General features: G+C 36.2%; 1 long non-coding RNA gene across 2 annotated transcripts; it reads right to left on the reverse strand.

Moving 5' to 3' along the window:
- Positions 1-5,820: 5,820 nt before the first annotated feature.
- Positions 5,821-41,233, reverse strand: LOC306642888. Of its 2 annotated transcripts, XR_013758716.1 has the most exons (6): positions 40,943-41,233; positions 40,112-40,219; positions 17,057-17,257; positions 10,025-10,213; positions 8,482-8,634; positions 5,821-5,924 (listed from the first exon to the last, which is right to left on the reverse strand). It is a non-coding gene; the product is annotated as an uncharacterized lncRNA (long non-coding RNA). The 2 variants fall into 2 exon arrangements; XR_013758717.1 differs by lacking the exons at positions 5,821-5,924; positions 8,482-8,634; positions 10,025-10,213 and adding an exon at positions 15,703-15,800.
- Positions 41,234-72,089: the final 30,856 nt, after the last annotated feature.

Consider the following 72,089-nt stretch of genomic DNA (forward strand, 5'->3'; position numbering starts at 1 on the left):
GTTTTTATTGACATCACCCTGCATTGTCTTGACCAGGCACAGAAGCATTCACACAGCCATGATGAAGAGGATGGACTTACACCAGCTTTCTCTCTCCATTTCCGTGGTGTGTTATCAGCACAAATTGGATCAGGTCCATGTCTCTTGCTGCTGAAGAGTGAATCCAACCAATGCCGAGGGAAGCAAGCAGGGCGAAGAGCAGAGGAAAGCACAGCACTCCCAGCACAGTGCACATGGCGGGGCAGGTGTTTCCTATGGATTTCCTTAGAGAAGCTGTTCTCTGTCTTGGGACTGCTGGCTAGCTGTTCCTTCCTGGGGCTTCGAGATGGCTGACCATTTCTTATCTAGTCAATTCAGAGACGTTCTGTGGACCCCTGTTTCCTTCACGTGTCTGCTTCCTCAGGGAGGCGGCGATGTGCTGCAGCTGGTTCATCCTGTTCTGTTCATTTTTCTTATTTTGAAATGACTTTTCCATGATTTCTTCCCCAAACCCCACCCTACTCTGACTGCCTAGAAGACCTTTATCTCAGGTCTTAAACTGTGAAAATGTTCAAAACTGATGGGGAAACTGCATAGCTAAAGAAATTTTGGAATAGTTGGTGAAAATGAGGGTTTGTTTCCTTGCAAAATGCCTTAGGTTCTTTAATGTGCTGAACAAAGTGTGTCTCTACAACATTTTCCAAGTTTTTTGGCCACGTGTGTAATGGTAAGTTGCATGTGTGGATGTGTGGGAGATAACTGTAGGTTGGTTTCTAGAGATTTTATAGATATCCTTGGATAAATCAGAAAATTCTCATCAGAAGCATAATTTCCTCATAGAATGTAACTTCTTTTTCTTATTCTTTGGGATTAAGATACTCTTTCACAATTTCTTTTTATTACTGGTCACTTCTTACTCAATTTCTTTTATTGAATATAACCTTGTCAAAGAGAAGTCCCCTTGAATATTCTATGGGAGGTAGCCCAAAGCACTTTTCCTCTCACAGAGTCTGTATAATTTCATGCTATGTATTTTCTTCCTAACATTTCATTAGTTTTTGTTTGCTTTGCTTATTGTCCCTCTCCACCACATGGGATAAATGCCAACTTTCTCTTTTGTTCTGATATACTTAATTCCTCAAACATAGAGAAGGTTATAAAAGGAATTCTCTGTCTTTTGCATGAATAAAGAGTTCAAATAAAGAGAAATTCCAAGCAGCAAAACAAACAAACAAAAAACCCCACAATGCTAAGGCATTTAATCTGAAATAATATGCAATAAGGAAAAAATATTCAATAAAATATACAGTCCTAAGAATAAATAAATAAAAGGAATTCTCTAAATAACTGTTGATTGTATTAAACAATAAAAGAGCTTTTACCAAATAATATATTAATTACAAATAATACCAAATTATATGATTGCCAAATAGGATAGACACTAGGAAAGATAAGTTTGCTCAATGCAACATTTCCCCATTTCCTTGATAAATCATGTTTCATAGTATTGTTAATTCATGCACTGAAATGTCAAATTTTAGAATAGTTCAGTTTAACAAAATCACTATTTAAATAATGCTGAAGTTTTTAAGAGTGCTTTCTAAAATGCAAGAACTGATTTAAAAACATCATGTGAAGATGGATCTAATCAATGGTAAGAAAGTATGAAACTAAACAAGAACATTTCTGTTATGTGATATTCACTACCGCGAAGCATCTCTAAGGTTTCCTTGCAGTAAGTAAGAAGAATGCAAATCAATTTGATTTTTATGACATACAAGGTGCCTTGTTTCTCTTTCTAAGTTTTAAAAGGTATTTGCAATTTGAAAAAGTTGACAACAAACTTATTGCAATGTAAAACACCTCTGACTCTTCTGTTTCTCGAATTGTCAGATCCTTAGAGCATTGCAGACTAGATAAAGCTCTCCATCAGCTTTCAGAAACATATGCACTGGCAGCTGAAGCAAACACCTGAGGTGTTTCAGAATGCCATTTTCTAGAGCTAATTCATTATTGTTTCCCTTGTCTCCAGGGTTTATAGAGATGTTAATTTTAAGAAAAAATACTAAAAAGTTAAGAAAATAAAAATTATTTGGAAGTGTTAGATCATCTAGACATCATTGCTTGCTTTCTGAATATACTTCCTCTAATTTCAGTAACAAAGCAAGGTGGTATTGTTGAAAAACTTAATAATGTTCAAACTCCTGAATCCTGGTCTCTGTACCACTAGATATTTGTGTATTTGTTTAATTCCCAGGGACCCTGTGTCTGAATGTGCTCACGCATAATACACAGGAGTAGATGACTTCTTGTCCACCGTGGTCATCCATGACTCCAACCTATGAATGGGCACGCATCACTGAGTTTTGGCCACTCAGAATATTTCTTACAAATGATTGTCGTCAAGACTTTTTGCTTCTTAATGTGAAAGCTAACAGAAAGGACTCAAGCACTCACTGCTACCTTCACTGAGCCTCTTAATTCCTGCTCTCTGATAGACTCTGTGCTAAATCAAGATGCACTTCAGGGCCTTACTTAAAAAATCACAAAATCTAGTAGGGGAAAATAATTTTTTTCTTCTCTAGCTTCCCCTTCTTCCATTTTCTTATTTATTGCTTATTTTCTCTCCATCTCTTTTCACTAATAGGACTTGAAAACAGTATTTATAAATGAGAGGCATCTGAAGGGAAAAATCTGTATGTCTGAGGCAACACAGGAGTGGGGAGGTAGAGTTCAAGAAGGCTCTGGAGAGAATGTGGCTTTGTACCTGACCTTTAGCAGGTAAATAAATGCACATCCTTTCCATTAGTTTAATTCTTCAGTATCAACCATACATTTTCCTAAAAGGGCCATGGAAACGAACAATTATATAAGGGCTCAGTAGATATTGAAATTAATTATTTTTTTTCTTTTTCTACACTAATATGGCATATCAATGAACTGAAAGTTCTAAAAATTCAAGGTCTGTAGGTACTGCCTGGCACAAACAAGCAGATTCTATAACTTATGTGAAAAAAAATAGAAAACCCAAACTACTAATTGCTCACAGGTGATTATGATTGACTGTTATTTATTTAATTTCTTCTCTCTTATAACTGGGAGAATATAATTTTAACTATAAAAAAGTAAAGGGATAACATCATTTATTAGGTTCTCCCTTTTGTTTGAATTTATTCTAAATGACAGAAAAATGCTGATGACCTTCTTGGAAGCATAGTTCTAAATATGCATAAAAGGATATTCCTCTGTTCTAGAAAACTTACATGTATTTTGGGTACAATCTGAATTCAGGGAAGAATAAATGGTCTAGAATTGGTGTATTGTGCATGTGTGCAGTAAAGAAATTTGTGCTTAGGTCTGGATGTGTTTATATTATTGAGTTCGTGCCCTGTTGGATGCATCTACAAATTTCTGATGTCTAATGATCTCATTCATCAGGGTTTTTTGCCTCATGTTTTGGTGTTCTAAAGATCATATAACAGAAACATGCCATTCAATTCAAAAGAGTGTGAAGAACAAAATCTACCGTTAAGCTCTGGGAAAATGATGTCATCTGACTTAATCATTAGTTGCCTGATGGATTTTTCACAAAGCACTATTTAATCTACCATATCTCTATGAATACTAATCCTTTGTACAAAGAAACTTGGAAGGCTGACATTATTATTACTTCACCATTGACCATAATTTCATTTAAAAGAAAAGAAGAAACACTATTAATGCCATAGGGCAGAGTCAAATGGTTTGGCATTGTGAAAAGAAAGCTTCTTCAGTTCAAATATTAGCTCTGTCATTTATTAGCTATGTGACTTGCCAAGTTATGTTGGGAAATGGCAGGAGAGTAGAAGATAATTACATAAGCCTAGGTGGCATTAGGTTCCCAAACCTCGTAGCTTCAGGGGTGAATCCAAGACTTTGTTGAATTGCCTGGAGTTTAAGACTGATGTGCACAGTTGAACTGTACATAAGGCTCAACTTAATGAGTACATAATGTCTAAGGAGGCTTCTTTTATTTCATAGGTATTATATAATTATTTAGTTATCCCAAAATTTTCTGACCATCTGTTTTTTTGTTCTAATTGGACAAGAAATGTGGTAGGCAATCTTCCCTCTCCCAAAGATGCCCATAGACCTCTGGAAACTGAGACCCTTAGGTTACATGCCAAATGGATCTTGCAGATAAAATAAAGGTTTATAGAACTTAAAATCATGGGACATTTTGGATTACCCAGATGATCTTAGACTACTTATAAGAAACCTTAAAAGCAGAGAAATGTATCTAACTGTAATCAGAGTTGTATGATAAGAAACAGGGAAGGAAGGTACAACAGAAAGGCAAGTCCGTCTCCAAGCAAGAGAAGAATCAGCTCTGTGTGTGGTTCCTGGGTCTGAGTTCCACTGGTTCACAACCAAGAAGTAAAGAGAGGCCCCTAGAAAATAAGGGGGCAGTTGATAGAAGCCATGGAAAGTAAGGATATCAGTCCAATCACTATAAGAAACTTGATTCCTCCAACCACTTGAATGAGGTTGGAACTAGATTCTTTCTACAGACTCCAGACAAGAACTCTGCTGGCTGACTCCTTGATATCTGCACTATGAAACCAAGAGCAGAGAAATGAGCCAAGTTATTCTGGATACACACTTTTGAACAACACAGTTGTGAACTAATAAAGCTACACCAGATTAAGCTGCTAGGTTTCTGATAATTTATCCTAGCAGCAATAGAAGACTAGAATGATGTATCCTGTGAATTTTTCAGCAGATGGAAATAAGATACCTTAAGAAATATTGGACATCTTTTGTTTTCATATTTTTCTTGTTTGTTACGGATTTGAACTTCAGATAAACAATGAAAATGCTTCCTATGTTATATCTTGTTTTCAATTGACTCATAACACTTGTACACATATGTGGGGTACAGTGTGATATTTTCTTACATGAATGCATTACATAATGAACACATCATGGTATTTAGCATATTCATCTCCCCAGAAATTTCTCATTTTGTTCTTGTGAGAACATTCAGAATCTTCTAGTTATTTTTGAAAGATAGGCTACAACATTGTTAACTGCTGTCGCTCTACTGTGCTAAAGAACCAAAATTTATTCTTTCAATCTAGATGTAATTTTCTACCAACTAACCAAACCCTAACCATTCTCTTCTTCCCATTCTCCCCAGAATCAGGCAACCACCATACTACTGTGTACACCTATGATTCCAACTCTTAAGATTCTACAAGTGAGTGACATAACGTAGTATTTGTCTTTCAATATATGTCCTATGTACCTTAGTATAATGTCCTCTGAGTTCATCCATGTAGTCACAAATGACTGACTATGTGGTGCTAGAAAAACTGAATGACCTTATGCAGAAAACTGAAACAAGACCTCTACATACAAAAATGATTCCGAGCAGATTTAAGACTTATATGTAAGACTGGAAACTATAAAACCACTGGAAGAGAAATTCTGCGAAGTTCTATAGGACATTTGTCTGGGCAAAGTTTTTCTGGATAAGAACTTGAAAGCATAGCAATAAAAGCAAAAGTAGACAAATTAAATTATATCAAATCAACAGAGGGAAGAGATCCCACGGAATAGGAGAAAATGCAAACAGTGCATTGAAATGAAGTTATTATCTAGACTACAGGAGAAACTCGAATCACTCATTGAGGAAAAAAAAAAAAAAAACCCTACAAATTATCTGATTTAAACATGGGCAAAAAAATTAAACATTTTTCCAAAGAAGAAAATTAGCCATCAAGTATATGAAAAAATGTTTACCATCACCAATCATCTGGGAATTACAAATTCAGTGATGTGGATCTGGAATGGATCCTAAATTTCTACAAGTTCAGCAAGTAACAAGGAGACAACTATGCCGCTGGTCCTGCGAGCATCCTCTAAGTAACAGGGTATCAACAATACATCTTGAGAGAGTGGTACTGGAAAAAAAAATGACATGGCTGACACATTGCTTGCAGTCGTATGATATAGAATGCTGAGTGTCACCTAGGCATTGAGACAATGACAGGTGCCTATGGAGAAGATAACAGAAGGGACTCATATGAGAAGGTAGACCACTCCCTCACGTTCATTCCTTTCAGTGAGAGTAAAAACCCTGAGCAATGTCAGAAATCCGAGGTGTCTCCCAGGTGGAGACCTATGCAAAACCTCAGAGGGATGCTCACTTTTTCTATAATGAGCTTCTTTCTGCAGTGCTTCCCAAATGTGGATGAAATTCTCATTCAGACACTAATATGCCTTTAATTTGTCCCTTTAAACACTTGCTAATGTTTGAAACTAGACAGCCTGCCTCCGGTGTGGACTGTGGGCTGGCAGAAACAGCTATAGTTAGAAACACTTGTCATGGGTGAATATTTAACACTGAGAATTCCAAAAACAAAATCCCCGATACTTGGCACGCCTTCATTGCATGGGTGTGTGTGAAACAGCTGCTCCGCCTGCAGATTTGCGTTGGTAAATGTAAGGGGTGGACCTAAGAGATCCTGTGGGTGGGGAGGTCCCTAGGCATGGTTCTAGGGGCTGCAGGCTGAGCTGGGGAGTCAGCCTGCTCTCCTGAGGCTTTGATCTGACAAAAGCCCTACTCCATCCCCTGGGGCCCCTAAGCATTCCCTGTGGTGATCTATGTCCAAACATCATCCTGAGGTATAAGAACAAAATCCCTCAAGGTTTGGGATCACTAAACTAACTTTTCAGAAGATCTATATTAACTTTATTTCATGCAGAATTTTAAAATGATTAACAACTTGTAGAGGTAGGAACAGACATTTCAGGAGTAGGAAAGGCACATTTTACGAGTAATTTAAGAAATGTCTTCCTTTAATCACTAAATGTATGTGATTTACAAGGTTACCTAGGTCTGAAACTGGTTCAGACAGCCATGCTAATCATAGTTTTTACTCTAAAATCAAGAGATGAAACATGGAGGTACTTTAGACTCATTGGGGTTTCTCTCCCATTTCACAAACTACCCAGAGTGACATCCTGTCTGTCTTCATTTCACACCGTTTGCATTTGGGTTACTGGAATCTGAATGAAGCATTACATTTTGATTCATTGCCATTTCCTGCAGGTGCTGTGCAATCCTTTTCCAATACACATTAACGTCTTGGTGCCCCGCACTTCCAAAGTGGTGTTTCATCAGATGGCATGTGATTCAGGAAAGAAGCTGGAGGGCGACTTTAAAAGCAATAACTCCTGGGGTAATTAGAATGAATCGTTATTTCTCACTCTGTCCCCCTGCCTTTTGTCCATCTCTCTAACTTTCCTCTCTTTCTCTGTCTTGCTAGCTCTTACTATATTTATCTTTATTTTATCAGTATCATTTCTCCTCTTTTTCCCCATCTTGTCCTCAAACAAGGGACAAGAAGACGTGGCTCCCGTACCAGGTGCTGGAGTACGTGGATCTAAGAGTGTGACTGATGATTCTTTCATATTCGTCTTCCAAGAGCACAGTGGAGCTGGAGAGTGACTGGTTAACACTGTTAGACACACGTGTTCAGACACACATGTACATGTTGCTATTACTCGAAGTAACCACTGGCTTTCTTCAGTTAGAATAATACCTCAGTGTTCAGAAAAGTTAGACTTAGCACTTAAATTTTCGACTCAAACTTCTTCCTTTGCCCTTCAGCCACTTTGCATATTAAGACCTGGGATATATCAAAACCTTCATGCCATCTCTAAGTAGAATATAAGACGGCTATTAGAGACTCAGGTCTTAGTTCATTTAAGGATTTAATGATGTGTCAGAAACTTAAATTGACTCACATTTGTGGGAGGAAAGATATTCCAGGTGAAATCTGTGAATAGGTCAGGTTCCAAAGCAGCCAGGGTTTGGTTTCCTCCTCCTCGACTTGGCGTGCACATGTGCCAGCTCCCTCCGTGGCTTCCCTGGTCTTTCTTCTCATCTTTGCCCTACTCTGCTACAACGGTGGTCCCCAAGTGCCTGCCTAACTGATTGTTTGTTCTCCTTTAAAGTATTCAGTGGAGCTGCATCTCCTGAAAGATACCTGTGGCATCTTAATTTGGTCGTAAAGGAGCATTAGTGGTCCCATTCACTGTTAAAGGTATAATCTTCAGGAAAGCCTGAATTCCTGGTGCCTATTTGTTTCCCTGGATCTTTTTTTTTTTTTTTTTGCCAATAAAAACGTCATTCAAAGTTAACATCAATTCAACATTTTCTGCCTAATCAAACAATAGCTCTTTACATGAAACTATTGTGACTATCTGTTCTCCAACACATTTTCAAATCTGACTTGTCTACACTTCTACTGGACCCCTTGCCTGTAAAGCTTTTTTGAATCACAGGAACTTCATATACCTTTCAAGATCCTTCTGATATGAAGCTTATTCTCACAGTTCCAGTGGAAGGAAGGTCCTAACTTCTAAACAACTGCCTTAGCATAAACTTGACATTCATAAAGTAATGCGCAATTCTTTGAAAAGTAATATGAAACCAGACACAGTGGCACCCACCTGTAATATCACAGACCCATGAGGTTGAGGCAGGAGAATCACAAACTAGAGGATGGCCTCAGTCATTTAGCAAAGTCCTGTCTCAAACTAAAAACTGAAAAGGTCTAGGAATGTAGTTCAGTGGCAGAGGGACCCTGGGTTCAATTCCCAGTACTGACATTAAAAAAAAGAAAAATGAATTTTTCATGTAAATTATACGTACTTATTAAAAAATTGCACCACTGAAAAATAATTAGTAGTAGTGCCCTTAAATATCTAAATCCAATTACTTAGGGATTGTTATCATGTGTAAATATTTACATGTAAATATAAAGGGAAAACAAGACAGAATGATAGATAATACATAGATAAATATATGCATACACGTGTAGGTAAGAGTTTTCTAAAATAGTATTGTGCTCTTCAATTTGTAATTTTTCAACTTTGTATTAATTGAGCAAGAAAAAATGTAGCAAAAAATAACTAAGAATGATTAATATTTCATTAAAATAAAGATATTAGTACTCTTAAATTCTTCCTAATGAAAACATCATTTTTTAAAATTAGTATTTTTGTTTGGTTTTTGTTTTGGGTACTGGGGATTGAACTCAGGGGCACTGGGGCACTGAGTCACATCCAGCCCTGTTTTTAGAGACAGGGTCTCACTGAGTTGTTTAGCACCTCACTGTTGCCGAGGCTGACTATGAACTCAAGGTCCTCCTGCCTTAGCCTCCTCAGCCTCTGGGATTGCAGGCATGTTCCACCATGCCTGGCTAGTGCTTTATTTTTAAAACTTGTGGATCATCTGTTAAGTAGAAACATGGAAAAGGAGTTGATCTCAATTTCCCCATCCTCACTTGCTATTTTTACGTAGTAGACATTTATAATATTTAAATAAGTTTCTGTCCAAAAATTTGTGGCACGTTTCTAATGGTTATTTATGAGGAGTTCTGTATTTAAATAGATGTACATTATTTTCTTGTCTTGATTCACTGATTGACAGTCTGGTTTCCAACAAAAACATTTTGAAAGCTCTATTAGTATTACCTCAGAAGTTCCATGATCATATGTGCCCATGGTGGACAGTATTTATAACTTTAGATCTCAGATCAAATATCAAATCCTACAAAAAGGAAAGTTCTATCTGAGCCAGATGTAATTTCTCAGTTCATTTTCAGCTGCTGTAACTAAATACCACCAACCAAGTTATTTAGATAGAATAGACTTTTATTTGCTCAGAATTCTAACCTCTGAGAAGGTCAAGAGTGGGTGGTCACTTCTGGCAAGGTCTTCCTGCTGTGGGGACTCTGAAAATTTCAAGGTGGCACAGGGCATCACACTGCAAGGTGGAACATCCCAATGCAGGTCTTTCCTCCTCCTTTTACAGAGCCACAGTCTCATTGGATTAGAGCCCCAACTTTATGGCAATATTTAACCTCAATTATTCCTAATGGTTCCACCTTTAAATACTGTAGTCAGATTAAGTTTCCAACCTAGTAATATATCACAATAAGGACTAAATTTCAGCATGAGTTTTGATGGGGACATTAAAAGATAACAATACCTTTAGTTACTCTCAAAAATATCACCATGTTTGTTTTCTTCATATTAGTCATTCTTAGGTTTTTATCTTGTTTAAAATTGTTTGCTTTTTTATTGTCTATTTCTGTCCAACAGGAAGCACACTGCACAAGTTTCAGAAGTTTTCTTATAGTTCTGATCATTATTTCCTCATTGTTAGGTCCTGTATTGGCTGAAAATATATTGAACAGATAAACAATGTATGTATGAAATAAAGAACATTCAAACTCAATTCTCCGTTAGAGATAGATTTTCAGTAAGCATAAACAGCAACAGTGATGAAATAAATCATGATACACATTATGTTAAAAATGATATTTTTTAAACAGAATGATTTATTGAGAAATAAAAAGAAAAAAAAAGCTTGGGGTTTAGTGCATAAGATTAAGTGAATTTTAAAACCCAGAAAAAAATTTTTCACAACATAAATTTACATTAACATAATTTCTTTCTATCCCCAAAGAAAGACATGGATTTTTTTGAAGCACATTAGAATCTAAGTTATAAAATGAGATTTATGTTTTTTTTTTTTTTCCCCCTGAAATCATCCACATTTAATAGTACAGAAACAAGTTAGTAAAATCTTGTCATATGTAAACAACTACTTTTTCTTTGGGATGACGATGTTGATACAAAGCACCATCTCACCAACATTAAAATAATTGAGGTTCATGTTCAATAACTTGCCAGTTTTCCAAAATACCCAAGGCATTTGTACTTTTGTAGCCAAGTTATAGGAAGTACTGAAATGTAGTTGATTCAGGGATAATCATTTGTCCTTGCTTCATTTAATGCATTTCTTTGAAAATCAAGTCTACAAAATAAAATACAATTAAAAATACAACACTGTCATGTTAAAAATCTATAACTATTTTATGTTTTATGAAAATTATCATTACTCTTTTAAAGAAAAAAGAGATTTGTAGATACTTACAAATCTAAATATACTGTGTCTGGTGGGAGAAAACAGTGCCACACTGATAAACACAGATCACAGTCAAGACGTGGACTTTGGGAGTTAGCTAAGAGTCTGTCATGCAAGGTGCTTAAATCCAAAGTGAGGGCTCTGGATAAATCTTAGAAAAGTGTGTCTGTCTTTTTAGAGCTGAATGTAATTTCATCTATATTTCTTATAAATAAAAATTATGACTAGAGTACATAGGACATTAAATGAATTATATATTCATTCAGTTCAATTTAGCCCTGAAAAAACTTGAAAACCAAAAGAAAACTGTGTATTATGAATAAATGTATTTTTCAGAGACTAACATTTACTGGATAGGTTAATGAGTGTGATGTCACTAAATTACTTTGGTAAATTCATAAGAAAATTAAATGATCTGCCTATACAAATCAGGTGGACTTTGGTGACAGTAGCTAAAAACAGTGTACTCAGAAGGGATTGATACTTTTCTATTTCTACAAGTTGGAAAAAACAAAACGGTTTGCATAAGAGAGACAGAGGTCTCCCAAGGCAAGAAAGCATCCCTATGTCTCCTAACATGTCATTACATTGACGCTCCCTAAATGGCAGATGTTGGGACTTGAGGTCAGTCTTGATGCATTTATTTGTGTTTGAGGGGTGGGGAAGTGATTTAAAATCTAACTTCATGACTATTTTCTCTTACTTTTCCAAGAGAAAACTTGGCCTGATTAATATTATCCCTTTTAAGAAATAAGGTCATTTGCTCCAAAATAAGTTTACATACACAGGCAATTCATCTAATTTTTAAAGAGGTAATCAGTTCTAGCACTGCTCTTTATTCTTGAAAGTCATCTAAGCTATCTTTCACAAGGAACTATAATTGAAGTTATGATTTTGTGGGATCTGATTAACTATGTCAAGAATATTCTGCCCTTTACAGCACTTCTATAAAACTGTGTTGACTTTTAGGATGCTTTAAAATGATTCAACGTGGCACTCAGTTCTTCTGTGTGTCTCTCAACCTCCTGATAGATGCTCATGTCCACAAGATTGATTGTTTCAACAAGTTACACTGCACAGACACCTGGAAGTTGAGGTGTTTGCCAAGGAATGGCTGATATTTGTCAAGAGTCTTTGCCTCAGGATTACTCCTGTTTGATTCTGGCTAAAACAATAATTCATTATCTGAGAGTATGTTTTTAAAAGAAGCACATTTTTTATGATGTATTGAATCTTGATAATGAATGCTTTTCTCAAAAACTTTAAAGTAAGATGGCTTATGTTTTTTATTGGAAAGACTCTAAGATGAGACTGATTTGGTGATTTATTTTTCACTGAACCAATTAGATGAGAGAAAAAAGGAAAACAAATGATATAGTACTCACTACCATGTTGAATCATTTTAAAGCAACTTAAACATCAACACAGTTTAATAGGAGGATCTGTTGCTAAAGGGCAGAACATTCTTGACATAAGTTAGTCACATTTCACAAAATCATGACTTCATTAATAGTTACTTATAAAAGATGTGGGTTATGCTACACTAGCTTAGATTACTTTCAATAATAGGGTGGAAGAATAGAAATAATTATGTGTAATTAGTAGGCTCAACTTTCTAAAATATTATCACATTTATATTTTTATATGTTCTATATATTTTATAGATGTCACTGAAGGTTATATGACATTTTAAAATATGAGGAAGGATAACTATTTACTTGGATGTTAGATCTGAAAAAATTCCACTCTTAATATCTTAAAAAATTAGAAGGGTAAGTTATACTTTTTTTGAAATATTAGCGAACATTGGAAATACCCCAATGTCCTTCAACTGTTGATTTTTCAAAATTTTTTAATTTTTAATTTTTACAGACTGCATTTTGATTTACCATACACAAATGGGGTACAACTTTTCTATGGTTGTACGAGATGTTGATTCATATCATTCATGCTGACTGGTTTTAAAACAAACAAAAACAAAACAAACACAAAAGCAATAAATTGTGCTACATCTGTATGGTGACTTCGAAACAATAAAAACTGAACAAATAATTGATATATATGATGACTTTGGATGGATCTCAAGAAAACCATGCTGAGTGACAAAAGCATGGGATCATATGTGATATGATTCCTTATATGTGATTCCTTCAAATAAATATTGAAAAAAATATTAGAGGAAGCCAGTCGATTTTGACAGGGGAGTCAAGGCTGAGGGGTGGAAGGAATTTGTGCATTTATAATGGGATAATACTAGGAACCTTTGCGGCCATAGGATTGTGATCTTGGACATGCCAGGCTACAACTCCAATAAATCTGTATGTAACTAAACATACATCTGTGTGCACACACACACACAGATAATATGTAAAATCGAGGAAAATTGGACAAAAGAGGTTAATTGTGTCAGGGTAATTTTCCTGCTTATGAAAGTGTGCTTCAAGTTGTTTTCATAGGGAACACTGGTTACAGAGAGCACAAGATTTCTCTACATTATTTCTTACAATTACATTTTAATATGTAATTAGTTCAAAAGAAATTAATAAAATCAATCGCATCCAGGAAAACAGGTTGGAGTTTCATCCGAAAATTAAAAATAAAACTACCACATGCTTCCGTAGTCCCATTCATGGGCTGATAACCAAGAACACTGAAATCAGGGTCTCATTCCCAGGATCATTGCAGGATTATTCACACACTAGTAAGATATGGAAGCAAAGTACACATCCACTGGCAGATATAGAACAAGCAAAATGTGGCATATAAATGTAGTGGGATACACATCAGACTCTAAAAGTGTGAAGTCCGGATGTGATGATGTGGACAACCTGGAGGATATAAGTCTCAGCGAAAGCTTCTTGTCACAGAAGGAAACTCGCCATGACTGCCCTGACTGAGATACCCAGAAAAGTCACAGAAGGAGGGAATAGAACGTTAGTCTCCATGAGCTGGGGGAAGTGGCAGTTGTGAATTTTCCCATCAGGGTATTAATATCCAGTTTTAAAATGTAAAAAGGTCAGCTATCTGTTGAGAACATTACGGCTAACAGCACTGCATTTTGTACTGTGAATACTATTTAAAATTTTGTTGATAGCCTCGTGTTTTCTTACCACAAAAGCAGCAAAAGTTTTCAATAAATAAATGAAATTTGAATAGCAATGCATGAGGTTATCTTTCTTCTTGTGTGTATCAATGCATGGCAACCTCATATATTTTAAAATTTTTCTTAATAGTTGCCGATTGTTGTTTAAATTTGCTTTCATTTTGTGAGCTGGGAAGTAAACTCTCTTAATATCTTCATCTGTCATATGGACTTCATTTTTGGTTTATTTCTAATGCATTGTTTGCCATATTTTGACTGAGATTTTGTTAGTTTTTCTGTGTGTATTCTGAATACCAATATTTTCTGCTTTGAGGCAGTCCCTATTCTCCCATCTATAGCTCTGCTGGTATGGTGGTTGTGGTATAGAAACTTTTAAAAAATATAATCAAACATCAAAATTTTTATGTATGTTGTGTATTTTGAGGGTCTTGGTTTAAAATATCTATTCTGTCTTAAAACCATAAACAAACATACCCCGCTAAACCAATAGCAGCTAGAAAGAAAGGAGAGTTGTCTTACCCTATAAGAATTTGGAGTGAAAAACATGTCAGTAAAGATACCTTCAGAACCTCAAAATGCAACTAACAACCCAGACTACTGAACCTTGAAAACCCTTCATGAAAACCTGTGAAATAAGCTAATTTTGGGGGGGATATTACTTGGGAGCAAACTCGCAATGCAATTCACAGTAAGCAAATGATGGAACCAGCCCAGGTGACCATCAAGAAAAAATGCACAAAGGAATGTCACACACACACACACGCACACACACACACACACACACACACACAATGGAGTTTTACTCAGCCATCTAAAAGAATGAAACTATGTCATTTACTGACAAGTGAACAGAACAGGAGAACATCATGCTAAGTGACATAAGCCAGATTCAGAAACTCAGAGGTTGGCTATATTCTCTCATTTATGGAAGCTAGAGAGAGAAAGGAGGGAGAGAGAGGAAGCAGACCTAGAGGGAGGGAGGAAGGGAGAGAACAGGGAGATACTGAGGAACAAAAACTACCAGATTTACATTTCTCTATGTGTGAATATACAACAATGAATACTGCCTATATGTATAACTATAATATGCTAATTAAAATAAAACTGTGAAATGACGTTTTCCTGCAAATCATCCTTAGAGATGTTATCACATACTTTGGAATTCAAATGTTGAGGAATTATTATGCCAAAAAGCAGTATGATCGCATGAAGTTATGGGTCGCAAGAAATGACAATAATCAAAGATTCTGGGAAAACGCATGAATAAACCAAAATAAGCATTCACTCAACAAACAAAATCCACAATTTTGTCTGATTTGTGGGATTAAAGCCCATGATAGACAAAACTTTGGAAAAAATATCATGTAAATTGGTAAGAGCTGAGTGCTTTAGTTCTCAGGACAACACATTAGGGAGGAAAATGAAAGATGCTTTAACTTCAGACAGTAAGTGTAGATGTTAAAATATCTGGAAAATCCAGTAACGAAAAAAAAAATTGTAACTTCAAAAACATAGAGTAAGCCTTTGGAAATTCTAGAAGAAAAAGAGATGTATTGTAGAAGAAAATGTACATTGTAAAAGTTGCCAAAATCCACAAAAGATGTTGGTACAAATAAATCTAAATACATGACTACCAATTTATATTCTGTCCCAGTGAAAATCCTTGGTGGGTTTACAAAATTGTTAGCTACTTACTTTCTGATTCATAGAAGTTAAACACAGAAACTCTACCTGTGGAAATAATCATGGCGAAGGAAGGTCAGAAGGCCAACATGATGTTCACAGATTCACACAACTTCACCCTAGATGTCTATACTGGAACAATGATAAATGTAAAATACATTCTATACCTGGTGGGTCAAAAGATTGAAATCCACACTTTTGGATAAACAAAAGAATATGACATAGCTGTGAGAATTGAATAAGATACCATTTACTTAAAATCCTAAAGCATGCTAATGAATATAATAAGTTGTTCTAGGATGCTGTTAATAGTTTAGATCTGAGGTGTCCCCAAAAGCTCATGTGTGAGAAAATGCAAGAAATTTTAAGGGTGAAATCATTCGGTTAGGAGAGTTGTAACTCAATCAGTGTATTAATCCTCTGATTGACGTTAACTTGGTGGTGACTGTGGGCGGGTGGGTTGTGACTGGAGAGATGGGTCCCTGGGGCAGTGTCTTTGGGGTATATATTTTGTGTTTATTGAGCAGAGCTCTCTCTCTGACCAGGTGGCCAGGTCCTGAGCTGCTTTCTTCCACCACTTTGCCTCATCTCAATCCCCAAGGAATGGAGTCTGCCATCTCTGAAATGAGACCTCTCAGACCTTGAGCCCCCAAATAAACTTTTCCTCCTCTGATTGTTCTCTCCATGTCTTTTGGTCATAATGGTGAAAAAGCTGACTGAAAACGGATGCATACATATATGGTTAAATCTAATTAAAATAATGAGGAGCAGTTAGATACAAAATTCTAGATACAGTTTACTTCTGAGGGGTGCTTTGTGAGACAAAAGGACCCAAAAGAGGATGCAGTCAGAAGCACCCCAGGAAACTGACTTAGTGTGTGTTCTTAGGTTATGTGGTGATTTCTAGAGAATACACATTATTCTCATACTTTCATGCATATTTTAATGTGGGTTCATTAAGTACTCCAATGGTTTTGATAAAAGAGTTTTAAGTAGGATGAAATAAAGAGGTAGTAAGACAAATAAGATTGAGCATCTAGGGCTGAAATGAGATTATAATAGTAAAAGTAGATAATTGACAAATTATGAAAACAGTCAAGTTATCCCTAGGTAAATTTCAATTCACAGGGAAAAGATAATATAAAGAGGACATTTAAAAGAGTTATAGGATTGTGGTTTTTTTTTTTTTTTTTTTTTTTTTTTTAATATTTTGAAGTATATCAATGCTTAAGGCATTGATACCATGCCTCACTAAGCCTACTATACTCCTGTTACTAGAATCTCTGGTGCAAAATTTCGCTCACCCCACATCACAAACACCTTTCCTCACAGGTGCAGATGAGGCTCCTTTTGAGACCCCAGTAGTTTCCAGGGGTGGCTCTACCAATGCGGAGTCTGCGTGTCCTCATAAACCCCAGGCACTGCTCTGTCTGGCAGTAACCCGTGAGCTCCCATCCTGCAGGCATCCAGCACATTCCATGATGTGGAAACTTCATGCGTTTTTACTAAATAATCAAGTAAACAAATAAAGTAAAAGTTAATGTTATCATGAAACTGTTATGACTCCTTTCAGGTGAGTAGATAAAATATATTTAGGAAGTTTAAATATTTGGGAAGTCTATTTTCAAATGTAGTATTTCAAATATTCAATCTAACATAAATCTAGTTTTCACAGTCTTTTCACAAGAATAAAAAAAAGCACATTGATTAGCCTTTAAGGATCTATCTCTGTGTTTTGAGAGAAGACTAATTAAAAATTTTTTTTAAATGTGGGTACACCTGTACTTTATCTCTACAGAGCTTGCAATAATTCATGACAGCATTTATGCCACTGGAGGTCTCTTAATAATCTACTGCAGGCATTTCAAAATATCCATCTTGCTCAAGGCACAATAGTGTGCCTTGATTTGCACTCACTTTGAACCAACTGCATGCCTCTAAATATTTAATTTACAAAGCTGTCAGTGGGCATTGCAACTCTATGAAACACTAAAGGTTTCATTCATTTTTATGTATTACAAGATTGTGATAAGAAAAATGAAGTGAAGGTTCCCAATACATTTTTGACAGACTGGAAGCAACAGGCTTCATTTACAGCTAATGAGCGAGTAGATAAAAAACTAAGCAAAGAAAGGATGCAAGCAACCGTTACTGCAAAGGCACAGATGGAGCAAACAGGTGGCAGGGACACAGCAGGAGCTGATGATGAATGGAATGCTGACGGTGGGAAATAGGACCAGATTCCATAAAAGTCAGATGGATCTCAGCACAGGCTACTAAATTCTAGAGGACAGAATCAGGAACCCATCTGGGGCACTTATGGTTGATATAGGAACATTGCCAGTGCTTGAAAGCAATACCATACCTCTGACTTATTGAACGAGGAATTTGGTATCAACCATCCTGGACTGATTCATTGTTTCTAAAATTTTATTATTGAACTTGAGTGGGAAATCTATTTATAGAGAAGGATTTAAGAGGGCATCTTGGTATGTGACTGAAGAAGTGACTGTGTACTTTTTGCAAGATACAGAGCACAGTACATTGAAGTATAAAATAAAGGACAAAAAGTACAGAAAGTCTGAGCCATTTGTAACCTGGTAATAACCCTTGATGTGTCAGCAACATCTTAATTAAGTCTTTTATACAATGAAACCCATCAATATGGAAATGTGTCAGAGTCACAGTACATTATAAAAAATCACTAAGAACTTTCACATCCCCTGTAATGCTGTTCCTTGGGATAGAAGGACAAAGAGAAAATTGGCCATGATTGTACTTTTTCTTATTTGGAAATAGTTTTTCTACAAAATACTTGAAATAACACTATTTTAATTTGTGTACCCACCAAAATAGTTTTCAAAATCTTAAAAATCAGTTCTAAAAATTGATTTTATTTCAGAAAAGTTAGGTTTAACTTATTTAGTGTACCATACATATGACATATAAAAATCTCTAAGGACTGTGTTGTCGCTTTCAATGAATAGTAACCATAATGACCCTGATTTTGAAAATCTTTTAGGTATTTTCCCTCCTGTTGCTCAGGACAACAAATGACTACATTTTCGTACATATTCTAATTTCAAATCAATCACTTAAAGAAGATGACCTGGCCTATCATCAGCACTGTAGTGACAGTGACTCTGTAGAAACAATGTGTGTTCTTTCATACTAAATGAAAAGAAATGCTGTTGAGAACTTCATCAGTCTTATATGAAATACATATTTCACACAGATTTGTGCACAGAACAAGTATTAACCTGTCATATCAGTAGTTGAAAAGCTCTAATGTGACATCTAAATATAGAAAAGAATTATTTCTTTGAGAAAGGCATATGCAGCTAAGACACTTGATGGGTAAGTTAAGGTACATGTTCACAGTGGCTGAATGTGCCTGAGCAGTGAGGGCAGACTGCTGGCAGGTGGGGCGGAAGTGCAGGAAGAACCAGAGAGACAGAAATGCACCGGAACCCAGGTGTCACTCAGACAGGACCTGCATCAATACTTAAATATTCCAGTAAATAAAACTCCAAAGACTGCAGATGACACTGTATAAGTTTGAGGATGACATGCAGAGGGTTCGCAACCAGTCTACCTGGTTTCAATTACAGCTTTGCCACTTCTGCCATCTGAGCTGGATACATAATGAGGAAAGGATCCAAAATTAGGGGATAGGTTACCTCATCTATATATATATTCCTAAGCACTAAGCAACTCCTCCAGCTGAAAACTGTCCTTGTATATGACAATACACAGCAGCCTCCATAGGCTGGATTCTGTAAGAAATGTCAAGTTAACCAGATTTGACTATTTTTGAAATCTGCTTTCTCTCAGGATATTATTCTGATTTCTCCTCAATTTATTCCTTCTTAAATATAATAATTTTCTTCCTATTATTCCAGTGTAAATCCAAATTGTTCATCGTCGCTTTTCACCTTTAAGTCTGAATTCTAGGCATAATTATTTTCTTCCTATTTTTTGTGATTTATATGCCTCATTAAATGCATACTTCATATTAAATGTTCATAAAAGTCAGCACATTTTCTCTGTGCTTAAAGCTTTAAAAATTTTTTTCCCATTCAGGGGAGAAGTATAGCTCATGTTCCCAAGTATAGAGAGGATATATATACAATTAAATCCAGCATATTTAAGCTGAAGGTCCAGAGTCCAAGTCTTCAAGCAGGGAGGAGAAAATTTTCCCTGGTAGAATGTAAAAATAGTTAGGACCTGATTTTTTTTTTTTTTTTCCTTTCCTATTTTGTTTACTATTACCTCTCCAGCACTCAGGGAAGTTTCTGGTTTATAGATGATGCTCAGGTATGTTTTTATCTAATACCTTTGTGAATCAGAGGTTTACATTAGAAAAAAAATTAAAATGCCAAGGGTTTTGCAGAGTCTAGGATCTCATAAGAAGATCTGTGGACACCTAGAGGGGTGGGAGTGTAATTGTGGGCCCAGCAGTTCTGTCTCTCAGGGACCAGGGTGGAGACACTAAAAAGATGACCACTTTTTGTCCATGGGGAGGAAATCAGTAGAGTATTTTTGGATTTTGAAATGACATGGAGCAGACAGAATCTGTGTGACACAAACTGAGTCAAGATCAGACATTCATACACACAGATGGTGTAGAATAAAAAATAAGTTCATAGACTCCTCCCCATTTCAAGAACTCGCCCTTCTGTCTACCAGGAAGCAGAACAATCTGAATTGACAGATGCCTGGGAAACATTTTTACCCCAGATGCCTGTGTTCCCATCCATTACTATTATCATTGTGCCCAGGAAATTCAGTCTCCCTCTTCCTTAGTTCTTACATTTGCAATTCCCAAGACTTTATGTGATCTCACTTTTCTAGAAATGGTGAACCCAGACCCTCCTCTGTAGGCTGATTACACAGCAAGTTAATGGTGGCAATAATAAGACATTCCAAGTTTATTTCTCGCTCATGCTGTGATATAATAAAGAGCCAGAGGAGGACCCTGCACAGTATTCCTATGTAGCCTCCTTCCATGATGTGGATTCACCAGAGCTTATGACCTCAGACTCCCTTCCGTGTCCTTAAATGCAGCCAGGAGGCAAGGTAAGGGGACATACATGATTCGGGTTCCATGTAAGAGGCACGGAGATGTCATTCATATTGGCCACATTCTGTTGGCCAGAACACAGTCACATGACCTTAATTGCAGCATGGAAAAGGCAGTATGGAACCCAGAAATTAAAAAAAAAAAAAAAAAGAGGTGTAAGCTTGATAAAATAGAAGATTTATTCTGCTAGCATCTTCCCTTCTGCTTGTTAATATTCAATTATCACACTTAGAATATACTTGCTCCTTGTCAAGGTAAGCACGTTAAAGTTCAGTGCAGATGGCCTTCTTACCCATTTTGAGCCTCACAGGGTTTCCAAGTGAGACATTTCTTTCCATGTGCAGACACAGTTGGAAATCTTTTTTCTTTTTCTTTCTTTCTTTTTTTTTTTTTTTGTGAATTCAAAACCACAAAACCAGGCCCAGCAACTTAGCAAGGCCCCTAGCAACTCAGTGAGACCCTGTCTCCAAACAAAATACAAAAAAAGGCTGGGGATGTGACCCAGTAGCCGAGTGCCCCTGAGTTCAATCCCCAGTCTAAATAAATAAATAAATAAATAAATAAATAAATAAATAAATAAATAAATAAATAAAATGAAAAAATAAAGACCATTTTTATAGTAATTATTTTAAAAATTTCTTTCTCTCTCTTTCTCTCTCCATCTTCCTTTCTTTTTTCTTGGATTGAACTCAGGGGCACCTGACCCCCAAGCCACATCCCCAGCCCCATTCTGCATCTCTGTTAGAAACAGGGTCTCACTGAGCTGCCCAGCAGCCCCACCTTTGCTGAGGCTGGCCCTGAACTCACAACCCTCCTGCCTCAGCTTCCTGAATTTCTGGAATTACAGGTGTAAGCCACTGCACCGGGGTATTTTTTTATTTTTTGTTATTTGTAGATATACATGACAGTATGTGTTTTTTGACATTTTATATATACACGGAGTATCACTTCCCATTCTTGTGGTTATACATGATATGGAATTACACTGATCTCTTTATTCTTTTCTAGTGTCCATTTTTCCTTGTCTGTCTAACATTTCTGTTTTGTCTTATTGAAGTATAATTTACTTCACTATAAACTTCAGCCATTGTAAATGTACCATTTTATTTTGGGTAAATTTAGATGATTGTGTGAACATCATCCAACTCGGGAACAAATACGTGTATGGCATCAAGGAGAGTATAATAGCACCATACACTCCTGTTTGAAATAAGAGAAGGATGGAAGATAAGTGGGAGGGGGGAATAAGAGCAAAAGTCTACTCGCTGGTTGACACTGACCTGCTGTCCTCTGGACAGACACTGGGTGGACACCCTGCCATGGAAGCAGGGCAGGTCCTTCGTCACCCCTGGGAGTGCATTACCATCCAGTTCCTGTCTCCCTGTCATTTTTGTTCCAAAATTGAGGACAGGATTTCTGTAATTAATCTGATACTTTGTATTTTTATATACATTTTAGGGTTAACTTACACATTTTTGCAAAATAACAAGACAGGAAGTGTTATCATTTTAGGATTAGTACATTTTCCAATCTGAATATAAAATGTCTTTCTATTTACCTGTGTCTTCTTCAAATTATTTTAACAGAGGCTGGGGATATAGCTCAGTTGTTAGAGTGCTTGCCTTGCTAGCTCAAGGCCCTGGGTTCAATCCTCAGCACCGAAAAAAAAAAAAAAAAAAAAAAAAACTATTTTAACAGTTGTTCACTGTTTTTCTTTTTAATTCTGTACAATATTTATTCCTTGACATTTTAATTTTTGAAATGATACTGAACATAATTATGATCTTAATTTTATTTTTGAGTGGCTCATTGCTAATATACAGAGAAAAAATTTATTTTTTTTCTTATTAATTTTTTTATCCTGCAATCTTAGTGAAGTTTAACTGTTTGTATTTGGTTTTGTGATTTTTTAGGATTTTCTATATACGAGATCATGTCATTTGTGATAGTTACAGTTCTACTTCTTTGTTTGTAATTTGGAGTTATTGTTCTCTTGCCTACGTGCTCTGGTTAGACCCTCCAGTACAATTTAGAATTGGTGAGAGTAGACATCCTTGACTTGGTCCCAGTCCCGGGGAAATATTTAATGTTAGATGTGGGCTTTCCACTGATGCTTTTTCTCATGTTAAGAATCTTCCCTGTCATCCTAACTTGTTGAATGTTTTGGAAGGAAAATCCTGGATTTCATAAAATGCTTATTACATATCAATGAGATGTTCACTTGTTTTCTATTTTTTTATTTTATGAATGTACTGCATTACTATTTCCTGACTTTTAAAAATTTGAATCTGTCTTACTACCTATAATAAATACCATTTGGGTTGAGTTTTGTGCAGTGTTAGAGACAGGGGTTTAGTTTCATTTTGCTGCATATGGACTTCCAGTTTTCCCAGCACCTTTTGTTGAACAGGCTGTCTTTTCTCCATTCTATGTTTTTGGCACCTTTGTCTAGTATGAGAAAACTATATTTATGTGGGTTTGTCTCTGTGTCTTCTATTCTGTCCCATTGGTCTACCTGTCTATTTTGGTGCCAATACCATGCTCTGTACTATATTTTAAGGTCTGGTATTATGATACCTCCTGCTTCACTTTTCTTGCTCAGGATTGTTTTGGCTCTTTGAGGTCTTTTATTCTTCTGAATGAAATTTGTGATTGCTCTCTCTATTTCTATGAGGTACGTCATTGGGATTTTAATTGGAATTGCATTGAATTTGTATAGTACATTTGGTAGTATGGTCATTTTGACAATATTAAATCTGCCTATCCAAGAACATGGGAGATCTTTCCATCTTCTGAGGTTTTCTTTATTTCTTCAGTGTTCTGTAGTTCTCTTTGTAGAAGTCTTTCACCTTTTTTGTTAGATTCATTCCCAAGTATTTTATTTTTTTAGGCTATTGTGAATGGGGTAGTTCTACTAATTTCTCTTTCAGAGGATTCATCAACTTATAACTCAACTCAAAATGGATCAAAGACCTTGGAATAAGATCAGAGACCTTGCACCTTATGAAGAAAAAGTAGTTCTAAATCTTCATGTCAGCTTAGGAAAAGACATCCTTAACATGACTCCCAAAGCACAAGAAATAAAAGCAGGAATCAATAATTGGGGTAGATTCCATCTAGAAAGCTTTTTCTCAGCAAAGGAAACTATCAACAAAGTGAAGAGAGAGCCTACAGAGGTGGAGAAACTCTTTGCCATACATACTTCACATACAACATTAATCTCCAGAATCTATAAAGAACTCAAAAGACTTTACACCAAGAATACAAATAACCTAATCAATAAATGGGCTAAGGAAATGAGCAGGCACTTCACAGAAGAAGATCTACAAACAATCCACAGATATATAAAAAAATCTTCAACATCTCTAGTAATAAGAGAAATGCAAGTCAAAACTCCCTAATATTCCATCTCACCCCAATTAGAATGGCAATTATCAAGAATACAAGCAACGATAAGTGTTGTCAAGGTTGTGGGGAAAAAGGCACATTCATACATTGCTGGTGGGTTACAAATTAGTGCAACCACTCTGGAAAGCAGTGTGGCGATTCCTTAGAAAACTTGAAATGGAACCACCCTTTGCCCCAGCTATCCCACTCCTTGGCCTATACCCAAAGGACTTAAAATCAGCATACTACAGAGATACAGCCACATCAATGTTCATAGTTGCTCAATTCACAATAGGTAGATTGTGGAACCAACCTAGATGCCCTTCAATAGATGAATGGATAAAGAAACTGTGGTATATATATACACAATGGGATATTACTCAGCCATAAAGAACAAAATGATGGCATTTGCTGATAAATCGCAAATTTATTGCAGTTGGAGAATATCATTTAAGTGAGGTAAGCCAATCCCAAAAAACCAATGCCGAATGATCTCTCTGATAAGTGGATGATGATACATAACAGGGGGTGGGAAGGAGGCAAGGATGGAGGAGGATGGATTGTATAGAAGAAAAAGAGGGGTGGGTAGGGAGTGCAGGGAAGGAAAAATAACAGAACAAGACAAACATCATTACCCTATTTACATGTATGATTGCACAAATGGGATGACTATTTCATCTACAACCAGAGAAACAACAGTCGTACACCATTTGTGTACAATGACTCAAAATAAATGAATAAATAAATAAATAAATTAATTAATTAGTTAATTAATCAATTAATTCCATTTGGGCATGGTATGTGGTCTTTTCATATGCTGCCAGATTGTGTCTGCTATTATTTCCTTGATGATTTTTATGTGTATATTCATAATGCATATTAATTTGTAGTTTTCATTATTGAGCTGTATTTGTCTAATTTTTTTCTGATTTTGTTTCCAGTGTAATATTGGCTTGGTAGGATAAGTAAGGAAAAATTTTTTTTCTTCTAAAAATTTTGGTATGTCTCTAAAGGATAGTTTTTATTTATTCTTTAAATGTTTAGTAGAATTTACCAGAGATCCCACTTAGTCCTATACTTGTCTTTGTATAAAAAATGTTTTCCCCCACTTTATGAATAAATTGATTAAGTATACTTTATTTTTAATGCACTTTTATGTTTACAAGTGGGTTCTTTTTATTTCAGTAAGGCTGTTACAATTATCCGTCTCATCGATGATTTTAGTAATTGGAATCCTTTTTTCCCTTGCAAGTCTAGATAAAAGCTCTAATTTTTTTGATCTTTTCAAAGAGCTAGTTATTAGTTTCCATGATTTTCTTCCCTTTTTAATTGTTTTATATTTTTTCTGCTCTAATTTTCATTATTTTCTTCTTTCTTGACTTGAGATTACTTTGTTCTTTAGTGTCTAGCTCTGTAACAGAAAGTTAGAAAAAATGAGTTATTGATTCAAGGTCTGTCTTAATTTATATATCATACCTATATACTTATCTGTGTACATGTATGCTTACCTATGAATATATATATATATATGCATGTACATGCTGTCAACTACAAATTTTCCACTAAATGCACCTTTTGCTTACCCCAAAGTTGTATATGTTTCAGCTTTTGTTTTCATCTCAGAGCATTCAGATTTTTCTAGTGCTATCTTTTTTAACCCATTAGTTATTTAGCAGTGTGTTGTTAAATTTCCATGCATTTGTGGATTTGTCAAATTTTCTTCTCTGCTGACTTCTATTAGTCAATTTTCTATCACTATAACAAATATCTGAGATAATGAAATTGTCAGAATTAAAGGATTTTTGTTTTTTTTTTTGGCTCACAGTTTCAGATGATCCACTCCGTGACTGGTGGGCCTGTCTCACCTAGATTTGTAGCAAAGCAGTAACCTGGTGGGAGCACATGGTGTAGGAATTCCATTTATCTCCTGATCAGACTCTAGTTTCATTCAGTTACAATCGGAGAAAATAGTTCGTATGAGTTTAGTCTTTTTAAACATCCACACTTTTTTGTTTCTTACGCTCTATCATGGAGAACAGTCCATGTGCACATGAGAAATAGGTTTATTCTCTGTTCATAGAAAATTCTGTTTATGTCTGTTAATTTATTAAAAGTGTCTATTTCTTCCTTTAATCACATCAGTGTTTGTTGCTATACTTCATGGAGCTGCATTAAGGCCTATATGTCTTTATAATCACTATATCTCATTGGTACATAGTTATTTTTAACATAAAATATCCCTTTCTGTCTCTGCTAAGGAATATTCATCTTAAATATTTTTGTGTTTTATCATAGTTACGATACTTCCTTCGGTTCCTACCTAATGTATATTCTTGTTCTTCCTTGTACTTTCAAACTTTTCCGACTTTTCTGTGTCTTTGAATTCAAAGTGGTTCTCAATTGTCAGGAAAACTTTGGAGAATATTGTTTTCGCCATTTATCTAGCATTTGTCTTTTTATTGGAGTGTTTGTAAAATTCTTAATGTACTGGCTGGCTAGAATTTTGATAAGCATGTGTGCTCACTCTTTCTTCCTACAGTTTCCATCTTTGTTCTAACATGCATTCAGAACACAAGGTCAAGTCACTCCCTGCTGTGAGGGGAAACAGAGAACTCAGGGACACTCCTTCGGTGACACCATGATCGTTTCAGACTTTCCCTCCATATCTCAGATGTTTCACACATTGACCAAATAAAATGATGATGCCGTCGTGTCACATTTTCTTTTAAAAATAGTCACTTTTTGGCATTTGAGTGTTATTTTGTTAATCAGTAGTGAGGAGCTCAAGACCAAAGTTGTGCTTTGGTAAAAAAAACATGTAGCAAGTGGAATTTATCAAAGGATTTGTATCGCATGATTATAATATTTCAGTCTAGCTGTTTGATACATAGTTGGGCCTAGCGAGGAGTCTAACACCTTACCGGGACATCCTTAAATTCCTTTGCTGTGACTGGATGAGCTTCTTTCACATATTTCTCTTTTAATAACAAAAGGAATACCAACATTGGTTAAATATGTCGGCAAGCGGTACAGTAGTGAGATAAGGTATTTAGTAAAGCAAATGAAAATCTCAGAACACTTTCTCAAAGAACCAACTTTTTGTTTTGTCAATTTTTTGAATAGTTTCTTTTGTTTCAATTTCATTGATTTCAGCTCTATTTTTAATTATTTCATCTCTTCTACTACTTTTGCTGTTATTTTGTTCTTCTTTTTCTAGGGCTTTGAGCTGTAATGTTAGGTCATTTAGTTGTTGACTTTTCATTCTTTTATGGAATGCGCTCCATGCAATGAATTTTCCTCTTAGTACCGTTTTCATAGTGTCCCAGAGATTTAGATATGTTGTATCATCATTCTCATTGACCTCTAAGAATTTTATAATCTCCTCCCGGGTGTTTTTTGTTATCCATGTTTCATTCAATAGCATATTATTTAGTCTCCAAGTGTTGGAGTAATTTCCCTTTTTCATTTTCTCATTGATTTCTACTCTCAGTCCATTATGATCTGATAGAAAACAAGACAGTATCTCTATTTTTTTGCATTTCCTAAGGGCTGCTTGTGGCATAACATATGGACTATTTTTGAGAAGGTTCCATGTGCTGCTGAGAAGAAAGTGTATCAGCTCGTTGATGGATGGTATATTCTATATATGTCTATTAAGTCTACATTATTGATTGTGTTATTGAGTTCTATGGTGTTTTTGGTTGGATTTTGTTTGCAGGATCTATCTAGTGGTGACAGCAGTGTGTTAAAGTCGCCCAGAATTATTGTGTTGTGGTCTATGTGATTCTTGAAATTGAGAAGGATTTGTTTGATGTACAGGGGTGCACCATTGTTTGGGGCATAAATATTTACTATCGTTATGTCTTCCTGATTTATGGTTCCCTTAAGCAGGATGAAATGTCCTTCTTTATCCCTTCTGACTAACTTTGGCTTGAAGTCCACTTTATCTGATATAAGGATGGAAACCCCCGCATTTTTACTGAGTCCATGTGCATGGTAGGTTTTTACCCATCCTTTCACCTTTAGTCTGTGGATGTCTTTTCCTATGAGGTGAGTCTGTTGCAGGCAGCATATTGTTGGGCCTTTCTTTTTAATCCATTCTGCCAGTCTATGTCTTTTGATTGATGAGTTTAGGCCTTTAATGTTCAGGGTTATTATTGAGAAATAATTTGTATTCCCAGTCATTTGGCTTATTTTTGGTTTTTAAGTTGGCTTGGTTTCTCCTTTGAGTGTTTTTTCTCTAAGGTAGTTCCTCCCTTTGTTGACCTCCATTGTTGTTTTTCATTTCCTCCTCATAGAATATTTTGTTGAGAACATTCTGTAGTGCAGGCTTTCTATTTGTAAATTCTTTTAACTTTTGTTTATCATGGAAGGATTTTATTTCATCTTCAAACCTGAAGGTTAGTTTTGCTGGGTATAGGATTCTTGGTTGGCAACCATGTTCTTTCAGAGCTTGAAATATGTTGTTCCAGGCCCTTCTAGCTTCTAGAGTCTGGGTTGAGAAGTCGGCTGCTATCTGTATTGGTCTCCCCCTATGTGTAATCTCATGCTTTTCTCTCGCGGCCTTCAAAATCCTATCTTTATTTTGAATGATAGGCATTTTTATTATAATGTGTCTTGGTGTGGATCTGTTGTCATTCTCTGCATTTGGTGTTCTGTTGGTTCTTTGAGAAAGTAAACAAAATATACAAACCCTTAGCTACACTATCAAAGAGAAGGAGAGAGAAGACTCAAATTACTAAACATAATGCAAAAGGAAATATCACAACAAACACCACTGAGGTACAGCGCATAATGAGAAGCTACTTTGAAAATCTGTATTCCAACAAAATAGAAAGTACCGAAGACATTGACAAATTTCTAGAGACATGTGCTCCTCCCAAACTGAACCAGAAGGACATACACGATTTAAACAGATCAATATCAAGCAATGAAATAGAAGAAGCCATTACAAATCCACCATCCAAGAAAAGCCCAGGACCAGACGGATTCTCAGCAGAGTTCTACAAGACCTTCAAAGAAGAACTCATTCCAATACTTCTCAAAGTATTCCAGGAAATAGAAAAGGAGGGTACCCTACCAAACTCATTCTATGAAGCTAATATCACCCTCATACCCAAACCAGGAAAAGACACATCAAGGAAAGAAAATTTTAGACCAATATCCTTGATGAATATAGATGCAAAGATCTTTAACAAAATATTGGCAAACCGTATCCAAAAACATATTAAGAAAATTGTGCACCACGATCAAGTGGGATTCATCCCTGGAATGCAAGGATGGTTCAACATTCGTAAATCAATAAACGTAATCCATCATGTCAATAGACTTAAGGATAAGAATCATATGGTTATTTCAATTGACACAGAAAAAGCATTCGACAAAATACAACACCCTTTCATGCTCAAAACACTAGAAAAAACAGGGATAGTAGGAACATACCTGAACATTGTAAAGGCTATTTATGCTAAGCCCATGGCCAACATCATGCTTAATGGAGAAAAACTGAAACCATTCCCTTTAAAAATGGGAACAAGATAGGGGTGTCCTCTTTCACCACTTCTATTCAACATTGTCCTCGAAACTCTAGCCAGAGCAATTAGGCAGACTAAAGAAATTAAAGGGATACGAATAGGAAAAGAGGAACATAAGCTGTCACTATTTGTGGACGACATGATTCTATATGTAGAGGATCCAAAAACCTCCTCCAGAAAACTTCTAGACCTCATCAATGAATTCAGCAAAATAGCAGGCTATAAAATCAACACGCATAAATCTACAGCATTTTTATATGCAAGCAACGAAACAGCTGAAAGGGAAATGAGGAAAACAACTCCATTTGCAATAGCCTCAAAAAAAATAAAATACTTGGGCATCCATCTAACCAAAGAGGTAAAAGATCTCTACAATGAAAACTACAAAACATTGAAGAAAGAAATTAAGGAAGACCTTAGAAGATGGAAAGATCTCCAATGCTCTTGGATAGGCAGAATTAATATTGTCAAAATGGCCATACTACCAAAGGTGGTATACAGATTCAATGCAATTCCAATTAAAATCCCAATGACATACCTTACAGAAATAGAGCAATCAGTCATGAAATTCATCTGGAAGAATAAGAAACCCAGAATAGCGAAAGCAAACCTTAGCAGGAAGAATGAAACAGGGGTATTGCAATACCAGCACTTCAACTATACTACAAAGCAATAGTAACAAAAACAGCGTGGTATTGGCACCAAAATAGACAGGTAGATCAATGGTACAGAATAGAGGACACAGACACAAACCCAAATAAATACAATTTTCTAATACTAGACAAAGGGGCCAAAAATACACAGTGGAGAAAAGATAGCCTCTTGAACAAATGGTGCTGGGAAAACTGGAAATCCATATGCAACAGAGTGAAACTAAACCTATCTCTCACCCTGCACAAAACTCAACTCACAATGGATCAAGGACCTTGAAATCAGACCAGAGACCCTGCATCTTATAGAAGAAAAAGTAGGTCCAAATCTTCACCTTGTTGGCTTAGGATCAGACTTCCTTAACAGGACTCCCATAGCACAAGAAATAAAAGCAAGAATCAATAACTGGGATAGATTAAAACTAAATAGCTTTCTCTCAGCAAAGGAAACTATCAACAATGGGAAGAGAGAGCCTACAGAGTGGGAGAATATCTTTGCCACTCATACTTTAGATAGAGCACTAATTTCCAGAATCTATAAAGAACTCAAAAAACTCTACACCAAGAATACAAATAACCCAAACAACAAATAGGCTAAGGAAATGAACAGACGCTTCACTGCAGAAGATCTACCAGCAATCAACAAACATATGAAAAAATGTTCACCATCTTTAGTAATAAGAGAAATGCAAGTCAAAACTACACTAACATTCCATCTCACCCCAATTAGAATGGTGATTATCAAGAATACAAGCAACAATAGGTGTTGAAGAGGATGTGGGGAAAAAGGTACACTCATACATTGCTGATGGGGCTGCAAATTAGTGCAGCCACTCTGGAAAGCAGTATGGTGACTCCTTAGAAAACTTGGAATGGACCTACCATTTGACCCAGCTATTCCACTCCTCGGCCTATACCCAAAGGACTTAAAATCAGCATACTACAGAGATACAGCCACATCAATGTTCATAGCTGCACAATTCACAATAGCCAGACTATGGAACCAAACTTGATGCCCTTCAATTGATGAATGGATAAAGAAGCTGTGGTATATATATACAATGGAATATTACTCAGCCATAAAGAATGATAAAATTATGGCATTTGCAGGCAAATGGATGAAATTGGAGAACATTATGCTAAGTGAGAGAAACCAATCTCAAAAATCCAAAAGACGAATGATCTCACTGATAAGCGGATGATGGCACTTAATGGGGGGGTGGGAGGGGGGCAAGAATGGAGGGAGGAGGGATTGTATAGAGGGAAAAGAGAGGTGGGAGGGGTGGGGGGAAGGAAAAAAATAATGGAATGAATCAAACATCATTACTCTATGTGAATGTATGAATATGCAAATGGTACACTGTTACTCCATGTACAAAGTGAAAGAACATGTATCCCATTTGTTTACAATAAAAAATAAATAAATAAATAAATAGATAAAGAAAGAAAGAAAGAAAGAAAGAAAGAAAGAAAGAAAGAAAGAAAGAAAATCTCAGAAGGCACTCAGAAGGCGTAAGATAGAAATAACTAGGCTAAACAGTATAGAAAAGCTTTAAAGGAAATTAAAAACGACAGTCATTATTTTAAAAACTGTGTTCAAATTGAGACTCTTTGAAAGTGACAGCTGTGTAAGGGCCTGAATGAGCAGAGGGGGCACCCCGCATGCCCAGCCCCCGGAGAACAACTTCAGGAAAGAGGTAAGGGCAGGGTCACAATGGGAGTGTTGGAGCAGCTCAGAAAAGAGCTTGTACGCATTTCAGAGTGAATAGAGAAGTCGAGATGGAGTCAGAAATTCCTGCTTCTCCTTGCAGCTGTTGACCATTCCAACTCGACTGTTTTTGTTATCTCACTACTGTTAATACTTCTTAGTACGTGTGCGCTCTCAGGAGGAGGTTGGGCAGAGCTGTGAGGCCCTGGGTCCCTGTGAAGGGTTCCCCACCAGAATAGGATCCCTCACAGCGTCAGGGTACAACTTCTGGAAAATCCCAGCTGGGAATCCTCGTCGTCCGTGGGTGTGAGTAATTCTCCTTTGTGCAGGACAGATGACAGGCGATAAGACTTTATAAAGAGTATCCTGGGCTGTGGCATGCACACTCTCCCTCTTACACACACACACACACACACACACCAATTAACAATTTTCATCTTCCGATTCTCTAAATCAGGGAAGCAGAGGCAGAAACGTCGCGCTGTTCTCTGTTTCTGTCCCATTTTAACACACTGGAATCATCTCGCAGGTGCTCCCATCCCGTGTATATCTGACTTATTCAGTGTAACATTCGGACTACCATGAGAATTTTGAAAAGCTTTGTTTTAAAAGCATACTTTCAAACAATTGAACCCATGTTCCTCTTTTGCGTTTTTTCCGCAGCTACAGTTGCAGCCTCACTATTTTGTTGTGGTTTGCGGGCAGCCTCCCGTGTGTCCTCTAACCACCGTCTGTTGACCCAAATCCAAACCGGCTGCTCCGCTGAGCATGTCCCTTGACGACTTGGCGTAATTCTATTTGTAAGTATTACTCCCTCACAGCAAGTCTCCAGCTTTGTATTTTCTCCAGGTAGCTGGACCTATATTCACACATATGAATATTATATTTAAGTGGAGAGACAATGTCTTGGTAATTCTATCAGAAATGATTTTTGTTTCAAGGAAAAGTTATTTCCTTAATGTTTTGATGAGGGCAATGAAAATGAGCACATCTTGTTTAAATTCTACTTCCATTTCTGAGAATATTAAATCTTGTGACCCAAAATGAAATGCCTGCTATCTTACATTTGCAAAAGTATTTGACTCTAGTCTTATTATGGTTAATTACTATTTGTATCTTATTTAGCTTCTCAATACTGTGTTATAGATTCTTAAATTGTAATTATGTACACAGAGACATTTATTTGGTTCATTGTTTTGTCTTTCAAATACTATATAATTAAGCTAAATACCCCTTAAACCCTTGTTAGTTGTTAAATAATATTGTTCATAATACTATTCAGTGAAATGCAAGATGGAAAGAATATGAATCCTGCTATAATATTCTTACTCCTACTTGTGTCTTGAAATGAGAAAATTCCTTAAACTTATCAAAGACAAATTTTTCCATATGAAGAATGTGTACCCAAGAATAAAATGGCTTACTGAAATTATCTGTATAGGGAAATGCCCAGTGTAGGTTAATGAGTTGGGCAAAGTTGACCTTAGACACCCCCATTACACTCTAGATCAGTGTCTTACAATGTCCTCCAAATAGAACTAAGTGCAAATATTGCACTTAGTTAAATCATGCTCTGAATTTCCTTGTTTTAAACCTACAAAGGGTTGTTTTCCTAAGTATTTATGTGACATTCTTTCATTAGGGTTCTGAAGTTTCATAGTTTGCCTTCATGTTTATTTTATGATCTTGGGAGGATAGAGTGTGGTAGTCCATAAAGACTTCTTCATGTTTAAATTCTTTGATTTTTATGTACTCATTTACTTATCTGGTGCTAAACTAATAACTACATAAGTTCAGTCTCTGAAACTATATCATTGCCAATATTAATACTAAGATAGAATGTAAAACAATTTTATTATGAATCTTTTAAGGAGGTGACTTTTAAGTAGCTTTGTTATGATCAGGGAGCTCTTAAAATATATTTCTTAAAAACATTATTAACGATTTAAAATTGATTATGAACAGTGTCTTTAGCTAAGAGAATCAAGGCAGTGTTTTAATGGCCTAAAACATGAATAGAAAAAAATATCAGTCACCTTGATTGATATTAGGATGTTATTTTACATTATTCATCCTAGGATTTAAATCTTTCACTAGCATAACATCGACCGGTGGAATTCTAATTGTCAGTTGGCTGAAGTTTATTTACTAATTTTGCTATACCATTTCCTCAGTTTTAGCCGAAGGATAATGACTTAATTAGTTGCAACATTTTTTTTTTCTCACCCAATTTGTCAATCTAGTGACACCAACCTGCATTTCAATTTTTTTTTTCTCCTAGTGATCTAAATTCCCTACAGTGATTTCCTACTGAGTAACCACTGAAATATTAACAGTTAGATGTTCTTCCAAATACCCTGAAGGAGCTGGAACTTATCTTTGCTTTAAGATATTGGTTTTTTGAACTTTAAATCTGTTCTAATCCCCTCCAAGATAGAGTTGAATGATTATTATTGTATTCTGTCTTAATTTATGTTCCCTGGAAGTACATCCTCAGATAGACAAGTGTTTACTTTTAGCCAAGTGTAGTGTATTTTGTAGGTGACTGCAAGAAACACAATCAGTAGTGCAATAGACACAGAAAAGCAGGAATCTCCATGCAGAGTTCTTCAACAGTGCATTGTCAATGAGAGAGAGAGTGGCAATCTCGTCGTAATGTGGAACACGTGTATTAGAGAGCTATCTTTAGAACACACCTGTTAACAGTCATCCTTGTAGAACACGTATGCTATAGAGTTACCCTGACCAGTCTTTGAGGAAGCTGGAGTAAATGTGTGCCCAGTCTCTTAACTTCCTAGTTGAGATGTACTCCTGGGAGGATATCAATTCCTGGACTCTTTGAGCCTGAACCCAGATTCAGTTCCAGAAAATGCTCTCAAATAGCTGAAGTCAGCTGTACATGCACTAAGGGGAGGTGTAACGGGACTTGAGTGGAACGCTGATGGCTACTGCAGAACTCATTTTTCTTCTTCTTGCATTTCTTTTCTCTTTTAACTCTATCTTTTGTTATATTAACGATAATGCTATTTCCTCGACTATATGTTTTTCTCTGTATACTGGCAATCTATCTTATAATCATCTAGAGAATACCTAAATATAATAATTAAGAATAATATACATGATGCATATTGTTCTTATGAATGTCTATAAATCTAATTTGCTAAGAGAAGAAAGCAAAACAGAAACAGCTATTATGACATTCCCCATAGTGAAGCTTTGGGGCTGTTGCCTCAGCTTCTAACAACAATGATAGTATACGCACATGTGCACAGTGAAAAACAAAATAGGCATTCCTGGAAACCATCAACAGGCCAGAAAAGGAAAAGAGCAAAGTTGTGAGAGGATCTAAAGCAGTCAGAGTGGCGGCTTCCAGACTCCCACAGATGCAATGTGAACCAGGTCAATGGTTTATAGAAATACAGGGTACTCGCAAGTGAGGAATCTGAATCGTCTCACTGCTTGAAATTAGGAATTTTGATGAAGTTTGCCAAGTTGTTGAAGAAAGGCAAAATACCCTCTGGGGATCACAGGGCATACACCACAGTCAAATGGGAAGGGGCCCTGAAGTAGTCTCATCAACAGTACCCTGAAGTAGGCTCTCAGGTCCTCAACTTTCTGTGGAAGGTCAAAGCAACACCTGGGCTGCTCACCTGCTCCAGGTGTCATATCCTGAAAGCTCAGCACTTCCTGGGAAGACCCTTCTTTCATTCACGTTTCACAAATGGCTACACATAGCAAGCCATCAAGAAAGAAGGCCATCCCAAGGTCAACCCAAGGGCCATGGAGGACCATGGACAAAGCAGCTCCTTCCTTAGAGCCGAGATTCTGTCTGTGAAGTGGATTTACCAAGCAAATTACTCAGCATCTATCTCAGAGATTGGAGCATGTAAAGCTATCTTCTATTTCTTTCTTTTCCCTCTTGGGATGTGAACTTTTATTCAGTTCTCTCATTAATACTCTACTAGTGCATGTAACTGCATTAAGGGCTATGTGCTGGCATTTACTTTATAGGTTGTAGGGTTAAAATATTCAACATACAAATCAGATATAGAGGACTGTTCACTACCCAACTACCTAGGACTTTGAACTAAATTCTCCAACTGAATGAAAATTTATTTTTAGGTTAGGAAAGATGTGTTCTGTGAGTGGCCCAAATTATATAGATGAGCAAGGTGAGCAAATGGCAAGTTGAGATAAGACTAAGTGGGGATTTTTCTCCACCATGAGAAAACTGCATGTTGACACTTGAGGACAGGTGGACAAATATCAGACTTAAGACTATGACTGGTCTGAAATTGTATCATGAAAATTAAAAATCTTTATACATTTAATATAATAGTGGCTGAGCTGAACAGGTCATCATATAAAAAATGGAATCTTCCAGTATGTGGTAGGTGTGCTCAAATTTTAAGAGTCACTAACTGTATATTTGTGATGGAGGGTGAATCAAGTTAGGTGTTTACAGCATTGGAAATGTAAAAGGAAATCTAAATGGGTAGATGAAGTTTAAGAATTCTACTCATAGATAGAAAGTAAAAATAAAAATTAAATGTAAGATAAAATACAGAAAGAAAAAGGATACTTTCTAAAAGAAATAACATTGCAAAACTTCCCAGAACAGAAATATGGACGATTCCAATTTCCACTGAGACCATAGGTCAACTTTTACAGAAAGTTTAACACCTATAGGGAAAGGCAGAAATTGTCACAAAGTGTCAAAGAACCATGGTTCAGATTTTAGGAGATTCTTGACTGGGGGCAGAAGGAAGAAGCAAGCCACATACAAAGTTAGAAGTCAGTAAATAGATTTCTTTAAAATTCTAAAGGGGAAAAAAACTTCTGAATAGAAATCAATAGACATTCAATTTTCAATAAAATATACTGGTAGAATTCTCAACTGGTAGAATAAAGATCTTTTCAAGTGTGAAGTATTTTCATATGCAACCATTTTCAGGAAGTTACTGGAGAATATGCTTCACCAGTGTGGGAGACCAAATTATAAAAGAATATGTGGGAACCCAAAACCGTCACAAGCAAACAGTGACGTATTGGGAACTTTCACAGAGCATTAAAACTCAATTGCTCATGACTTTGCCCATGACTTTGCTGCTGACTCAAGAAGCAATAATTTATATTGAAAAAGAACAAGGTTTGTGTCCTACATGGTCATTTCCAAGAGAAATAAAAATGGATCTGGTCAAGTATTCAATGTGAAATTTGTATTGACTGAAGTTTCTCAGTTATTAAGACTTTGAAGATAAATTTATTATAGCTACACAGAAAACTAAGCAAATAAAAGTGATGCAAAGGAAGTAAGAGAAAATCACAGGACAAATGAAACATTTTGAAAACATACTTTGTACTTTACCAGTGAATAGTATTTACAAAATAACAATCCTGTAAAATTTGCATAATGATTTAGCCAGATATATATCCTTTTGTAGAGAGGGTAAAGAGAAATGAATTTAATACAGTGTGGAAGGGGGTAGGAAAATTGAGCTTAGAAAAGACATTAATGATGTCTAAATTTGAAATGATAGGATTAGATGCACAGGATTATTATTTGGTAATATATGAGACATTTTTGAAGAAATGACTAAGAGAAATGAAAGAAACGACATGCATATGAAGAGCTCATGACTTGCAGCAGACATTTCCATCTTTCCCTCCTGCCTGCCTTCCTTCCTTTTCCTACATTCTCATGGACCTTGTGATGTTCAAGATAGGACTGTATAAAAGTGTCACATTAATAAGAATATACTAACTAAATTTAACAGGCATCACCTGAAAACATATAGAAATAAAATAACAGCATTAAAAGTAAAGGTTTAAATTGCATTTTAAAAACAGCAGTTTAAAAAATAAAATGGCATCAGATTCATCATCATCAGATGAAAAACCCCAGGAAATAGTTTTATCTTTGAAGAATTTCCAATCTAAAATTCTATATTCCACTGAATTGTCATTAAAAATGAAGCAAAAAATATTTTATATAAAAATTAAGTCTCTTTTTGAAAGAGTAATCAGAGTAACGATTATTAAATAATTTGAAGGGATGTATTTTTCTAGATAGCATGGAGATAATGCTCATACACACATAAGTGAACAGAGAAAGAAAATGAAATATAAATAGAGACATAAGTCATTAAATGTAAATAACAATTATGTCATTGCATATAAAATGTTGGCGGTAACATTTGACTTTGCAATGTGAAATGAAAAGTCTTATTAATAGGAAACCATACTTTTATTTTCTTGTAATGATCCAAATTCTTGCTTCAATTGGAAAAACATACTTGTCTTTTATTTTCTGTTTTCAAAATGGTTGGAATTCCTAACAATTTTACACAGCATTGATAATCTATAGTCAAATAAAAACATGGAAAAATTTCTTATCCAAAAATATAAAATCTTCTATTCAAAATACAATAAGAATGAAATAAAATGCACTAAAAATAGCACCATGAGGACAAAAAGAAGAAAATAAATAGAAAAAAAGACCACTGGTTAGCAGAAAGCCCAATTTAAATGATAGAAATAAATTTAAATGTAACATTGATAATAATTATAAATAATTATTATTATAAATAAATTATCCTTAAAGGATGGGATATTAAATTGGAAAAAGGAAAGATAAGGTTATTCATTCTCAAGGGTAATGCTTTTACATACCATGATGAGAAATGTTTATAAAAGAAAGTGATAACCTCAAACTAATAAAATACAGATTAAAAGAAAGTTGATATATTACAGTTAAAAGAGAATGCTGTATAATTAAGGCCAAATGTAATCATAGCAATGAAAAGGTAATTATTACATCACTTGTGGTAAGATATTTTGCCTTTCAAGATAAAGCGATCCCGAAATTTCAGTATGTTGAAAGAACTCAGCAAAAACCGTTATTTCTTGCCTACTCTACTCTACAGGCCCAGCATGTGTTGGCTGGGAATGTAAGGATACCAGGTACCCAGACTTGCTCTACTGGATTATCCTTTCCTTAAGCATATGATTGTTTCCTGCATTTGTTCCAGTAGTAGAAGAGGACATGAGCAATCCTGCTCCAGCTCTTAAGCTGTCTCACTCATTTCATTGGTCAACGCAAGTCCTGCTTAAAGAAGTTGCAAAAGCAGAACACTTCTAAATGTCTAGCAGGAATGAATAACTAGCCTTTAACAAGACCAGACAACTACCACAACTACATATTGGTAAAATGTGCATTATTCATAAAGATAAAGCAATTATGAATATTTGTAAACTAATGCAGAATAAAAATCTATTAAGCAAATCAGATATTTTCAAAGAAAAATTAACAATACCAGAAATGTTTAGGGTGAGTTTTCTGTAACTTTTTGGAAAAGCTAACAGATCAAAGAGACAAAATTAAATATAGACTTTTTTTTAAAAAAGAGCAGAATGTGTTATCATACAATATGCATAACATGACTTAGCCTAACAATATAACTTCTTGCTCTGCCACTTTCAACAAGGGCCTTCCATGTCACCATACTCTCCTGCATCAAGTAGCAGAGGTGGGCAGAATATAGGAAGCTGAACATTATGCAGCATATTGTCTACCCTAAAAGACATCTCAAGCCCTGATTCACAATTCCTGTGAATGTGATCTCATTCGGAAATACAGTTTTTGCAGGTGTAGTCAAGGAGAGATCATGATGGATTAAGCTGGGTCCTACTGCAACATGACAGGTTAAGCACAGGAGAAGAGACCCAGCCATGCACACAGGGACAATGCCATGTGACTATGGCTGTGGAGACTGCAGTGACCAAGCTAACACACCAGCAGGTAGAAGAGAGGTGTAAAGCAGGCTATCACACAGGTCTTCCAGAAGGTTCCCACCCTACTGATGCTTGAATTTTGGCAATCTATTCTTTCAATTTAAGAGTAAGTTTCTATTGTTTTAAATCACCAAGCGTGTGCTGGATCTTGGCAGTCATAGGAAATGAATGGAATATGTAAGGGAGACTTCTACACGCCAGACCTGAAAAAGGGAGACAGACAGGTGCCCGTCATTATTCATGTTCTGTTTGCCAATTCTCCCTCCACTTCCAACTGCAGTGCAGATTGGGAATTGGAATCTGGTTGTATTCTAGGAAGAAGAGGAGATTTTTCAATAAATAATCACTCAACTTATGCCACAGGAAACTGTATATAAAGACACTTTTGATAACGAAGTGTAAAAGGGGCAGCAAAATGTAAGTGACAAGTTATTTAAAGCTATGTTAAATGAGTACATTTTTGCCAAGGGTTCCTGATTTAGAGGAACTTCATCCTTAAATGTATTTGTTAACAAATTAGAAGGAGAAATAAATTAGGCTTTCAACTCTGAAAGTCATTAAAACTGTAAAAAGGGAAACTAAAAGAAATCAGAGCAGAAATGGATACAATATATAAAATGCAAATTACCCACAGAGTCAATAATCACATATAATGATGGAGCCACACACAGATACATAGTTACAGAGTTACATAATTATATGGCAATACATGGCTGCATATGGTATATATGTATGGGTAGTATTATTTAGTATGATTGAACAACAGTATATGTATATATGGAGAGAGAACAATCAAGAAAATGCTATATTGAGGAAAATATTTCTAATAAAATATTACTTTTATCTTAAGTTAAAAATGTTAAATTATATATTTGAAGGTATTTCACATGACTTATTAATGTGAGAATTGCTCTTTTCACTGGACATTTTCACATAATTCTCACAATTCTAATGCAGCATTTTCTACATTGAAGTGAAGAAAGAAGCCACAGGGACACTCGGCCCTGCACTAATGCAGGCACACTCTCCCTTACCTGTAGACAAGGGTCCCACTGCATGTGCCATCCCAAGTCCTGAGCTGAATCATCAAGAGGGGGCAGCTTTTAACATCTCACAACTGAATTGGTAAATGTCCACTTCTCTTTCCAGGTGAATTGTTTTCTTTTGATATTGAAAAACAGTTAACATAATTCCTTAATAATACCATGAGAGGACATTTCACTTACATTTTCCATTTCTTCCTTAATCTTCACACTTTGGGGATCAGGAGTGTGAATATCTGAGAGCAGTTGCCTGGAACTACCCAGCATCATTCATTCCTGGATGCTGCTCCATGCTGTTATTAAAAGTGATTGGAGTTCCTAATGGAGATGCTGTGTATTTAAATACTGAGGATATTGCTCTACCTCTAAATGCCTCTCTGTACTTACTTGAGGACTTCAAGGCAGTAGCACTTAAATATTGACTCCTTGGTCACACATGTCCTTTGTACTCTCTTTGCCAACATTTTTCTTGCAACATAATTATTCTTAATACTTAAGAGAGCCAGGTACTTCGTAAGATCTAAAGAGTCTCCACACTCAGGATTATCCGTTTCTCATTCTGCCTCATTCTTACTAGTGCCCTCAGCAGTCAACTGACGGTAGTTTGTGAATTTCAGTCTCTATTTTCCTTGAACTAATTAATTATAGTCTGTGTGCATCCTGTACGTATTGCATACTGAAATCAGGGCTTGTATCTATTAAATCACAATCATCACAACTAGTGTTTCCATTTTAACCATGAGGATTCAACACCACAGCAAGTGTGAGTGACTTGAGCTATGGACTGTGGGTGCCAGGACAGGGCTGTAGGAAGCACACCTGTGATTTCAGCCACAGCACTGTATGTCCATGCAAGGCAACGCTGCTTTCATGAGCTCCAAACCCAGACTTTGAATCGTTCACTAGAAGTCCACCCTCAACTGTTCAAGTGTGGATCAAGTGTCTATCAAAAAAGGCAGACCAAATATCAAAATCCTCCCTCTGCTCTCAAAAAAAAAAAAAGAGAGAGATCATAAAATTCTCTTTCCACATTTATTGGCTAGAGCAGGAGTCATGTGTAAGTCACAGACTCATTATTAGTCCTTACATTTTTTCTTTCTTTTTGAACAAGATTTCCCAGGCAAACCAAGGATTTCTCAAATCATGCATCTCTATTATATTATATTTTATTACATAGACAGAACTACCTCTCTATAAACTAAAAATGCTCCTCTATAACACGGGAGGAATTTTTTTTCCTTTTTGATTTGTATTTTATGCAGTTGAGCTCTTTTCCTCTGAATATTTCACTTTCTTTTCAATTTTATACAGTTGATTTTATTAATCTTTTATGGCTTTTGGATTTTGCATAATACTGCACCTTTCTGTCCAAAGATAATAAAAAAATATTTTTTAAATCCCCGGATTTCCTCTAGTACTTTTATGGTTTAGATATTATATGTTTAAATTAAACTTGCTTAAATCTCCTTCCCTGAATCCCAGTATAATATAGGCCTGCTCCTCCTGTACTCGGTTCTTCTATTTCCTTGTACTATTATAGTTTAAGTCTTCCAAAAACAAACACATAAAGTTGGGCTGAAAGGGAAGGGAAGGAAGCCAACTGGGCAGAGAGAGTCTGAGAGAGAGGTCCAGCTATGGTGCAGTCATAACGGATGCCTAGGCCAGTGCGTGTTGGGGGTGCAGGTATTGGGAGGTCTTATGATGTTTGGTAAGATATCTGGACCCTCACACCTGCATCAATCTGAACTTGGCAGCAGAGAGTCGTCTGTACAGCACAGTAAGGGCTAGTTGTTTCTGTTCCTGGGGTGGAATTTGAGTGCATATTGAAGTCTCCATCACAATCCATCTCTCTGGCAGCCCATTCTACATGTTTGCAGATGTTCTGGGAGTCTCTCCTCTTGATCTCATGAGCCTTTCTTCCTGGGGGATGGAGGAGCAAAATGTAAGAGAAACTAGTGCTCTTACAGGTGTACTGTCTGCGGAACACAATGGGTATCCATCATCTTGCTCCCTCTCAGGTCAGTTTGAAATTTTCTCCAAACACAGCTACCCACTTTGGCAAGACCATAATGTGCTCATTGCTTCTTAATTACCTGGTTGGATTAATATAAAATAATCAAGATAAGAGACCGGAGTGCATGGTTGTGGTCTATAATTCTTGAGTTCATATTATGACATAGTGGCAGTTAACCTGACGCAGTGGCAAAACTATAACTGCACATTATCACCATTGATCATGGGTTGACTATGTATTGCATCTAATCCTGCAAACTTATGGGGATTGGAAGGACACATTCACCAGATCAGTGGTCATAAACTTAAACCCAGGATTTTACTGATGTCCTTTTGCAGAAATACTGCCTCGGTATGATACCTGCAAGAGGTTTTGCTTTGGTTGTTCTGACAGTCTACTCATATCCTCTAGAATCCATTTCTTTCAGAGTCCTCACTGGTGAATTAAATATAAACACACTGAACCCTGGACTATTTCTGCAAGTTGAACTCCTCAGAGAGGAAGCCAAGAGCCAGTTCCTGGGCGGCTCCTGGGCTCATACTTACCTTTCAGGTGAGCTGCTCCCTGCTCCTGTGAGAGCAGAGTGGAGACTACGGCCACAGCCAGGAGCACTGGGGAGCAACGTCCTCAGAGAAATGGCATCTGGGAGAGGTTTCAAGATGGCGGCCTAGAGGGTGGAGGAGAAGGAGGAACAGGGAGGGTCATTTTGACTCAGAGTGATTCATTGCCCCAGGCTACGGGTGGTTGCTGGGAGGAGGAGGCACGCAGTGAGTTTCTTGGACTCCTAGTGACCGCACCGGAATACTGGGAGGCTGTCTGCGGGAAGAGGCGTGTGGCGGGTCTCTGGGACTCAGAGCGATTGTACGGGGCCCCAGGTGGCTGCTCAGAGGAGGGGCCGCATAGCCAGGCGATTAGGTGCAGAGCAGGGTCCCAGGACCTAGGAGGCTTCTTGGTGGAAGAGCCCCACAGAGACACGCTTAGGGGCAGAGCGAAGGTTCCAGGCCTGCGGGCAGATTCTCTGAGGAGGGGCAGCCTAAGGAGATTCATCTGCGAAGGGTGAGGCTCCCAGGCCCAGGAGGTAGGGCCGGGCCCCTGGGAAATTTGCAGAGGAAGGCAGCCCAGCCCAGACGGTAGATGTAAATTGAGGGGAACCTCTAGGAGGGAACTGACCAGCGAGATCTCCCCACCAGGTAAGTCTTCCCTGCCCGGTGAGGTTTCCCCACAAGGATGGTAAAACCAGAGACACAGGCCCAAACAGACCTTGCCTCAGCCCACAGCCTAGTTCCCCTTTGGATGACCATTGGTCAACAAGTGGAGGCACCTCTGCCCACTAACAGGGATTATACCCCACCTGAAGGCCACCACTCCTAGAGAGGCAGCTTCCTTGTGGAGCACCGCATTATCAACTTCCTCCAAGACTTCAGCCTACTAAAGGCTAAGAGGGGATATATATAGAAATCTTCAGGGACATTGTAAGTCAATAGAGGAAACCTACAATATCTCAGCAGTCCACTGATACCTGAACAATATGAGAAAACAAGGAAAGAAAAGGCTGCAAACAAATCTAGATGTTACATCAATAAAACCCAATGACAGCATGGCAGAAGAAATGACAGAAAAGGAGTTCAGAATGTACATAATTAAAATGATCAGGGAAGCAAACGATGAGATGAAAGAGCAAATGCACGCACTGAATGATGAGATGAATGAGGAAATGCAGGCATTGAATGATCGCACCAATCGACAGTTAAAAGAGCAAATACAGGAAGCAAAAGATCACTTCAATAAAGAGTTAGAGATAATGAAAAAAAAAAACAAGCAGAAATCCTTGACATGAAGGAAACAATAAACCAAATTAAGAACTCCTTAGAAAGCATATCCAGTAGGATAGAACACCTGGAAGACAGAACCTCAGACATTGAAGACAAAATATTTAACCTTGAAAACAAAGTTGAACAAACAGAGAAGATGGTAAGAAATCATGAACAGAATCTACAAGAACTATGGGATATCATGAAAAGGCCAAATTTAAGAATTATTGGGATTGAGGAAGGCCTAGAGAAACAAACCAAAGGAATGAACAATCTATTCAATGAAATAATATCAGAAAATTTCCCAAATCTGAAGAATGAAATGGAAAATCAAGTACAAGAGGCTTATAGGACTCCAAATACACAAAATTACAACAGACCCACACCAAGGCACATTATAATGAAAATACCTAACATACAAAATAAAGACAGAATTTTAAAGGCTGTGAGAGAAAAGAATTAAATTACATTCAGGGGGAAACCAATACGGATATCAGCAGATTTTTCAATCCAGACCCTAAAAGCTAGAAGGGCCTGGAACAAGATTTTTCAAGCCCTGAAAGAAAATGGATGCCAACCAAGAATCTTATACCCAGCAAAACTTACCTTCAAATTTGACGATGAAATAAAATCCTTCCATGATAAACAAAAGCTAAAAGAATTTACAAAAAGAAAGCCAGCATTACAGAACATTCTCAGCAAAATATTCCATGAGGAAGAGATGAAAAACAAAGAAGCAAATCAGCAAAGGGAGGAATTATCCTAAAGGAATTGTCAAATAAAGGAGGAACCAAGTTGTGTCAAACAAATAAATAAATAAAATTTAAAAAATGAACCAAATGACCAGGAAACCAAATCATATCTCAATAATAACCCTGAACGTTAATGGCCTGAATTCATCAATCAAAAGACATAGACTGGCAGATTGGATTAAAAAGAAAGATCCAACAATATGTTGCCTACAAAAGACTCACTTCATAGAAAAAGATACCCATAGACTAAAGGTGAAAGGATGGGGAAAATCATACCATGCACATGGACTCAGCAAAAAAGCTGTCCTCATTTCAGACAATGTGGACTTCAAGCCAAAGTTAGTCAGAAGGGATAAAGAAGGTCATTTCATATTGCTTAAGGGAAGCATAAATCAGCAAGCTATAACACTCATAAATATCTATGCCCCAAAGAGTGGCTCATCCATCTATGTCAAACAAATCCTTCTCAATTTCAGAAACCAAATAGACCATAACACAATAATACTAGGTGATTTTAACATGCCTCTCTCACCACTGGACAGATCTTCCAGACAAAAATTGAACAAAGAAACCATAGATCTCAATAACACAATCAATAATTTAGACTTAATGGACATTTATAGAATGTACCATCCATCCAAGTGCGAATACACTTTCTTCTCAGCAGCACATGGATCCTTCTCTAAAATAGACCATATATTTTGCGATAAAGCTAATGTTAGCAAATACAAGAGGATAGAGACACTACCATGTATTCTATCAGATCATAATGGATTGAAGTCAGAAATAAATGAAAGAATAAAACACAGAAACTATTCCAACATCTGGAGATTAAACAATATGCTATTATATGATGAATGGATAACAGAAGATATTAGGAAAGAAATTAAAAAATTCTTAGAGGTAAATGAGAACAAAGAAACATCACATCAAAATCTCTGGGACACTATGAAAGCAGTACTTAGAGGGAAATTTATTTCATGGAGTGCATTCAATAAAAGAAGTAAAACTCAACAAATAAACCACTTAACACTACAGCTCAAAGCCCTAGAAAAAGAAGAACAGACCAGCACCAAAAGTAGTAGAAGAGAGGAAATAGTTAAACTTAGAGCTGAAATCAATGAAATTAAGACAAAAGAAACAATACAAAAAATTGACAAAATAAATAGTTGGTTCTTCGAAAAAATAAATAAAATTGATAAACCTTTAGCCACACTAACAAGGAGAAGACGAGAGAAAACTCAAATCACTAAAATTCGGAATGAACAAGGAAATATCACAACAGACAGGATTGAAATACAAAACAAATTAGAAGCTATTTTGAAAATCTATACTCCAACAAAATAGAAAATTTCGAAGACATCAACAGGTTTCTAGAGACATATGAATTGCCTAAACTGAACGAGGAGGACATAAACAATTTAAATAGACCAATTTCAAGTACTGAAATTGAAGAAGTCATCAAAAGCCTACCAACAAAGAAAAGTCCAGGACCAGATGGATTCTCAGCCGAGTTCTACAAAACCTTTAAGAAGAGCTCCTTCCAATACTTCTCAAAGTATTCCATAAAATAGAAGAGGAGGGAACCCTCCCAAACTCATTCTATGAAGCCAATATCACCCTGATCCCTAAACCAGACAGAGACTCTGCAAGGAAAGAAAATTTCAGGCCAATATCCTTAATGAACATCGATGCAAAAATTCTCAACAAAATTTTAGCAAATCGCATACAAAAACATATTAAAAAGATAGTGCACCATGAACAAGTGGGTTTCATCCCAGGGATGCAAGGTTGGTTCAACATCAGGAAATCAATAAATGTAATTCACCATATCAATAGACTTAAAGTCAAGAATCACATGATTATTTCAATAGATGCAGAAAAAGCATTTGATAAAATACAGCACCCCTTCATGCTCAAAACACTAGAAAAAATAGGGATTGTGGGAACATTCCTTAACATTGTAAAGGCCATTTATGCTAATCCCATGGGAAATATCATTCTAAATGGTGAAAAACTGAAAGCATTCCCCCTAAAAACTGGAACAAGGCAGGGATGCCCTCTTTCACCACTTCTATTTAACACCGTTCTTGAGACTCTAGCCAGAGCAATTAGACAAACCAAAGAAATTAAAGGGATACGAATTGGAAAAGAAGAACCAAACTATCCCTGTTCGCTGATGACATGATTATATATTTAGAGGAACCTGGAAATTCCACCAGAAAACTCTTAGAACTCATAAGTGAATTTAGTAAAGTAGCAAGTTACAAGATCAATGCTCATAAAACCAATGCATTTTTATACAAAAGTGATGAATCTTCAGAAAGAGAAATTAGGAAAACTACCCCATTCACAATAGCCTCGAAAAAAATAAAATACTTGGGAATCAATCTCACAAAAGAGGTGAAAGACCTCTACAATGAGAACTATACAACACTAAAGAAGAAATTAAAGAACACCTTAGAAGATGGAAAGATCTTCCATGTTCTTGCATAGGAAGAATTAATATTGTCAAAATGGCCATACTACCTAAAGTGCTATACAAATTCAATGCAATTCCAATTAAAATCCCAATGACGTACCTTACAGAAATAGAGCAAGCAACTATGAAATTCATCTGGAAGAATAAGAAACCCAGAATAGTTAAAGAAATCCTTAGCAGGAAGAGTGAAACAGGGGGTATTGCAATACCAGATCTTCAACTCTACTACAAAGCAATAGTAACAAAAACAGCATGGTATTGGTACCAAAATAGAAAGGTAGATCAATGGTACAGAATAGAGGACATGGACACAAACCCAAATAAATACAATTTTCTCATACTAGACAAAGGTTCCAAAAATATGCAATGGAGAAAAGATAGCCTCTTCAACAAATGGTGCTGGGAGAATTGGAAATCCATATGCAACAGAATGAAACTAAACCCATATCTCTCACCATGCACGAAACAAAACTCAAAATGGATTAAGGACCTCAGAATCAGACCAGAGACCCTGCAGATTATAGAAGAAAAAGTAGGTCCAAATCTTCACCTTGTTGTTCTAGGATCAGACTTCCTTAACAGGACTCCCATAGCACAAGAAATAAAAGCTAGAATCAACCACTGGGATAGATTCAAACTAAAAAGCTTTCTCTCAGCAAAGGAAACTATCAGCAATGTGAAGAAAGAGCCTACAGAGTGGGAGAATATCTTTGCCAATCATACTTCAGATAGAGCACTAATCTCCAGAATCTATAAAGAACTCAAAAAACTCTACTCCAAGAATTCAAATAATCCAGTTGACAAGTGGGCGAAGGAAATGAATAGACACTTCACAGAAGAAGATCTACAAGCAATCAACAAACATATGGAAAAATGTTCAATATCTCTAATAATAAGAGAAATGCAAATCAAAACCACCCTAAGGTTCCATCTCACCCCAATTAGAATGGCGATTATCAAGAATACGAGCAACAACAGGTGTTGGCGAGGATGTGGGGAGAAAGGTACACTCATACATTGCTGGTGGGGCTGCAAATTAGTGCAGCCACTCTGGAAAGCAGTGTGGAGATTCCTTAGAAAACTTGGAATGGACCCTCCATTTGACCCAGCTATCCCACTCCTTGGCCTATACCCAAAGGACTTAAAATCAGCATACTACAGAGATACAGCCACGTCAATGTTCATAGCTGCTCAATTCACAATAGCCAGACTGTGGAACCAACCTAGATGCCCTTCAATTGATGAGTGGATAAAGAAGCTGTGGTATATATATATATACAATGGAATATTACTCGGCCATAAAGAATGATAAAATTATGGCATTTGCAGGCAAATGGATGAAATTGGAGAATATTATGCTAAGTGAGAAAAGCCAATCTCAAAAAGCCAAAGGACGAATGATATCGCTAATAAGTGGATGATGACACATAATGGGAGGAGGAAAGGGTTAGTGTTAGGGTTAGAGTTAGGGTTAGGGAGGGGGGCAAGTATGGAGGAAGGAAGCACTGTATAGAGGGAAAAGAGGGGTGGGAGGGGAGGGGGGAAGGGAAAAATAATAGAATGAATCAAACAACATTACTCTGTGTAAATTTATGATTACACAAATGATATGCCTTTACGCCATGTACAAACAGAGAAGCAACATGTATCCCATTTGTTTACAATAAAAATAAATAAATAAATAAATAAATAAATACATTGAACCATCAATTATGCACTCTTCATACTTGAAGTACATATTTTTTGGATTTCCTTGGGATGCAACATTGTTTTAAATATATTATACAGCAGGGGTCAAATTTTAGAGGCAAATCTCGACATTTACTGCCACAAAAGCCTTTCCCTTGGAGGACAAGGATGGTCTCTGATGAAAGGACCATGCCATTGTCCAGCATATCTGTTTCAGTTTGGGTGTTGGCTACCAGGTAGTGAACCCATGGGAAGTGAACTCCAGCCAGGAGTCCATGTATTCCTGGCACACCAATGTCACCAATTTTGGTGGGCACAGAGCATAATAACACACCCTCTAGCTATCGTCTTTCACTTTAATTGTGTATTCAAGAGTCCGCAAACCATTTGGGTAGCCATGTTTCCCTAGTGCACAGTTAACTTAGAAAATGCCCCCAGGACCCTTTAGTTCTTATTACATGTGTTTAATGATTGTCGGATTATTTCCTCCTCCTGGGCCTAGATTTTCATTCAGTCAGTGGGTTCTGCTCTGAAAATCAGATCAATCTGGAAATTGAAAAGCAACTACAACTTTTTTATTGAGCCCACTGATCTCATATTTCGAGTTAATTTCTTCTTATTTTCTCAGATGGAAGAGTAATCTTTTGGCTACCCATCCACATTGACCTAAAACATGCTACATTTTTTTTTTATTTTTTATATTTTGTCTCCATAACAGTGTGTCAGTCAGAACCTCTTGTGAGGAGGCTGCTCATGGGTCCTTGAATCCTGGGGCTTCTCCTGTTCAGGTGCCACCCTGGGTCCCTACAATGGGGGAGCTACCATTCCTACCACTAATAACTACAAGGACCATCCCTTTTCATCAGTTCTGACAGCACAATAATTTATGTCTCCAAAATATTCCTTATGTCTTGCCTGAGGTTGTACTTGGTGTTATATACCACATGCTTTTGTATGTCGGTTTCTTTCACCTTTTAACTCCATGATTAACCCTCTGTGTGGAAATTCTCACATTTCTGGGTCTTTAAATAAGGACCATCATTTTCTGTGCTTCTGTTTACCAAGTGCACGTGATTTCTTGTCTTTCTTGACAGTTTGCTAAACCTATTGTCCTATTGTACACCCAATTGATAACTCTTCTCTATGTTTTTATATCCCTGTCTTCTTGATCAAAATCCCTCTGATACTATTTTTTTTTTTTTCTTAAAATCGTTTGTTCTATCACACTGTAGTAAAAGATTTTAAGAAAGTTTTGGAAGATAATTTAAAAATCCCATTGATTCTTAATGTAGAATGCCTATTTGTGCTCAGCATTCTGTCGGTATTTCCTTTAGCTGATCGAGACACACATCTCACCCATGCCTCCTGAGCTACTTCCATTTCCCCAGTGCCCCAGGGTGCTTGTGCCTCTTTGGCACACACACTGCTTTCTGTGTTCAGTCTGGAAGATCCAGGCTGCCATTTGGTTGGACTGCAAGGCAAACATTGTGTCTGGTTTCACTTTTTCCTGAACACCTTTTCTGGACTTCAGTACAACTGTGTTGTACTGTGGCCACTGTGAAACACAGCCCCTCGCCATTCCCTGTCACTCCTTTTGACTAGTGTTTCCCAGGTATTGATCTGCAGAGAAGTAAGAACTGATGTTGTTATTTTCTTTTTCAGAGAAATTAAAATATAAATAAAAGCAACTCTGGGAGTTTCCCATGCAGCTATGTGTGGAGGTCCGATGTGCTGCTCATTCTCATTCTGTCTTCTAAACGTCATTAAAATGACTTTTTATTATAAAGAGAGGATGACAGATGTCATCATTTCTTCCTTCATGCCTTTCCTTCTTTCATTCCCTCCTCCTTCCTCTTTTCCTCTCTCTTCCTTCTACATTCCTTCATTTATTCCATCCCTCTTTCCTTCCTTTTATTTCCCAAAACCCTAATATGGCATAATAATAACATGTGAATCCAAATTTCCAAACTGCTTTCTTACTCAGAACAATTAACTCTGTGTGTGTGTGTGTGTGTGTGTGTGTGTGTGTGTGTGTGTGTGCGTTTAGATTTTCAAAATATACTATCAGTCATTCCCTCTTAGCTTGACAGTGGGCAGGACAAAGTATGCTGGATAAATATGTGATTGCACCACCAGACATGCCAAATCATTTACAATCTAAGAACTTAACAGTATAAATACAGATACTATCAGCACTCAGGTGCTGGGGACACTCCTTGGTTTGCAAGCCAAGCAGGTTCATGTGCTTAAGTATTGTAATTATCCCCAAATGACTTCTCCAGTGATTCTATTACTTACACTGCTCTGCACCCTAATGAACCCAGTGCCCCCATAATTAATACACACTGTTCTTGGAACAGCCCAGTATACTCTGTGCTGCACAGCTGCTGATCTGCATACAAACTACTGAGTTAGATTAACATTTTTGACTTGAGTCCAGCACATAATTAAGGCCCACCTCAAAACCTCAAGAAAAAGTAATATTTACAGAAAAAGGGGTGTAGAATGTTTTATTTCTAACATGCCAGTTCAAATTCAGAAGCAGATAGTGAGAGCAATAAATTGTGACCTTTAGGTAGAACTCTAAAGTGGTACTTAAAGATAGCCCTCTAATTGCTTCACTTACTGGCAATTGGGTGAGAAACAGTCCAATACAGGGCAGGTAAAGTGACTGAATTACCCTTTGGCTCCCAAATAGCTAATTTCTGTGCTGTAGTTGACTCCACCTACAGATATCTGTCTATATTTCCATAAAAATAGAAGATGAAATCCTTTGGGAAAGTACAGAACAACATAAACCACATAATAAAGTGAACTCAATACCTATTGTGCACCCTCCCTGAAGCAAGGTGCAAATTCAATTTTAAGGAAAGCTAACACTTTTGTTCCATTTTAAAGCAATTTCTTACCTGGCAGATGGGTATCTCTCTTTTCACTTATATTTTTTGAGGTGCAAATTAATTTTTGGTTCAGCTAGTAACTCCTCCTTGTGTAAGGAAATTGTAAGAGTAAGGGCTGATCTCTTTCTCTCATGAAGACCATCGTGTTGAACGTAATTATTCTGGATTCAAAAAATGTTTGCCTTCTTTAGGAATTGACCTCTACTGGCAGATTATTCCCCAATAGATGATCATATTTTATTTTCCCAACATATGTTGCAAACTATTATTTATTTTTAGATATCAACAGGGCAAAATCGATATGGTTTGCATTATTCTAATTGCAAAATCAACCAGTAAATGCAATTCTGAAGTAAACATATTTCATTTAAAATGTAGGAAATATTTTCCAATTATTTTTTCTAGTATAATGAGCTGTTGACGAAGAATTTAATAGGTAGCTATCATCTTGAGTAAATTTAATACTTATAATTTTAGTTATAAATTTTAAAGGATATTTTGACTGTGCTTTCAAATGAAACATGAAATCTTTTATTTTGGAATAGAAAACATTTGTGTGTGTGTTTGTATGGGTGGGTGGACATTTTCTAGAAGTATTTGCAAGTAGATGTTGGCGGATATTTTGAAGTTGAAAAATCATGTTTCATGTACTGCAAAGTTAAAGTCATGGCTGGGTGCAGTGGCACACAGCTATCATCCCAGCAGTTTGGGAGGCTGAGGCAGGAGGACCTGGAGTTCAAAGCCAGCCTCAGCTATGGTGAGGCTCTAGGCAACTCCAGAGACCCTATCTCTAAATAGTATGCAAAGTAGGGCTGGGGGTGTGGCTCAGTGGTCACATGTCCCACAGAAGTCAATCTCCAATACCCATCCTCCCAAAATTTAAAGTTATGGAATATCTACAAAATATTTAGTTTAGTTGATATTATAAAGGACAAAACTGAAGAATCAGATCTTTTAAAAAATTTGAGTATGATGAAGAAGAAATATGAATTAGAATGCTTCACACTAAGCAGAACTTGTCTCCATGTCGTTATTTTATAGAAAAATGCCTGGTTTTATAAATAAAATCAGTGAAAAGTGTGTATTGACTGTCGTAAAGCCTCTGTCTCATGCTGGGTGAAATCCATCTATTCTACAGGAGAAACACATTTGTGGTGAGTGAATTTTAATTTGACAAAGGTCACTCACCTACTTAAAAACGGATTTTTCAGTGACCCCTAGAATAAAAGTTTAACTCCTGAGCACTACTTGCATGACATAATCTCCCAGACCCTCCTGTCACCACGCATCTCCAAATTACACACTCTCATTGGTCACTTGATCCACCCCCTTGACCTTTCCTGTGGCTGCTCAGTGACCTTGGATGGCAAGCTTGTCCTCAGCTCCCCTGCTGGGTTTACCCAATTCATGCCTAATCCTGGTCCAAAGGTCACATTCTCAGTTTTTCTCCAAGCTCACTACTCTCATTATTTCTTCCTCTTGTTTTCTAAAGACAATTTGTAATTCTTCCTAGAACTTACTATAACTCACACTGATATTTTACATATGTATTTGTATAGTGTCTGAGTCCACCACTAACTCTCTTCTCCAAGATAAAAAGAGGTCTCATCCATCAGTTTTTCACTATATTTTAAAAAAAAAAAAAAAAAAAAAAACTAAAACACCCATAGGCAATCATTACACCATAAATAGTTTTAATAAAAGTTAAAGCATATCAGCTTTATGTTAATATTTAATTGACAGTAAAAACACTGCTATTAATATCATAAATAACATGATCAAAGAATAATAGAAGTATTGTTGGTTAATTTGTAGTTCTCAGTTGTAGCACAGAGTGAATTCTCTCTAAATGTTCCTCTGATATTTCACCAGTTGGTAACACTTTTGTAACAATTTGGATTATCAGGATTACCTCTTTTTTTATTCTTAAAACTAATTTGATTATCTTTATTTTTAGTGGTAAAGCAGAAATCTTGTGCCTTTTTATTATATTAAAAACAGACAAGGTATAGAACAATTATACATTCATTTGTTCAAAACACAACCTCAGGGAATACCCTTCTTTTAAATTTTTTTTTAAATTTGATTTGTTCTAATTAGTTGTACATGATAGTAGAATGCATTCATATCTTTTAATAGATCATATATAAATAGAGTATAATCTTTTATACTTTTCTGATTATACATATTGCAGGATCACATTGGTCATGCAGTCATACATGTACATGAGATAATAATGTCTGTTTCACTCTACTATCATTCCTTCCTCCATAACCCTTCCCCCCCTTCACTCTCCTCTACCTAATATAAAGTAACTCTATTCTTCCCTATGCCCCTGCAGCTTATTGTGAATTAGCTTCCATGTATCAGAGAAAACATTCGGCCTTGAAAATTTATACTCCAATGAAATAGAAAATATTGAAGACATGGACAAATTTTTAGAGACATATGACATACCTAAATTAAAACAGGAGGTAATACATGATTTAAACAGAACAATATCAAGAAATGAAATAGAAAACTCCATTAAAAGCCAACCAATAAAGAAAATCCAAGGTTCAGACAGATTCTCAACTGAGTTCTATAAGACCTTCAAATCAGAATTCACACCAATACTCCCAAAATTATTCCATGAAATAGAAAAAGAGGGAACCCTTCCAAACACATTCTATGAAGCTAATATCACCCGATACCAAAACCAGACAAGGACAGATCAAGGAAAGAAAACTTTAGACCAATATCTCTGATGAACATAGAGGCAGCATCTTTAAATGAACACAGCATAGTTGTAACCCATAGCAATGTACTTGCATCTGTATGGAAGGCAATACTGAGGTTCCTCCAAGAAGTCACACCATCACTGGAACACATAGGAATCGCGATGCAACCAGTCTCTGAGTGTGTAACAAAGGGGATAAATGAATCTATTCAAATTCTGGCAAAAAGTGGAAATTGATAATAATCACGGATGCCTTTATATTCAAAGTAAGATTTTACTTACGATTGGGTTGTAATTGATTGTGTTCATTTACAATTTTCTTTGTGCAGCATTTTTACTTTTGCAATTTTTACGAGTGTATTTTATAGTATTGTAGTATTTGAAATGTGCTTTTAAAATAGAATGGAAAATAATTGTCTCACATGAACTGTGTTCCTTCATTAAACAAGTGCTCTGGATTTCATTGGTCTGATAAATGTTATGGGTATGTGATTTACTTTACTCTTCAAGAATCCTTCCATAAATATTAATCAAAATAAGGACATAAAACCTCAGGCATGAAAATTATATAGAGATTGGAGAGTATATCAGTTTTTCTTCTTTCCCCTCTACTGAAGAATAGAAAATAATATTTATTTAATTTCTGCTAAGAACCAAGTTATTGTGCTGGGTGCTTTCTTAAACAGTATGTTAATCCTTACAAGAATACTGAGGTATCAGGAACTTCATTTAACAGATGGCAAACTAACTTAAGTGGAGGTTTAAAAGATTAAGCAATTTCCATAAGTATACAGAATTTTATATCCAGTAGAACCAGAATTGAATGTCTTGGTGGTCTGATTGCAAGCAAATAATTTTTCTTTTTTCTGTTGCTTCCTCTAAATGATTGTTTGAAACAAAGGTGATTTTGCTTTATAATCCTCCAGATAGTATTCTACAAAGAATATTACTTACTGAATTTAAAATAAATTATTGATAATAATATTTAATACTTTACATTTAAGTTTTCATTCTAAATCATAATGTGCTTTTTACATATGCTTCTGAAGCATTACTAAATTGTTGAATGACTGTACACAAAAATCTCTACTGACCATTTGAGGAAACAGCACACACCCAGACCAAAAAAATTTTTTTTTCTTTACAAATAGTTTGAAAATGTCACAAATCTTTATCATTATGAATCATTTATTATTTATCAAATAATTTTTATAACAGCCTTTCCACAACTTGGTCACTAATCTCTACTGTGAAAATAAGAATGTGAGACTTACAATAGCTAAATAAATGTGTGTAAGAGTGTATAACCTAAATGAGATTGAAAGCATAATTTTTTGCCTCTAGAACCCAATGTTTTTGTGTAATGTCATGTCAAAGATAGTTTTGGCTCTATGAGCAAAATTTGAATCAGCTCTTAAATCAACCAGATAAATCTATGCTCAACAACCAGATATATCATGAAAAAGTTCCTAAACCATACATAAACTGAGACAAACAGGCAAATTAGTTTATGAAGACGGAAGGAAAACTTGTGCAGAGGAATTCTACTTTTCACAAAGAACTTGAATGTCTGCCAAAGCTAAAATTAACAGTAAAGACCACTGCAATGATACATATAGTTTATGTTTTCTAGGCCGACTCTTAAGGCCATCCTGTCCTCCCACATTCATGCAATGTAGGATGGAAACAGCAAATGACTAGGGTAATGACAAATTAAGCATTGGGGGAGAATACAATTTAGTGGCAATCTGGCATTTCTCTCAATAGAACTATGCTTTCACAACAATGATATTGTTAGTCATTACCCAAATTGATTAAAATTAAAAAAAAAAAAAACTACTTGTCGCTCTTTTATTATATTTGAGAAAGAAGGAGTATCTTTTCATCCAATTACTACTATGGCTTCATAAATGGTGAGTTAATTCCTAACTTTTCATTACAAATCCAAGATATTTAATTCAGAATTTTCCCCTAGCTCCTTACTTGCTAAATGCAATACTAAACTCTTTGCAAAGCAATTCAACTGAATTGCTCATTTGATACTAAAAAGTATCTCTGAATAGTTTGCCATGCACTCTATTTACCATGCCACACTAACATATCTACTACTTCCACTCCAGAGTTTTCACTATTGAAAATATTTCATTATAGATTGCAACTACCAGAAAAAGAAATTGTTTCTTTATTTGATTCATGGGAACAACTTCCACAACAGGCTTCACAGTATATTTTTTATGAGAAGACATAAAATATTTTTTGATCCCAAAAGTTTTTAGATATCACTTTGGTCAATGTAGATTGGAATTCTTAATATGACCAATAGAAATTAAGAAAATAACTCTAAAATAAAAGTACAGGGGACTGGAGTCATGGCTCAATGGTAGACCACTTGCCTGGCATGTGTGAGGCCCTGGGTTCAATACTCAGCACCACATGTAAATAATAAAATTAAACAAAATATTTATTGGCAAGTAAAAATATATTTAAAAATTATTAAAAACTGCATTGTATGTTCTCTTTTAAGTGAATTGTATTTTCAGTATAACATAAGGAATTCTAGTTCATTTAATTTAAATTAAGATATTATAGTCAATATTGTATATACTACTGAGTATTTTGATGAGAATTAAAATATTTAGAGAGTTGAATCATAACACATAAACTACAGTAGAATAAAGGATCTCACAAGAAGCAATTACAGAGTTGTTTTATTCCTTTGTGCATAATGCAAATATGCACATATACAGAAACACAAATTTTAGCACACATGTACACACACCTATATACAACAGAGGCATTACAGAACAACTTAGGCTTTATTCAGTGATGATAAGTTTCTTAAAATTAGGGACAGATTTTACATTCAGAATCATTAAAAAAAAGTATTGACATGGCAGCATTTAAAAAGTTCTAATTTTGTTAAATGTTAGGAGTAACTTCAATGACTCTTATGTAAGAAATCGGAAACTCCTAGGATAATTAATCAATGTGTGTTATGGTTTGGATATGAGGTGTCTCCTAAAAGCTCCTGGGTGATGCAGGAATATTCAGAAGCAAAATGATTCCATTATGAAAGCCCTGGCTGGATCAGTCTATCCTGGTTTGACAGCTACCATCCCACGGGGGCAGTAGCTGTTGGCAGGTGGGCATGGCTATAGGACGTGGGTTACTGGGGCTTGCTCTGGATGGGTGCTTCTTCCTTGTGGCTCCCTCCCCTCTCTCCCTACTTTCAGCTACCATGAGGTGAGCAGTGTTCGTCTATCATACCCTTCCACCATGATCTGCCTTTCCTGGGACACAGAGCCACGGACTTGGCTGTCAACGGACTAAACCTCTGAAATTATGAGCCAAAATAAACTTCCCCTCATCTAAGTTGTTTTTGTCAGGTATGTGGTTCACAGTGATGAAAAGTTAACACCATATGGAAACCACAATGCCATAGACAGGCATATTTTCCTGAACTAATGGATTCCTCCTGTGTTAAAACAAATATTCACCTCACAGAGATGTGTGAATTAATCAATGCGCTTCTGCACAATGTCTGAATATGTGACATACACACAAGTATAGGGAATATTGCATTAAAAGTTTCCCTTTTTATAAATTGGTTACATAAGAATTTAAATCTTTTGACTTTAAGTACTTATTAGTGTTTGACCATTTCATGCATATTTGTTGCTTTACAATAAGATCATCTTCCCGTCTTTGACTCACATATTTGAGATCAGTATAACGATGTATCAATGTATCGTAACAATTCTCACCTAGGTGAGGCTCTAAGAAACACAGTAACATTTTGCAGCTCAAGTGATGTATACAAAAGGCCCAGTAATAGGGCATGGCCTGGAAGAGTCCGGAAAGCCAGTTGGAGCTTTTTTTTTTTTCTTCATTTTAGTAGCTAAAGGAGTATTTTTCCCAGCTCTTCAATTAAATCCAGAGATCAGATGTTTATGTTCAAAACCAACCTTATTCTCTATCAACACCATAGAGATGAGTGAGATGTCCTTTTTTAGAGTGATAAGTTACATGGAAACCCATGTTTGTAGCCTTGAAAAAATTCAAACTGGCAAAGGATTGTTGCCTGTCAACTTTCTAGAAAGATTCTTCATGAATTTTCTTCTTCTAGGATGCCCTTTAGATTCATAATAAATAATGAGACGTCCTCCCATCTTTGTTTTATATGGGTTATATCGACCTATACTTGTCATATTTCAAATAAATCAAAAACAAATTTTATGAAATGCATTTAATAATTCACTAAAAATAACAATGAACTATTTTATGTTACTTTTAATAAGACTTTATAAAAATAGTTCTATTTTCACAAACAAAAGAATGAGGCATGACATTTTAAAATTAAAAAAAAAATTTTCTCATTGGTATACATGATTATAGAATACACTTTGACACATTATACACAAATGGAACATAACTTCTCATTCCTCTGGCTGTACATAGTGCTAGGTCACACCAGTATGGTAAGCTTACATGTATATAGGGTAATAATGTCTGTCTCATTCTACTGTCCTTCCCATCCTCACCAACCCACCCTTCCCCTCATGCCCCTCTGCATAATCCAAAATTCTGTCATTCTTTTCTACCCACCCTCACTATGGGTCAGCATAAACTTATCAGAGAAAACATTTGACCTTTGATTTTTGAGGATTGGCTTATTTCACTTTCCATGATATTCTCTAGTTCTATCCATTTACTTTTACCTGCAAAGGCCATAATTTCATTCTTCTTTAATGCTGAGTAATATCGTATCATGTATATGTACCACATTTTCTTTATCCAATCATCTATTAAAGGTCATCTAGATTGGTTACATAGTTTAGCTATGTGAATTGAGCTGCTATAAGCATTAATGTGGCTGCATCACTGTAGTATGCTGATTTTAAATCCATTGAGTATAAACTGAGGAGTGGGATAGCTGGGTCAAATGATGGTTCCATTCCAAGTTTTCTTAGGAATCTCCATATTGCTTTCCATAGTGGTTGCACCAGTCTGCAGTCCTACCTACCAGCAAGTATGAGTGTACCCTTTTCCCCACATCCTTGCCAACACTTATTATTGCTTGTATTTTCAATAATTGCCATTCTGACTAGAGTGAGATGAAACCTTAGTTTTATTTGCATTTCTGTACTTGCAAGATGATGAACATTTTCTCATATGTTTGTTGATTATATTTCTTTTTCTGTGAAGTGTCCAGTTTCTTAGCCCATTTATTGATTGGGTTATTTGGTTTTTTGGTATTAAGTTCTTTGAGTTCTTTATATATCTTGGAAGTTAATGCTCTATCTGGGGTGCATGTGGTAAAGATTTTCTCCCACTCTGTAGGCTCTCTCTCTCTGTCTTTACATTATTGATTTTTTCCTTTGCTGAGAAGAATCTTTTTAGTTTGAATCCTTCCCATTTATCGATTCTTCATTTTACTTCTTATACTTTAGGAGTCCTGTTAAGGATGTCAGGTCCTACACTGACATGGTGAAGATTTGGCCCTGCTTTTTCTTCTATTAGGTGCAGGCTGTGTACTAGGACCTAAGTCTTTGATCCACTTTGAGTTGATATTTGTACAGGGTGAGAGAGAGAGAGGTTTAATTTCATTGTTACATATGAATTTCCAGTTTTCGGAGCACCACATGTTGAATGGGTTATCTTTTCTCCAATGTATGTTTTTGGCACCTCTGTCTAGTATGAGAAAACCCTATTCATGTGGGTCTGTCTCTGTGTCTTCTATTCTGCACCATTGGTCTACATGTCTATTTTCATGCCAATACCATGAGGCATGACATTTTAAAAATGCTTTTGTAAACTTTATTGATGGCTGCATGACAAACGTCTGTGTGTGTGTGTGTGTGTGTGAGAGAGAGAGAGAGAGAGAGAGAGAGAGAGAGGAGAGAGAGAGAGTCCACAGTTGTCTGAGTTCTGCATTGCAGTCTGGGCTTCTCACCAACTGATCCTACCTTCTAATCTATTTTTTTTTTTTTTTTTTTTTTTTTTAACCATGTGTCAGACCTCCACTGTGGTCTGAAGTCCTCTCCTATCAGCCCTGCCCATTCTTCCTTTTCCTGTTTGTGGGTGTCACCCTGTCTACCTAAAACCTCTTACACTTATTACTCCAACTAAATGTCCCTTTCTCACAAAATGCACCTGGTCATACATATTCTGCAACATGAAAGTAAACTACTTCATTTTTACACCTGCAGAAACAAAAGTTACTGAAGTGCTTAAGATCTCTCCGGGTTATGGAACTGAGAGTTATCTCTATAGGCATTTGCATATCAGAGCTCTAGATTTTATTCTCATTCCATCCAACTCAACTATCACCATCTGTGCTTGAGTGGCCTGTGATGAGGTGAGGGACACCTTCTCCAAGAAGCCATTATTGACATGAAATGTACATCCAATCCACAGTTATGCGATGTTGGAATTTGTCCAGCCCACTGAAGTCACATTGGCATGGCTTGTGTTTATTTTTCTATTCCAGGGAGTTTTAACTATGACTTCAGGACTCGCACTGAATGTACCCTGGAAAGCACCCATGCTTTTTTATATCTGTAGTAAGCTCCAAGCACCAGAGACTTCCCCTGGAAAGAAAGAGGTATTGATCATGGATATTTGCTCAACGCATATGAAGAGAGATTCTTAAGAAAGTCGTTATAGTGCTTGTCTCCTGCTATTCACATTACAGCTGCCCTGCCGCTACCTGAATCTGGGGGTAATGACTTCCTTCTGAAAGGTACAATGAACACAAATTTCAATTTTCACAACTGCCTTGTAATTCTCTCCTTCTTTGGCTTTGATGGAATAAACTGCATCCAGAATATGGAGAAATCCATGATGTAAGGAACTAGGCCCAAACATCCAACCTCATTCAAGGAACCAAGTCTGCCTATGGTCATGAGAGCTTGGAAGTGGACCCCTTTGAAGCCCTGGGATGGGACCAAAGCCCTGGCCTATACCTTTATCAAGGCCTGTGAGGGAACTGAAATCAGAGACCTGCTTCAACCAGGCCCAACCTACCACAGAGAAAGTGAAGTAATACAGGGATATTTGTGAGCACTGTGATGATTTGTATATAGAAATAAGCAATTAATAGAATAACTCTCACCTCCTCCCTCACGACCACAATTTGGCAAATTTCATGAAAAGATAATCTTCCCAAGAGATCAGGGATTTGTTTGAAAGGTGTCTAGGGCATGGCAGTAGTTTTTTGTCAGCCTGCCCATGTTCGTCAGAATACAGAACAGGTTGTCAGATGCTGAGAAAAGAAGCAGGGAATGAAGACTCAGACGCGAAGACACACAGTGGTGTCCACCGAAGTGCCAGTTCCCAGCGAGGGGCCTGGTTTCTGGTGTGGATGCCTCCTCGCAATCCTCCCTGTTCTACTTCAGTATCTAGCCTGTGTCCTATGCTCAGCTCGTCAGTTTGGCTACCCTTTTGATCACACATTCAATCTCTGTCTTGTCAAATTTTGCTATTAAATTTTGTCAGTCCTGCAGTCTTCAGTTATAAAATGCACGCATTTCACTGTGAGCGTGTGTGTGTGTGCGCTCGCGCACATACACAAATGCATGCACAATTTTATTCTTGTTTTCCAGGATCCAAATAATACAACTTTTCTCTTGGGTCTAACACCTCACTACAGAGGTTTTCTATTTATATCATATTCAACTCTGCTTGATTTTAAAACTTGGTGGCTAAAAGTCTCTTCTGCTCTTTCTATTAGGTCACTTTTCTTTGATGATGTGTTGATGTCACCCTACTGCTCTGGTCCTTACCATGGCTATCTTTGAGGCCTTACTGAATCCTGGCCAAGGAACTCTGCAGTTGTATTCCATCTATCAGTCAATTGGAGGAGATTGACATCTTTACTTGAAGTCTTCCAAACCATTAAGATGATATATCACTCCTTTCCTTCACATGTTTTTCCTTTCTTACAACTGCATTTTTGTAGATTTCAGTCCTTATGTATTTATTAAGTTGTTTTTATAATTTCTATGGATCATGTTTTTCTATTCATTTTTAAAACTTGTCACTCTGAATCAGCAGCAGATTATTGGCATTATTTTAATTAATTTATTTATTTATTTTGGGGGGGTACCAGGAATTGAATTCAGGGGCACCAGGCCATTGAGCCACAGGGTGTCACTGTGGTGCTTAGTGCCTCGTTTTTGCTGAGGCTGACTTCGAACTTGTGATCCTGGGCCATGGTGCCCAGCTTACTGGCATTATTTTCATTTCAGTCCTATTTGCATGGCAACTTGCAGAAAATAACCCTGGATATATATGGTATTTTCCCTTTTTTTAAATCTGTTATCTGATTTTTCTGTCATTTGATCATTATGCCACATAAATAGGAAATATGGGCATAAAACATTGGTTAAAAATATGACATGACACATTATTTATGTAAACTTTTTTCTTTATCATGCTAACATTAACATTTATATCCATCTTGAATTAGTAACTTAATCCTATTACTAGGAGACTACACTGTCTAATTCAGAGATGATGGCTAGGAGCATTTCAATGCTAAATTCACAGTGTATCTTACGAACAATGATGCGATACATTGAACATTGTTAGTCATATTATGATAAAATGATACAGGCTGGAGTTTAGCAACAATAAGCCAGAATCTTAATAAACACAAAAACATTGAAATACTTTGATTAACTGAAGATACTGACAAACCCAACACAGCTATATATAAAGGTATTTATTCACCATGACCAAGTGGGATACACCCCAGAAAGCAAAGCTGCTGCAACCTTCCAAACTCAATTAATGTAATCCAATATATTAAAAGATTAAAGAGGAAAAAATCACAATTACTTTATGAATAGATTCAGGAAAAGCATTTGACCCAATCCAACTCCCAATCATGATGAAATCTCTCAGAAAACTAGGAATAGGGGAGGATTTCCTCAAGAAGATGAAGGAAAATCTCATGGATAATATTATACTTAATAATAAGAAGATTGAAACTTTCTATTAATATCAGCAACAAGACACAAATGTCCTCTCATAAAATAGGTATTAACATCATATAGGATGCCCTGGCTAATATAGTAAGACACACACACACACACACACACACACACACACACACACACATACACACACACAAAGGTATACAGATTTGGAATAAAAAAGTAAAATTCCCTTTTTTAAAAAAAAAATAACATGATCATGTATGTACAGTCTTGACTACAAAAAACTTTAATAAGCAATTATTTTAGCAAGGTTGAAGAATACAATGTAAACTACAAAAATCAATCACTTTACTATACACCAACAAGGTAAAAGTAGATGCATTTATGTTAACATCCCTCACCAAAAAGTAAATATCAACAAATCCTACAAAATTCATACAATATCTATATGAGAAAAATACAAAAATCTGATGAAAGGTATTGGAAAAGCTAAACTAACAGAGAAATAGTCCATGTCCACAAAGATGTGAGATTTTCCAGCTTCAACTATACAGTCGGTATCATCTCAATCAAAATCACAGCAAATTATTTCGATCAGTTTAGTGTAAAGTTCCCACGGAGATGCACATGACCTAAAATAGCTGATTCAATATTGAAGTGAATGGACTCAATTGGGGGGCTGTTACTACCTGACTTCAAGACTCACTATGGAAGGTTCAGCAATGAAGACATCATGATTTTGGCAAAACAAAAAATAAATGAACCAAATAAACAAAGAGTTCAGAAACAGACACAGAAATGCAATCCACTGCTCTTTGACTAAGAGTCCAAAACGGTGCAGTAAACACAGGCGAACTTCTCAGCACTTGGTGCTGGATGCAGTGGACTGCCCCCCTCCCCCCGGCAGACATCATCTTTCCTTGTCTCTGTTGTCACCACAGACATGTCTTTTCTATAACATCTGATGGCTGGCAACACAGAGACACATGGTATACATACTTTTTGAGATAATTTTTTTTACGTAGTATTATGTATTATATGTATTTTAGCTTCTTCCATGTGGTGTGGGTTGTTACTGTTGTTGTTTGCTTGATTTTAGTTTGTTTTCAGAATACATAGGATGTTTAGGGAAGTAAAATTTGTCTGTATAATACTGCACTGGTGTGAATACAGGTTATTATACATTTGTCAACGGATTGTTAAATGAACCACAGAATGCACACCACCCTGGGAGAACCCTGATGCAGGGCCCTGGGTTTTGGATTAGGCTATGTCAATTTGTTCACAGTGACAAATGTACCGCTGTGGAAAGAGATGCCCACAGATGGAACTTCTGCCTGCATGGGGCAGGAAACAGAAAACTGCAATTTTCACTCGATCTTGCTGTGAACCTAACACTTTTCTAAAACTTAAGTTTCTGAATCAAAATAATAAATGTGAATTTTAACAACAGAACTCTTTTAGAATGTACTTATGATATTACAGAACAAAGTTTTGGGCATTCATTATTGGGGCAACACTTCATATTATGAGGATAATTTCATTGTTTTTAATAGTTAAACACCTTTTGGTTTTAAGCCTAGTAAATAAGGTGAGAAATCATAATGAGAAAAATCCACTGAGAATTAAAAATGAGGCAGGAATCTAAAGTAATTGTGATTGATTTTATTAATTCACCAAAAATGTCTCTGTAATGTCTCCCTGTGAGATTTTGAACTATTACAGTAAAATAAAATTAAGTGTTATTTTAAGTCAATATTTTGTAAGACAATTAGAATACATGAATATTATATTATTTTATTTCTAAGAATTTTATGAAAATTCAGTCTTTATCCTAAAAAATATAAAGAATTACCACCAAATATTTGTTTGGATTTTGTATTTTTTCATGTCTTCTGGATAATTGTTTCATAGATATAATCCAGGTGATGCAGGTGTACACATGAAAGTACATGCACATGCAAACCTATATGAAACTCTCACATATCAAGTGTGCATTTGTGCTAGAAACAAAAATATTAACAGAGAATTTATTTTCACCTAAATTAATAGAAGTACTATTTAAACATTAGGAACCTTAAAGCATTTCAAATGCTCTATGTTTCATTATGCCATTTTCCACCTCAAACTGGATATTCAAACGGTGCTTAACATACCAGTGTTTTATACTCCTGAGTCCCTCAAGTCATTTGCAAATTTTATTTGGAATTATGCTTTGAAAAACTCATAAAATTCATTAGAGTCATTAGAGAAAAAAAAAAAAAACCACAATGAGATGTGACTTAACAACTGGGACACCATTCTGAGATCTGTGTCAAGAGCAATTTTGTTTTTGAACACCGAAGAGCATGCTTCCCCAAACCTAGTGGGCAGAGGTCAATTCTGGACAAGACCCTTGGTGCAGTCAGGAGACAAAGTAAGCATGCATAAGGCCTGTAAAATTTTCTTATCTGTGAGTAGAAGGAGTGCACTCTAAATATGGATAGAAAGTAGAGTAAATACATAAATCAGTATGGTAGTTGTGTGCTATGCTTTTATATGACCAGAAAGGCAGGAGATATGTTCACACCAGAGTCACACCAAGAAGTGAGCAATGCATTGCACTGTGACATTATCATAGCTACCTCTTCTTTAAGATGACAGGAATTTCTCAACTCCAATGTAGTCCTTAGAACCACTATCACGTGCGTAGTCCGTCATTGACCAAAACATTGCTATGCAGGGCATGACTGTACCAAGTATTTACAAGGTGTTTAAATGCACTCATTAAGAAGTCCTGTCCTGGCTTAATCTCTCAATAAAAGCTCTTACACATGGAAGGGCTGTAGAATGTTATTTAAGCTGTATTTTGCTAAATGTAGATTTTGTCAAAATGTTACACAGAAAGACTTTCTCTTATCTGAATTGATGGTTTAAACCATCCAAAAATTTAAGCCTTCTAATTGTGATCAGATCTAAGGAAAAAAAAAAATATATATATATATCTTATCTATCTATCTATATATATATATATCTATATATCAAAACCTCTAGGTATAATAAGCACTGAAGTGGAAATAAAGTTTGTTTCCAAAATTAAAAAAAAAAAAATCTAGGAAATTATGAAGCCTAACTTTATTAAGGATAACTTGTCAAGATCATTTTTCTTTTTTTTTCTCATTTCATTTTGTAACACCACATAGGAACTGATTCACTTGGATAACCTTGTGTAACATCTTACTATAGAAACTTGAAACCCCCCCTCTGCTCCCTGCTATGGATTCTTTCTGTATCTCTCCATAATTTTGTTCCATTTTATAAATGTTCACTTCAGTTGGTTCAAATGTTTTTTGTTTTTTTGTTTTTTTTTTTTTTTTTCCCCACTTCTAATCTTCCTGGAGTTTTAAGTCTTTATTACAACAAGTAATAGAGAGTCCTCAGGAGTTGAATTAGCCTACCAATAAAATAATCCTGTGCAAGAAATTACAAGTTTCCTCTTTTTGTTAAGTCTACAGCTATCCTGTGTATTCCCTCTTACAAAGTAGATATGTAAACTTGAAAACATAATTCCATAGGCATTTGTTGAAAGTACCTATAATGATGAAATATCTTATTACTTTTCCTTTTTCCCTTTATCTCCCACATTTAATATTTCACAAATCCTTGTCATTTTTACTCCTCACATCATTTCCTTGAGTCAATTTCATTGTTACTTAGTTTAATCTCTTATAATTTTCACTTCAAGATTTGCAAATCTCTCCTCTCTACCCTTTTAGTTGGTTCACAATATTGTGACTACAGCTATATTTTTGAAACACAAATCCAATCTGTCATTTTTCTAATTAAAATCCCTTGAAGTCTTCAAGATAGACAGAAAAAATTCAAACCCAAAGTAAAATAACCCAGGCATCTTGCTCTCTTGTCACAAAATAATATTTTATACTTAATTTTCAGAATTTTTTTAAGATAGCAATCTAATGAGATTTAGGACTCTTCACTCTGTCTCCTCAGGGACTTCAAATGTTATTTTTTCTTAGAATGATGTCATGGATTTTTGCACCTATTTCTGTTGAGCCCTTATGCTTCATTCTGTGAACATTTGTTTACATCTTGGTTTACTCTTGAATATATTTTTGTCTTCCAAATCCTGAATGGCCTGGCTTCTTGAACAATATTTTAGAAACGCTATCAGTCTATGCAAACCCTTAGATATTTACATCACTCATAATCTTCCCTGTAATTTCAATCCGTATTTGCAAATGCCTAATACGACAAAAACACCTCCAAACCACACACAGATAAGCATATGCAGGCTGGGGAATATAAACTATCTCTCAGAGTAAGAGTATTCAATAATGACTAAGGTAGTCATGGGTATTTTTAAAGATGCTCTTAGAATCATCAATATCAACAACATACATATCCGGAATGTTTCTATGTATAGGATACTGTGATCTACTTGAATTAATCTAAATATTTAAATTTATTGTAGTTTAAATTGGCAAGACATCTGGGACATTTAATTTCACTTGCATATTCATCTACCAAATTCAGATATGAAAAGTGAATTTCACCACTATATGTATAATTCAATGTCTGCAGTGTCTCATTCATGAATGTCCAAAAAGACAAATTGTTCTCATCTATCAAACACAATTTTGGCAAGGAACTGGCAGTACAAACCAAAAGAGCTGCCAGAGTTTGGACTTCACAGAACTTTATGCCTCCTTCAGACTCCATTGTAATCTGTCACCATGTGTCATTTTGAATGTGTTTCTTTTAGGACTGGCATGGAGGCTTTGGCAGGGAAAGATAATATTTATTATTGTTATATTTTATTCAAATGAGTGAGACATCCAAACAAGGTATCAGGATGGAGAACACATATTCAAAGCTGAAACTTATTAGCAAAGATCTTTTGGGCCAGAGCTCAATTAGCAGGCATGTTTATCTGCCTTTGTTCTGCACCAGGGGCTGATTGGTACTCTTCGTCAATAATTCACCAACCTTCCAACGAATAGTCTTGAGTGTTGAATATTTCACATCTCAAAAGTAACAGATTTCATCTACTTTACCTTATTTAATATTCACAACATTCTACAGGGGGATGCACTGCAGTTGTTAAAACCCCACTTTTTGTACTACCCAATTGAAACATTTATTTAATTGGCAATCCCAGTAATTCAAGCAATTTGGGTCAAATATAGGTCACCGTGGAGCATTTTCCCCTAGCATTGTAGCCAGTATGCCATTGCTCTTAGTTGTTTTGAATTAAATATATGATCAATAACAAAAAGGGACAGCAAATCAGCAATGGGGTTTTGTTATGTCAGAACAAGTACTCATGAATTGCCACCCTTGGACTTTGGAATTAAAATATCACGTTGTGACACACCACCTTCAGAAGACATTCATGGTCCCTGATTGTGGGGGTGACTTCCAAGCATCCTGTATACTTAGGAAGAGCACGTTCTTATCTCTGGAGCTTTCGGTCTAGGACTGAGCGACCTTTGCATGGTGAAGAGACTGAAGAACCAGCAGCAAAGGGACCTGATGCCTTGGGGACACAGGGTCAACCAGGCTTTGCTGCTGAGTAAATGCTTTAGAACGCACCAACGTTCTAGACAGCCAGTTTATCTTTTGTGTCCAACAAACAATTTTGTAATGCACAGAACATTTCTAATTTTCATCGAAAGTGTGTACATAAATGTCAACCCTCCTTCCCTCCCTCCCTCCTTCCTTCCCATCCTTCCTTCCTACTTTCCTTCCTGGATTCAGATTTTTATTTTATACTTTAGTTTTTAACCCAGTACTGTTTATTTTCATGCTCCTATTCCTCCAGCTTTGGGCCCTGGGAACACTGTTGGCTCTGCGGTATCCTTGGTGCATCCCATCAATGGGGAACACACCACTGAGAAAGGTGGTGGACTTGGACTCTTCCTTTTTTAATCACAAGATGCGCCCAGCTCATCTTCTGTAATTTCTGCTCAGTTCAAGATTCGGTCACTTTTCCATGGCGTTTTAGTCTTTTCTGTTACAGAATGGTTTTTGAAACTAAATCTGAGCAGTTGTCCTTATTGCTTCTGAGTGTCATTGCTTCTGCGCTCTCTGCGCTCAGAGACTATGGGTGGATACCTAAATAGCTGTGTTTGTGTACTGCTTCGGTATGTATGCATGTGGACAATGGTTCCTCCTTTCATCGCCTGTCTTAAGCAAGACATGAGTTGATGTTTGTGTCCCAGCTCTACAGCTGACACACACTGTTCCTTCTCTCTTCCTACCTGTGCGTCGTCACTGCAACAGTAAGGAACCTGCCTCTCGCGGTATACCCTCCATGTGCTTAATCCATGTATTCTAGAACACCCGGTATTGGCAGTATCAAAATCACTTAGCTGGACTTCTTGAAAAGCAGCTTCATCAACCGCTACAGAGCACTTCATGGCTGAGCCTTTTGTTCCCCTCCCCCCCCCCCCCCCCAAGATGCTTAGCTTAGCATTTCCTGATGCCCTTGTTCTACCCACCTTCCTTACTGGGGATGTTTTATGTATTTGTAATAGAATCTCTTGTTTATGTTCTTTGTTAAGAAGATTCATCCCTCTAGATGGTATTGTTTCTATTTTTAAAAATTTTAGATTATAGTAAGATTCTATTATTTTAATTTGTAATTCAATGATGAAAATTGATGCAAATATTTTATATGTTAATTTTCCATCCATATTTGGGGGGCAGAGAGAGGTGACTCTACAGATCTTTCATCAGTTTTAAATTTTTTATTTATTTCCTTATTGTCTAATTTACAAGTCCTCTATCAGATTTGTGTTTTGCAAACATTTTCTCTCAGTCTGTAACTTGTCTTTTTTCCCTCTTAACAGTGATTTTCACAGAGCAGGAGTTTTTAATTTTAATAATGCATAATTTATTGATTTTTGTTTAATGTATTGTGCTTTTGGTATTCTAAAACCTCAGCACCAAACCCAAGGTCACTTTGATTTTCTCCTATGTTACACAAATTTTGGAGTTCTGCATGATAAAGTTGGGTTTATGATCCATTTTGAGTTAGTGTTTTTTGTTATTGTGGAAACTGTAAGGCATTGTGTAGACCCACTTTACTTGCTTATGATTATCAAATTGATCGAGCCAACTGTGTTGGGAAGAATACACTTTATCCATTCGCTTTCCTTACTTTTTGTAAAAGATCAGTCGATTATGTTTGCATGGGTCTACTTCAGTGTGATTCTGTTTCATTGATCTTTATTTTGCCAATACCGCTCTGTGTTGAACACTGTTGCTGTGGAGTCCATCTTGAAATTGGCGAGCGTGCCAACCAACATTGTTCTTCAGTTTTGTTTCTCAATTCTACATACTTTACTTTTCTATATAAGCTAAAGATCATTCTGTGAATATTCATAAAATAGTTTCTAGGAATTCTGGTTGATACTAAATTAAATCTATTGATCAAATTCCAAAAAATTATATATTAACAATATTGAAACAAGCAAGATATGACATGAAAGTCTCTCCATTTAATCTCCATTTAATCCATTTAATTTAATTTCTTTCCTTAGAACTATATAGTTTTCCTAAACTAAATACTTAGCATTTTTTATAGGTTTATATATAAATATTTAATCTTTGGAGGCATTTTAAATGGTATTGCTTTTTCTCATAAATTTCAAATTGGAATTTTTAATTGCTTTCATGAGGAAAATCAGTTAACGTTTTATCCTGTGACCTTACTACTATTCACATATGCAATCTATGAGGTTTTTTGTAGATTCTTTGGGATGTCTGACTTAGACAATCATGCCAACTACAAACTGCAGGTTCATTGTTGTTCCCCTTCATTAATC

Source organism: Sciurus vulgaris, assembly GCF_902686455.1.
Source record: "Sciurus vulgaris genome assembly, chromosome: 13".
NCBI classification, from domain to species: domain Eukaryota; kingdom Metazoa; phylum Chordata; class Mammalia; order Rodentia; family Sciuridae; genus Sciurus; species Sciurus vulgaris.